Source organism: Rutilus rutilus (genome assembly GCF_951802725.1).
Source record: "Rutilus rutilus genome assembly, chromosome: 4".
NCBI lineage: Eukaryota > Metazoa > Chordata > Actinopteri > Cypriniformes > Leuciscidae > Rutilus > Rutilus rutilus.
The window spans coordinates 11,759,189-11,828,641 of NC_140212.1; the positions used below are offsets into that span (position 1 = coordinate 11,759,189).

Genomic DNA, 69,453 nt, shown 5'->3' on the forward strand with positions numbered 1-69,453 from the left:
ATAAATGAATACTCAACAATATTACACAGTTACATCATGATCATTTCCCATCCTCTCACATCGACTATTGCCCTTTTTTGCTGCTGTGCCTTTAATACTGATATGTATATGTCCTCTGAAACCTCTAGTTTTGATGGTTCTTTCAGTTTTTTATGGTCCTGTATGTTTTTATAGTTCAGCAAATTCTGTTATCTCAAAGGAAAATTTGATTCATCATGGTAAGACCCCTTTACATTTCTTTCACACGCCAGCCAGTCAAAGAAAAGTGAGACTTAGCACTCTCCAAAGTTTTCCATCTCACCTTAGAACAGAGGAGCTGTTGATGACTTCTCCAGAGGAACGACAGTAGCAGCACCTCTGCCTTCACACCAAAGCCGCATCTGGTGGACTGGTGGAGAGACTCCTCCTGCTCTAATTGGTTCCAGGGCTGGAAGTTTGTCTCTGAGGGGATAACACAGCTCAAATGAGTTTGTGTGACCGGCTATTTCTGAATTTCCTGTCTAAACATGGAACCCTAGGCCACAAAAGTGGCACCCAGCCGCCGACTGACACACTTGGCACACCGGCCCTGTCTGAGTGTTCGGAAGAGAGAGTCACATCATTAAAGCCAGAGAGATGACAAGAAAAGTTCAGAGAAATGTGTGGCACAGGGGTGAAACTCAAAAAAAAGAAGAAAAAGTCAAGCTACAGATCATAAAAATCGATAAACAAAAAGACATAAGAGATAAGAGAAATAGAGGAAGGAAATGAGACAACGGGAAATAATCTGAAAATCGCCTTCATTTGTCACTAGTTCCGAAAGCTTTGGATCCGACCTCAACAACAAATCACAGAAACTGCATTAATCTATTAAAGGTCTATTTATAGTCTTGCCGCCGTCTCGTGTCTGAGGGGAGACTGGAAGCGATTCTTTGGTGGGTGTGAAGTTAGCATTAAACGGATTAGCTCATTAGGCAGAGGCATGGCTCTTTACGTATGCATTAAATCTTCATCATGCATGGTCTCGGAAGAGCTATTAAATATCACAAAGCCCACTAGACACACCAAAGTTACATTCACCTCATATAGGCAATGACCCTCACGGGACCGTGTTTGATGGTATGTGAATCCATTCAGAACTAATGACTTCGTAAAACCAAGATACACTGTCTGCCCCAGTTTGAGTGTCTTTCAGTGGTGCCCCTTCCCAGCACGTCTCTTTATCTTTTCTGATATTGCCACAAATGGAATATTCTCTGTTGCTTTCCACACCTGTTCAAATGTAGATGCTCTCCAGACAAAAACGCATCTAGGGCAACAATATATGTCAAAGCCTCCTGATTTGGCCTGTAAAAATGCATTGATCTAATGATAAAAAATTCAATGCACCTTGCACTTTCAGAGTTAATAATTGATAATAAGAAAGTTAACACTGCCTTGATTTGCTGCATTTAAAAAAAAAAAAAAAAAAAAAAAACTTGTTGTTTTCTTTCCAAATTGAAAATGCATATTCTGGCAGGGTTATCGGTTAACTAAAACTTCAACTAAAATTAAAATTAAAATGGAAAATAGCAATAACAATTTATTTGAAATTTGCTTTAACAAGCCTCGATTTGTTAATTAATTGTTATATGCGATAGATACAGTATGTAGGTGTTAATTCTAACCCTGTTTGATTTAAAGATAATCTATATTCCCCTATAAACAACAGGCTTCATTTATGTTTTAATTATTGGTTCAATAATTTTCCATCACATAATAAATCAATTATACATATTTAACTGTCTACTTAAAGTCTTTTTGTGTTAGTTATCCTTTTTTTATTGGATTAAAAAGATAAATGTATATTAATGTTTTATCCAAAACTTGAGGCTGTGAATGTAAAGCCTGCCTTATTTTGACAATACTTGTATATATAGTCCAAACTGTTTTGCCATTAGCATATTTTTCAAAATAATTCTGAAATAATTAAATTGGATTTCAGACTTCAAGAACTGTAATTGAAAACAATAATGCCAGAAATATTTACACCTTTAGACCTGATGTTTCCTGCAGTAAAGTGACTGATTGTGACCCCAAGCCACATTACAGAGTTTCTGTGTCAAGGTGTGTTTGTGCCTTTCATTCAACCGATGTCTTGAGGGCCACTTGAACATGCAGAATAGATTGACACATGACTGCAACGGTCAGACGATTTCTTTTTTTCTAGGTGAGCGTTGCATGTCATCTCCAATTAAAATCCTTGTTATCTGACAGCAGGTGTTGCGGTGTTCACGAGCAATCGACACTTTAAAGTATATGCTTTGAATCAAAAATAAGGTCTGATATAAAAACTTTTTTAATGTAACTCAACTCTATCTTAATTCAAGATATATACACTCACCTAAAGGATTATTAGGAACACCATACTAATACTGTGTTTGACCCCCTTTCGCCTTCAGAACTGCCTTAATTCTACGTGGCATTGATTCAACAAGGTGCTGAAAGCATTCTTTAGAAATGTTGGCCCATATTGATAGGATAGCATCTTGCAGTTGATGGAGATTTGTGGGATGCACATCCAGGGCACGAAGCTCCCGTTCCACCACATCCCAAAGATGCTCTATTGGGTTGAGATCTGGTGACTGTGGGGGCCATTTTAGTACAGTGAACTCATTGTCATGTTCAAGAAACCAATTTGAAATGATTCGAGCTTTGTGACATGGTGCATTATCCTGCTGGAAGTAGCCATCAGAGGATGGGTACATGGTGGTCATAAAGGGATGGACATGGTCAGAAACAATGCTCAGGTAGGCCGTGGCATTTAAACGATGCCCAATTGGCACTAAGGGGCCTAAAGTGTGCCAAGAAAACATCCCCCACACCATTACACCACAAACCACCAGCCTGCACAGTGGTAACAAGGCATGATGGATCCATGTTCTCATTCTGTTTACGCCAAATTCTGACTCTACCATCTGAATGTCTCAACAGAAATCGAGACTCATCAGACCAGGCAACATTTTTCCAGTCTTCAGCTGTCCAGTTTTGGTGAGCTCGTGCAAATTGTAGCCTCTTTTTCCTATTTGTAGTGGAGATGAGTGGTACCCGGTGGGGTCTTCTGCTGTTGTAGCCCATCCGCCTCAAGGTTGTGCGTGTTGTGGCTTCACAAATGCTTTGCTGCATACCTCGGTTGTAACGAGTGGTTATTTCAGTCAAAGTTGCTCTTCTATCAGCTTGAATCAGTCGGCCCATTCTCCTCTGACCTCTAGCATCAACAAGGCATTTTCGCCCACAGGACTGCCGCATACTGGATGTTTTTCCCTTTTCACACCATTCTTTGTAAACCCTAGAAATGGTTGTGCGTGAAAATCCCAGTAACTGAGCAGATTGTGAAATACTCAGACCGGCCCGTCTGGCACCAACAACCATGCCACGCTCAAAATTGCTTAAATCACCTTTCTTTCCCATTCTGACATTCAGTTTGGAGTTCAGGAGATTGTCTTGACCAGGACCACACCCCTAAATGCATTGAAGCAACTGCCATGTGATTGGTTGATTAGATAATTGCATTAATGAGAAATTGAACAGGTGTTCCTAATAATCCTTTAGGTGAGTGTATATCATTTATTATATACACACACACACCTTCACTTCTGTCGTCACACATCTGTCCTAAATTCTTCACTAACAAATCCCTGGAATACCAGATAGGGTCGGGAATCCGCTCTAAAAACAAAGTAAAAACACCAACAGGGACACGGTTTGTGAGCTTTTCACCCAGACTTATCAGCTGAACGCTGCAGGAGTTTGGCAGATGAGGGAATTTGTCCTCGTCAGGGTCTCGCCCTACGGAATTCAATCACCACTGGCTAATCTGGTTTATTTGGCTTGCATGGGCGCAAAGGCAATTTCCAGCTAAAGGCATTAAGGGCTCACTTCAGCCAGGTAATTGATTGTTTGAGATGAGGAGGGAAATTAGATAACACAAATGGAGGGAGAAAGAACGGTGCCCGTGTTTGCCACAGTTTTGTAAAGCTAATGAAGAGAAGACAGAAAACCCAAGATACGGACGAGTTCAAATTAAATTGGACAAACGTTTAAATAGCCTTTTTGTCCCTTAAAACTGAGGTGCCCCTTTTCATTCACCTGTGTTTTACGAAACTCATTATGGTGTTACAGAGAACTGCAGGCCTTCAGAATTAATCGAAACTCTTCTGCGCTGCGATTAGTCATACCATAGAAGGGATCCTAAAGCTCAACTTGAAATGAAGCGCATGTATTGTGTGGTTAATATCCAGCTGGATCATATACAGAAATTACATTTAGATTATTGATTAGGCCTACTATGATTTTAGAGGAAGTCAACGGTGGAAGGCCAAATGATTGAGTTTTCATAAAATTATGAAATTAATATGCAAACGTATCGTTTTGTTTGAGATTTTTTTTAAAGCCCCAATAGCTTGCAAATGCAGAGTTCATGTAAAATTTCCTCTTGCAGAATGACTCCTGCTGTAAGTGTAAGGTCAGTGCTCAGCAGCTGGGCAGGCGCCGGTCTTTCCCATCCCAGCTGGAAACACTTACAAAGTGAATGGACCATAGGACTCCAAACAACCACCCACAAGTGTCTGCCCTTTGCTGCTTTGTGTTCTAATATAGCTATATTGATTTAATGTTTCTCTGTGAAGGAAAAAAAAAGGAAGAAAAGCAGGAATCCGTGATTAATGACAGCTGTTTTCTTGCTGTAGACACTAAAAGGAAAAAAATTTAAACTGGAGGGGTACACTTTTAAACATTAAAAAGGATGCAAAAGCACCATTTAAGTGTCACAAAAGCAACCCATGCATTATAAAGCTTCAATACATGTCATGTATTTTCTCATGCTGGGATTTTCTGAATCACAGCAGCTTACACAGGGCATTGAAATGCTTTTAAGACCCGGAAGGAACCATCTTTTATGAACATGAACAGCAGGAAATAAAAACAATGCTAAATACATCTAACCTAACTGTAAGGTTGTCTATTTTTATATGTTTTAATGGAGTTTTCAGCATTGCTTCTTTGTTGGGGTCAGAGTGACCCCAAACAGAAATATTTGAGGATTAAAGATTAGATTTGCGTAGCCTATGATTTTGAGTTTCAAAATCATCTGCTGGTAATATTAATTAATAACTATGTCCAGAGCCAGAAAGATTGTAGTAAAAATAATAATGGTTTCATACCAGTTCCCTTCTGCTTGTTTTTGTTATTGAGACTGAGAGTAGCTTGCACTGCTGACAAATACTGTGGAGCAACAGTGAGCACGTGTGGAACACATTTAATTGCAATGTGTTGCTGCCGTCTGGCGGATGGTACAGGTAGTGCAGAGAATATACGTATATAAACCAAAAAAGCTGACAGACTTACTTTCGAGGGACAGTCTGTCGAGGTCCGTCAACAATTATCCAAACTTTTCAAAAAGAAAGTTTGTGGTAAACTTGTATCTACAATAAAAGTGATAATTGACTAATATACACGACAGTAACCGCGCCAGTAAATGGTCGGCAACCGCTCCTGTTGCTATGGTTACCTCAAGTAACTTAACGAGACTTTTTCTATACTACTTCGGTAGCGTCTACTTGGCGTTAGACCTAAACACGCATAATGACTAACTTGTAATTGAACCTTTAATGTAGAAAGAAAGGTTATAATAAACATTACTGTAATATGCTGAATTGAACCTTTTAGCTAAGACAGCATCTGCCCCACACACTGTAGGCCTACACAGGCTGTACATGTCCCAAAACCCCTAATGTTAACTTACTAAATATTAAATAAGGCGTCTGTTGTGAGTGACTAAGTTCTATAAGCACTTTAACCACTGATATAAAACATAACATGAACCACATTATTACAAATTCCTGTTTGTATGAGAATATAGGCTTATATGAAAAAAGTGTGTAACATTATAGTCACATAGCCTACCTTGGTAATATTTTATATGCCCTCCCGTCCCTCTCTTTTCTAGTCTGGAAGTGCACTTTCAGATGATATGACTATTGATTTTTTTTTTTTTTTTTTGCAGTCCAAGCACCGAAATGTTTTTTCTTCAGTGTGCATCCAAAAGTGCCTTGAGGTGGTAAGAACTAAAGAAAGTTTTTTTAAACCGAGAACACAAATAGGGCCATATGCCTGTGTGATGCCTCATGTGGACCTGCAGGTCGCTGGACTGCATGAAACTCTTTTCACAGTCTGGGCACTGGAAAGGTTTGTGTTCAGTGTGGTAGTGCCGAAGGATAAAAAAGCCTTTCCGCAGCAAAGGAATGGTCTTTTCTTTCTCCTGTGTGTGAGAGTTTATGGAGGGTCAGGCTGGCCTTCAACGTGTACGACTTGTCACACTTGTGTGTCGTGGCTGGCCAAATGTGAACAAAGAGAGTTCTCCATATAGTTTTTCCCACAGTGTGCACAAAGGCATGGTTTCTCTTTGAAATGTCTCCTCTGGTGTTGCGTCAAAGCCCCAGGGTACAGAAACACCTTCCCACAGTCCACGCAATGGTAGGCTACGGCCTCTCCTCAGAGTGGATGCGCATCATGCGCTGATAAGCCAAAAGAACGCATCGGTACGTGAAACCCCTCTCAGGTACAGAGGAATGGTCTCTCAGGCTGATGCGTCAGCATGTGTCGCTTGTAGGAGTTTGAGCAGATGAAGGTGGACTGACATTTGATACACTTATAGGGGCGTTCCTCTGCGTGGATCCGCTTGTGTCTGATAAGAGCGGCCTGGCAGCTGAGCTGCTTCCCGCAGGCGTTGCAGCGATGCACTGACTCTCCAGGGTGGGTCTTGTGATGGTCTCTCCTGGCGCTGAGCGAGCTGAAGGTCTCTCCGCAGTACAGTTGTAGGTCTGATATTTCGGCTTTTGTAGCTTGTTTTCCTCGAGAACATCTTTCAGTGACATTAGGATGTTTGGGCACATAAACGAGTTGATGGCAACGGAGGGCCTGAGAATGGGAGAAACTGCAGCCACATTCAGGTACCAGGCAGAGAAAAGGATGCTCATTGGTGTGGGTGAGCTGGTGGGTTTTCAATAAGCATGAGAAACGGTACCTTTTACCACAATTGTGGCAGCTGTTGGGCAAAAAAGGGATCAACTACAGTATCACTTCCTATAACCTCAGTTGAGTGGACTTTCTTTCCTGAGGTTTTCCTCCTGAGAGTGTCTCAATGGGCACTGCAAACAATAGAAGGTGTGAGAGGATCCATCTGCAACAGGAAAACGTCATCACTTTAATTATTCACAGAAAGTGCTTTATACATATGTAACCAGTCCTACACAACCCGCTCCGAGCAGGATTCGAGCTGGGGACTCCGACGTGGGAGGTGGGCACGCTAACAAGGACGCTAAAGACCGCAGCCTCTAGCATCACTCTTGAGATTTTTCAGTACCATCTGTTGATATGGTCTTCTGGAAGTGTTAGCCCAGAATCATCCAAACCAGAGCCTCTTGCAGGCCTTCCATCTTCACCTTGTCCTACCTGAGTCTTTTTAGATTCAGATGTTCCTACTACTGACTCCAGGGTCTTTCAGTCAAACCTCTGAACGTGACTTAACTGATGGAAGTCACCTGCTTTAGAGAGTTGGACAGGATGCAATTTCCAGCACTCATGGGCTGTCTGGAAAAAATTGCAATGGAGGTTATCACAATATGAAAGACAACTGTTATAAACGGTAGCTAATGTAACAGACTTGATCAAATTCTTGGTATCTAGATGTCCAAGGTTCTTGTGGTGCTCAAGAAGCGACTTTAGGTGATCTGACTGACTAATGATGACCTCCTTACAGTCTTTAGAAACAGGCACCAGTCCAAGAATTAGCTGGACTTTATGTCTATAACTAATCAATTCTGGGACTGCTTCTGACACTAATGAAACAAAATGTAATTTTAAGACAGTCAAAATAAAATTATAACACAAAATCAGTGGGTTTGGTTGATCTTTCAGTCTAAATATTACAACAATCAATTGTTCGTTAGGCATCTAAAGATTTCATTCAAACATCTGTAGAGAAAAAGAAAACTAGATTACAAACACTTGCAGAATATCTGTTATGAACTCTCACCCAAGTGCTCTTCTTGTTTGGGGAATCCATTATCCATGATGTAGTAATTTAACTGTCATTGAAGTAAAGAAGTGCACATGTCATGAGTTGCATGTTAAATCGCTCATTTTTGTTGTACAGGATTGGTTGATTTACCACGCATCATTATATGACTAGTCACTTATTTTTGGATTTCAGGGTTGACAGTTATGTGAAAACAGCTCTGGTAACAACCAGGAATACAGTTTCAAAGTTAAAGCTTAGGTCTAAATTTCTTTCTTTTTTTCATAAAATAAATAAATAAAGTATTATACTATAACTATACAAAATAATTACAGTTATATTTCGTCATTCCCGTTTTAAAAATCATAAACAATTTCAAAACTGTCTAAATAAATAAATGTGTTATATTGTACAAAATAACAATCAAAGATGCATTTGTTAAATTGTTATTAAATGATATATCATGCCATTCACATGTTTTAAAAATCAAACACAATCTCAAATCTGTTTGGATTTTTTTCTTTAAATCAATTACTTTTTGTTTTTTTTTTCAAATTTTAATTACTTTTCTTTAAAAATCTCTGAACTACAAGCAAGTCTGCTTTATGTTGGAATCAGAGAATGTCTAATAAGGCTGGAATGATGGTAGGATTGAGAAACTGCATCACCCTCTTAAAGGGGCGTTTCCAGACCTGACCAATCAAATTCACATACAAACCTGTATCATAAAAAAGCTTCTAAAGAACAGGCTTCTGCAGAGTGAGAAAGCTGCGACAGTGTGCAGACTAACAAGTGCTTTATTTTATATCTGATAAGGGCTCTATACTAAAAGTCACCATGACATTTGTAACTCTCAATAATGGAGCTAAAATGCCCATTGTTGGACTGGGAACATGGAGGGTGAGTATTTACGTTTTTCTTTTTTCTGTACAGTACAATTTGATTCTATATGATATTAATTATGGTAGCCTAAATATTTGTTTTTCTGCTGTTGCTTTTATTGTTGTTTGCCAATTAAACACTAGAGGTTTATTCTTTTATTTTAAACCATTCTTTTATGAATAATAATGCTTTTCTTTTTACTTGATTTTTTTCTCTCTCCAATTTGAGAGATTTGATAATAATTGCAAAGTCTACTAAGATAAGATTTAATATAAAAATTCTGAAACCTGCTCCAGTCTGCTCCAGGTGAGGTAACAGAGGCTGTGAAGGCAGCCATTCTGGCCGGCTACCATCACATTGATGGGGCCCTTGTCTATGAAAATGAGAATGAAGTTGGAGACGGTGTACATGCCATGATTAACCAAGGAGTGGTAAAGAGAGAGGACCTTTTCATTGTTAGCAAGGTAGTAGCACATTTTAATTTTAAGATTTGTCTCAGAGGCACATGACAGGAAACATGGTCTTATATGGCCAGTCATGTGCCTTGTAATTTCACACAGCATGAATCATGTCAAAGATCATACACAGTTGTGCATTTATATGACATGTATTGTTGTGTGTGTTGTAATGCACTGTTATGCTACGCCCTAATTAATAATTACTGAAATGCAAGTCATGGTTAGAACTTTTTTTTGAACAATAAATCTTGTAGAAAAAAGCTTAACAAATACATCATATGAAAGGGACTTTGGCCATAAACAAATGCAAAACTAAATCCTGTATCTTTTGAAGCTGTGGTGCACTTACCATGAGAAACACTTGGTAAGAGGAGCTTGTGAAAAGACCCTAAGTGACCTCAAACTGGACTACGTTGATCTCTACCTAATGCACTTTCCCATGGGCACTAAGGTAGTACTAAACAAGAATGTACTGTTTATATGATGCTATATTTATTATTATTTATGCTGATCTGTGTATTCAAATTGGCAGCCTGGAAAGGAGCTTTTCCCATGCGATAAGGATGGCCATGTAATTCCAGACAACAGCAACTTTCTGGAAACATGGGAGGTAATAAGTAGTAGAATAAAAACAAAATGAATGTGAGATTCCTGTAACTCAGGCTCACATTTGATAGTTGATCAAAGAAAAGTTTCTGGTTACTTTAGTGTCAAATTGTTCTCACAAAGGCAATGGAGGAGTTAGTGGATGCTGGGTTGGTCAAGGCCATCGGTGTCTCCAACTTCAACCGGGATCAGATTGAAAAAATCCTGAATAAACCAGGACTCAAGTACAAACCTGCCAACAACCAGGTATTGTGTTGGTTGCAACCAATACATCTGAAGAATTTGAAACTGATCAAGACTTGTTGTTCAAGTTTAAGTGCCAAAATCTTTTCAAAAATTGCTTTTCATCTCCAGATCGAGTGCCATCCATATCTGACTCAGGAGAAGCTGATTAACTACTGTCAGTCCAAAGGAATCACAGTCACCGCTTACAGTCCTCTGGGGTCTCCAACCAGACCATGGTAAGTTGGGGGTATCATTACAAGTAAATTGGATTACGTAATCAAATTACTTTTTGATTTGACAAGTAATGCATTACTAGTATTTCAGTTACTAGTAATGCATGTTACTTTTCAATGTAAATAATTTGCTTAAACATTTTTTAAACTACTGAATGAACTGTGTGCACAGGAACAGACAAAAAAAAGCACAAAAGTAACAAAAAAACATTCAAATCAAAGAGTTGTACGTAACATAACCCGTAATGTTAAGAGATTTTTTGTACGGCTTTCCATAACTTTCCATAAAAAGTTAGTTTCTTTTTAGAGTAATGCAATATTATAACACATTACTTTTAAAAGTAACTTTTACTAACACTATATATTTATCTATCTATATAAAATATGGTATTGGCCTATACATTACAACAGATTTGACTTTCTTTAGGGCAAAGGCAGATGAACCATCACTGCTGGAGGACCCAAAGATCAAGGCCATTGCAGATAAGCATGGTAAAACCACAGCACAGGTAGGTGTAAACTTGCACGTTTGTTTTATTCATGTTAGTTCATGTTATGTATATATAAACCTAGAATTCAACTTGTCAGCTGAATGTAAGACGACCCTTAAAACATTTGCATTACACACTTTTAATGCATTCCTCCATCATAAGACTAAACAGGGAACTTTTTTTCTAGGTCCTAATCCGGTTCCACATGCAGAGGAATGTTGTGGTCATTCCCAAATCTGTAAACCCCCACAGAATCAAAGAGAATTTCAAGGTAGTCTTCATTTTAATTAAACCATGTACTTTGCATGCGTCCTACATGTTGCACCAGTACTAATATACAAGAATATAACCTGATCAGTTATGATGGTTGAAGTGTATGATGGTTAACATACACAGTATAATCAAGATTTAGTTATTTTATTCCCGCAGGTCTTTGATTTTGAGCTGAGTAAAGAGGAGATGAACACTATCCTGAGTTTTAACAGAAACTGGAGGGCTTTTATGCTGGAATGGTGAGTCATCATTATGAACATTTTCAGTGGACTTTGTATCCGTTGGTGTAGTATTAAATCAATTAAAATCCTCCTTTACCGTTTTATTGCAGGGCTTCCAAGCATAAGGATTATCCACTGAATGCAGAATTCTGAAGCTTTAGTAAATGCTGTTTGCTGTCTGCATATTAACTGATTTTAAATATGACTCCTGCATTTCCCATTGGGGATAAATGAAGTATGTGAATGAAGTATGTTATGAGCAAACCCACATTATCAGCATTTATTCAAGTGTAATACAGGCATTTAAAGGACTAATGTGGTTAAAAGTAAAGGTCAAGCGAGTTGTTAAAGACATTTTCTTCACATTTTAAAAACATAAGCCAGAGAGCTGTTTGACGCAGAGCTTTATTTGGGCTTTCAAAGCATACATTAATATATTGTAAACAGAGCTGCTCTTACAAACTGGAAGTGCTTTTTTGTCATTTTGAAAACAAGGAGTGTGCATATAAAAAAAATATTTTCAGGACCAATACTTTCTCTTGTCATCTGCCCAATTGTGCAAAATGTGTGACATTGTTCAAATAAAAAAAGTTACTAGTGCATATGTTTATAATGATTCATTTGGGTTGTTTTGTCATGAGCCTTTTTAACATTTCCATGTGTACACTAAAGTAGTAATAGCTTAAAATTGTCAATGCATTAACAAATTTAACCTCCATGTCTATGGTTTAAAAAAACTAAACAAAAAAACACATTCATTAGAAGCAAACCTGTAAATCACATATCAAGGATGAACTGTAAGGAAATTTCTCAGTGACAAGTTTCGTAATGCAAAATGAAGAGCATTTTCACACTGATCAATGACAACAGCATTCTCTGGAAGAGAGGAACTTATTTTCATCAAACAGCATATTTTGAGTTGTCTTCTTTTAATACTCAGCGTTAAACGGGTAGTCTTTGTGCTTCACACCCCTGCGAGAGAATCACATTAAGTTTAATGATAAATAAATTATCATTATTGATTATAATATAATATTATCTTTCCTTTTCATATAGAGTAAAACCAGGGTTCCCATCCCTTTTACTGGATACTGATTTTTGAGATTGAACTCCCTAACAGCAATTTCTAGTTTATTACACATTTCAGAACCGACCATAAACATAATCATTTATATTAAATTCCTAATATTTCCCAGTTGAGCATGACCTTGGGAACCCTGTGAAACATACTCACCAATGCATTGGACAAGCCCTGAAGTTCTTGTTGAAGCCCTTAATGGTCTTCATATCATCCTCACTCAGTTCAAAATCAAAAACCTGTGAATATAGACAAAAAAAATGAAAATACAAGGAGCGTTGTGATTCCATGACCTTAATGACCTCTGATGATGAACTTACTTGAAAGTTCTCTTGAATACGCTGAGGTGTGATAGACTTGGGGATGGCGATGACATTCCTCTGAATATGGAAGCGGATGAGGACCTGTACATTGATGTCAAATTGACATTGTTACATGAATCAATAACAAGCTATGACATAACTAAGATGAAAGTCTCCTTACCTGGGCGGTTGTCTTTTTGTGCTTCTCTGCAATGGCCTTAATGTTTGGGTCATCAAGCAGAGAGGGATCTTCAGGTTTAGCCCTAAGTTTGAGACAAAGTCCGGTGTTATTCATTTTAACAAATTATAAAGTCACCAACTGCAACTTAAACCTTCCCAGCAAATAAATGTCACATGCAACAAAGCATCAACATGTGGGAACGGCTGCCTACCAAGGTCTGTCTGGAGAACCTAGAGGACTGTAAGCAGTGACTGTGATGCCTTTGGACTGACAGAAGCTAATCAGCTTCTCCTGAGTCAGATATGGATGGCACTCAACCTGAAGAGGGAAAAATATATACATAAAATTCTATAAAGATTCATAAAAAAATAATACACACACACACACACACACACACACACATTACCATTCAAAACTTTGGGATCAGTATGATTTTTGGTCCCACAAGATTAGGTGTCTTTAACTATGTGCTAACATTTAAATGAATAAAATACATATCAAAAGTTCAATATCATATTATTGATACAAAAAGTTATTCTTGTCTTCCCTGTAATAAAAGCCTAACCCAAAATAATCATTATGCCTGCCAACCACAAAGCAAGCAGTGTCCTAATGATATTTTAAGACTATATCCAGACAAATAACTGTGCCTGTTCTGGACAAGTAGCAGGAAATTAAAGGAGTAATTGCATTACAAAGCTGCTGGAGGCGAAATGCTGATCTCTGATAAATGCTGGCCTTTCTTGTTCCATCTATAATTGTCGAATTAAACCACACTGACTCCCTTTAAAGAGTACCGGTACCAACCTGATTGTTGGCAGGCTTGTACTTGAGTCCTGGTTTATTCAGGATGGCTTCGATCTGTTCTCGATTAAAGTTGGAGATGCCAATTGCCTTGACCAACCCAGCATCCACTAACTCCTCCATGGCCTACAGCACAATTATCATGCCATAACTATAATTAATTAAATAGAGCTAAAAAGATTAGCCAATATACACTGGCATTACAATGTAAAGCAGTTCTTATAATGATGCAGTATATGTAAAACAGATTAATTCGTACAAATAAATGTGAAAGGTAACTTTAAAATCTTTTTTAAAGATTTAAGATCTAAAAAAAGTCTTCTTACCTCCCAGGTGTCCAAGAAATTGGTGTCATCGCCGATGGTTAACCCTTCAATGTCCAATGGAAACTGATCTGGCCCAGACTGAAAAGCAATGATGACAATGCATTTCTGAATGGTGTTATGGTGAGATCTTAGCTTTCATTATGGAGATCAACACTGAATGCTAGACATGAATGAGTGACGGACAGGACTTTAGAGAAGGAGAATCACCTTAAAGCCCATTGGCCAGTGAACCAGGTAAAGATCCAGGTAGTCCAGGTTTAAGTCACTTAAAGTCTTCTGACAAGCTCCCTTTACTAAGGCCTTCTCGTGAAAGGTGCACCAAAGCTGTGAATCAAAATTACATGCAGTGTATTCACTTCATCATAAAGCTACTAAATAAGCAGTAACCTTCCATTTGTCAATCAAATTCTTGAGGTAAATGGTGCAGATTGACATACCTTGCTGACCACAAACAGTTCTTCTCTTTTTACCACACCATCTTTTATCATGGCCTGAATTCCCTCTCCGACCTCCGTTTCATTATTGTACACTGCGGCTCCATCAATGTGTCTGTAACCCGCAGCGATGGCTGCCTTCACAGCCTCTGCAACTTTACCTGGAGGAGACTGGAGGGAATACAACAGAATTTAGGCACCAAAAAATAGGAAAGGAAAGGAAAGGAAAGGAAAGGAAAGGAAATGAAAGGAAAGGAAAAGAAAGGAAAGGAAAGGGGGAAATGGAATGGATGGGTGAAAGGAAAGGAAAGGAAAAATGGTAATAATAGGGAAAATGGGAAAGAAAATGAATGGAAAATAAGGGAAAGTAAAGGGCAGAAAAACGTACAGAAAATCATAGGAAGAGAAGCAAAACGGAAATTACAAGAAAGAGGAAGAAAATTAAAAACAAAAGAAAAAGCAGTGCACTAAGACTAAAACTGCTGATTGTGTATTATAGTGTTTTCCAACATGATTCTGCCTATGAAGAACAAAGGTCTTTGTTCTTTAGACACTTTAATATAAATTCTCCTCACAAAATCTCATCTTATCTACAAAACAAAGACTTACTGAATGTTATCAGTTAAAGATACGCACATGACTGATATCGGTGAACTTGCTTAGTCACTATGACCAAACTACTTTCTCTAGACACAAACATTCATATTTCGAACTTGCGCAATGTAGCTTATTGGCCATCATTTCAAATCGTAAAACAACTAAACTTTTCATAACCGCCGAGGCAACTTCATTCCTCTGAATTACACAACATTAGACGATTCATTTCGTACTTTTGCAGCCTCGTGTAAATCCTAATAATTCGTCTTTTTAATTTCACTTTTGCATGCATTTTAAAAACTTTTTGGGGATGAATTCCCCATGCAACGTGCCAGCTAAGTGAATGCACTTATGTAATGTAACACGATCGTTCATAAAATGAACCACACCGTACCTTCCACGTGCCCAGCCCGACGATGGGCATATCTACCCCGGTATTCAGTTTAACAGACGTTGCCATGGTGAAAGATAGATTAACCACGAGCTGTTTCAACAGAACAATTCCAAGCCTGTGCAGAAAATGGGATGAAGGGGTTCACACGGGTGCAGCTCTGGATCGATTGCTCCGGTCTTAACGTGATACTGTGTCAAAGGGAGCGACGTAGGCTTACGTCACTGAACATTTACCAATAAAACTGTCGGTACACGATCCGTTCCACCTGCACGATCCGTTCTACGCATGCGCAGGTGTCGGTACACGATCCGTTCCACCTGCACGATCCGTTCTACGCATGCGTATAATGGGATTTTAGCAATATTGCGATTATGCTTTACTTCATGTAAACACAATACTTAATAATGTGATAAGCTCATAATCGCATAAACTATAATCGTATTAAAACAGGTGGCGTACGCCGTTTTTAACCATGTAAACACTTGAATCGCACTAACTGAAGTGCGCGTGTGTTTGTCACGCACCTTAAGCACGTATTCATTTTAAACTTGACATTAGGAAGTTTTCCCTGAACTCTGTCAACACGACTCACTGTCAGCAGTCTGCCTTCATCCAGAAACAGCTCAAATAACGTGACAGCAGTGTATAAAACTGTTACAGGCACCGACATAATATTTCTGTCTTCATCACGGCACAGAATAACAAAATACGTCCATAAGACCCCGTTTGTTATTTAACGTACGTAATTACGCGCATGCGTGAAACGGATCGTGCAGGTGGAACGGATCGTGTACCGACAAAAACCCTGTCGTGAGCAACATCTGCTTTTTATGGAAGCTTGTTTCCGCCACAAAATAAAACATTTTAAAAGATAATTGCGACTTTATTTCCCAGAATTGCGACTTTATAACACGCAATTCTGACTTTATATCTCGCAATTGCGACTTTATTTCTCACAATTCTGACTTCATACAGAGAATGTCTAATATGCTTCATATCTCGCAATTGTGAGAAAAAAAGTCACAATTCTGACTTGATATATCGCAATTGTGAGAAAAAAAGTCAGAATTGTGAGATAAAAAGTCGCAATTATTATTATTTATTTATTATTCATTGGCGGAAACAAGCTTCCATAGCTTTTCATTTGCATTATAGACTAGAATATTATAATTTTTCATTTAGAAACAATCATTTATAATGCATATTATTTTCATTATGAACGACAATGTTTGCATGCAAAATTTAATATTCGTTTATTTACAATATAAATACAGAATATAGAAAAGGCATGGCTGCTGTGAACAAGTTAACTGAACAAACACGTTGAACAAAAACAAATGTGCACTGTAAACCAATATTTTATGCAATAACAAAAAAATGTATTACAAAAAGGCAATGTCTTTTGTTCATTTTTAGACAAGTAATTTATCAATTTAACTGTGACAGCTGACTTGAAAACAAGTAACATTATTTTTCTCATTTAAATCTAATTTCATTTCTATTGGCCAGGTGACATAGGGATAAATTTTGGCAACAGGAATACCAGGCTGCTGGCAGAACAAGAATACACGAAAAAGGACAAACAGGCTATACAAGGCTTGGTTTGTTAAGAGTAAAGTTACATTGTTTTTTCAGAAGTATATCCTCCCATGCCTATTCCACACTCCTCCTCATTGGCTGGATTGATCTGTCCTTCAACTTCCCTATCTTCCTCCTCCTCATCTTCCTCATCATCTTCCTCCTCCTCCCCATCCTCACCCTGCGCTGCGCCTCGACCGATCTTTGGACCCTTGCAGATTTTGAGGTGGCGTGTGAGGTGGTATTTAGTGAGAAAGCCCTTGTTGCACTTTTCACAGATGAAGTCCCGTTTCCCGTCGTGAGAGTTTAAGTGTTTTTTGAGATGGTCGGTCTTCAAGAACTGTTTGTCGCACTTTGGACAGGTTATCTGGCGGTCTCTGAAATAGAGAAAAGATAAGCAAAGAAAAAAAGCAAGGTTGCTATTAGAATAATGGAGATTATTAAAGTCAACATGAAACAGCATTCTCAACCTATTTCACATCCGTACTGTCACATATGAAAGTTCAGAATGAAACATTATTCAACAAGAAAAATAATGTAGGGCAGGACTAGTTTATTCATCAGGATTTGATTGGATCATGAAATGTACTAATAGTTACCGTAATATTTATATTAATTATATTTTCTATTAATATATGTTATTTATATAATATAATAATTATTTCGAATTAGATTTTTAATATATATTTAAAATAAAATATGAAATACAGCCTTACAGTGAATGTGAGTACATGTGCTGTTTGAGATCTTGTTTCCGCACAAACATCTTGTCACAATGGTCACATTTAATGTTCTTGGCACCAGTGTGTATAACCATATGAGATTCCACATGCGCTTTCTGAGTGAAAGACTTCCCACATACTGTACACCTGAAGTTCTTCTGACCTGCAGCAAAAAAAAAAATATATATATATATATATATTTTATGAGCACAACAGTAATGATGACAGAGTATTTCTTTGGCTAATTAAAAACAAGCTAACAGTGGTTCTCAACTTGATGTTCATTTCAAAAGTTAATTTAAAAACATCATGAACTGGCATTCAAAAATTATTATTACCTAGTTATTATATTGATATAGCTTGTTATTACAATTTGATGAAGACCTTTTTCCCACTTTGGACTGAATAAAAAATAGGAACTTAAAAAGGTAAGATCCATTTTTATTTTATATTGAATTAAAAACAGATTATAACCATTTCAAATGCAATTTTCATACGTAAACATCTAGACATGCACATGTACCTGTGTGGATTCTCAGGTGTTTTCTGAGATTGCTGGGATCACTGAAGGCTTTGCTGCAGTAGCTGCACTTGTGTGGTCTCATGCCCATGTGGCCCATGAAATGCACGTTTAGCTTAGTGGACGTAGTGAACGCTCGTGTGCACATGCTACATTTAAACTTCCTCTCGCGACCGTGCCCGTTGCTGCTGGAATGTTCATTCACGTCTGAGTGGCACTGCCATTGTGGGGAGGAAGCGGACCGGGACGGCTCATTGATCACCTTCTCCTGCGACTGGGATTGGCTGTGTGTAGTGTGAGCGGAATGGTCCTGGGTGGGGCTATGGCTCTGGGCATGGCTGCTGAGGTGAGATTTAAACTCTGTGAAAGAGGCACACTCTTTTCCACAATGACATATCTGGCCCTCTGGCACTCTGGGTACACCTGAAAAGATACAGACATAGCAGCATTGAATCGATCTTATATGGATATTCGGTACAGTTATCTTCCTGTTTAGGACATGCTGGAGGAAGTCCCACCTAGTTGTCTGCTATAGTCCCTGCTAAAATAAAACAGTAGCTCCTGATCTGGCAGAATCTCTCTGGATGTGCAGAAATAAAGTTTCCCGTTGTCAATATATGCCACGAGATTCTGTTCCTCTGTAGTCCTGCAAATAGAATCGATTTTAGTTTGCAACTACCTGATTGTTTTCATACCATGCATGATTTTCAATATAGAGCTTCCTGATTTAAGTGATATGGGGAAAGGTTTTTTAAGGATAAAATTAGGCGGTTACCTTGCTTTCCGTACAAACATCATCCAGTTGCATTCATGCTCATCTGTCGTCACAATACAGAACTCTTGGATATCGTTATGGAACATCTACATTAGATTAAAGACACTGTTAAAGCCATTCTTGGGATTACAACATGATATGTCAGTGTAATAGTGAATAAAACATGTAGATGAGGCTATTTAGCTACCATGCAAAAGTCTCTTATGCTCACCGAAGCTGCAATTTTTTAACCAAAATACCGTAAAAACATTATATTTTCAATACATATTTTCATATTTTGAAAATGATACAACAATTTCCATTTCCATTAATCATTCTAATATGCTGATTTGGTGTTCAAGAAACATTTCTATACTATTATCAATGTTGAAAACAGTTGTGCTGCTTAGTATTTTTGTGGAACATTAAGGATTCTTTGATGAATAATAAGTTTTGAAATAGAATATAAATGTCTTTACACTTTAGTGTCACTTTTGATCAATTTAAAGCATCCTTGCTAAATAAAAGTATTAAGTTCTTTATAAAAAAAAATAAAAAAACACATACTAACCCCAAACTTGTATAAGTAAAGATTAAAGAAGTAAAAATGTTTAGCCAATTTAATTCACATATATTTAGAAATATGGCAAGGACCTTCCATATTTGAGGGGTGTCCTTGTCAGACCAGTCTGTAAGTTCTACACTGCTACAGTGCTGTCCAACCATCGGCCCAAAGCAGGTCCTGGAGGGTATAGTCTCTCTAGCAAACACCCCTGCAGAAAACAAAAAACACCTTTAGCAATGCAAACTAAATCTTCAGTTTTCAAAAGCAACCGGACTTCACTTCCCATTAACTACATCTAACAAGCTAACTGATAATGTCACTCACCCAAACATCTTCAAAAAATGGAAAGTAGTAAGCTGTTTTTGATTAAGTTTTACCAGCAATAAGATGCTATACAACTAGGTGCATAATTTATTGGTACCATGTAGATTATTGGCTGATGTTAGTGATTATTTATAATTGTATTTTGATAATTGTACACAAAGCATCAGTTTCTGTCGGATAGTTCAGAAGTCTTAATATATGCTGACTCAGCCAGATTGACAGTTTCAGTGTTTAAGGACTGAACTTAAAGCAAAAAAGCAAAACTGCACTTACCAATAGGCTCATCAGCAACAGAAATGCGGAGGCACAGGGGGCGGGGAAGAGAGAGGCGAGCTCTGCTCTGAATTGGTGTGTCTGGGATGAATGTGACTGGTCCGTGCTCAGGGCAGTCCGAAGGATATGACTGCTCACATAAAGTGCACCCTAAATGAAAACAAAACGCATGAAATTGGAACGAAACATTGCATAATTCAAAATCACCAAGTAAAACTTACATATGTTGAATGCAGTGGCCATGTTTTCCTTATTAGATGTTGAGTCTTCTAGTTGTAATGTAGAGTTCACCAGCACCAGGCTGTTGTCCGGCCCAAGAGACACTTCTGCAGTGATGGGTGACACGTTGACAGGCTCGAGTCCCATACCTGAAGGTCCGTGTAGAGATACCGTTTCTAGTTCTCCAGTGGAGTGCAAGGCTTCACCCAGCGTCCCTGGTCCGCCTGCCCCTGCAGTTCTGGTTCCTACTCGGCCACCCATGTGCTCCTGTTCCATCAGCTCCAGCCCTGCTCCATGCAGGGGCATAACACCTCCTGAAGAATCCACACCTGTCAAACCCTCATGACGCTGAGGTCTGGAACCCAGCTGCTGCTGGGTCTCTGCCACCACAACACCTTCCATGGTGGCCAAGTCCTCTTCCATTCCATCAGGAGACATCGGACTACTGACACGTGACTCCATGGTTAGTCCAGTGGCATCCAGCTGCACTTCGTGAGAACCTCCCTGATGGAGATCAGCCTGGCCTCCCACCTGCCGTATGTCTAAGGTCACCAGGCCTTGTTCTAGAGGGCCACCAGGGCCGCTGTACGGGTCTAAGCCAGAGGGGTTGTTGTTGGATACGGAAAGAGTCCCATCCATGTTAAGGCTGCTGGGATGAATGTATTGGGGAGGGGGACGATCTGCCAAATATGACAGAATACCTAAAGAGATAAGAAAAGGCCAGATTTCATTCATTTGATTCATTGGTGTACTAACACAGATATTACATAGATTTAACGCCCCCTGGCGTTCCATGAAGGTACTGCACAGGGTCAGTGATCTGACAAACAAAAATTCTAAATGAATATTAAATGTGCTTGATTTGCTTTTTAAAATGTATTTTAGAAGAAATAAAATATTTTATAGGATATATTTTATATGCCAACAATACATTTTAAATAAAGCTTTAGAGCAAATTAAGCATATATAAAATGCATTTTAAAATATAGAATTTATAAAAACGTATTTCAAATTAGATTATCTAAAGCTTTACTTGAATATAACATTTTAAAAATATTAATTTTCTATATTTAAAAATGTATTTTAAATATGATTAATTTGCTCTATAGCTTTATATAAAATGTATCGTTGGCAGAAATATTATATCCAATAAAAATGTATTCCTGTCAACATAAATGATAAAAATTAATTTGCTCTCCACCTTATTTTAAAATGTATTTTCACAGAAGTCATATATGTTATATGAGATACACACACACACACACGTTAGATAAAGCTATAGAGCAAATTAAGCACATTTTAAAATGTATAGTCTAATACTGTTTTTTTTTTTCATCTTTGAGTGATTCAACAAACATAAATCTCTCTCTCTCTCTGTTTGACAATAAAGTGGCACAATGAATCCAGGATCCTTGCAAAGTTTGTAGAGATATGTTAGTTCATAAAAAAATCCCTAGGTCTGGAAAGATTGTCAGCCCTTGGTTTAAAGTGTATCTTAGTGTATCTTTACAGGTTTTATGTAACATTACCTGGAAGGATATGTCTGAAGTAGCTGCTCTCCAGGTGCGGGTATGGAGGAGGTGGTAATGTATAATTTCTCTCTGGAAGGCCACACATAACACTTCTGTCCCCTAAAGGACCCATGGGTAACATCAGGGACAGTGCAGAAGGAAGAGGCCCAAGTGATGGACCCAAGCTGGGTATTGCGACTGGCATGCCTGAAATAAAACCAGATAGTGTTACTTCTCCACACACCCGACTTCCCACACCGTACCAAACAAATGTCATGCCAATGTATACACATCTAAGAGGCATTTAAGTTCTGACCTTGAGCGGTGATGGGATTGTGGGTTGGGGATGTGGGGAGGCCGAGGTGACTTGCACTCACGGGCACACTGAGCTGGTCCATGCCCACTGGGCTGAGGTTCATGTCGTTCATACTGAAGAGAAGAAATGTAATTGCATTTCAAATACAATGACTATACCATAGGTTTATGTCATATGCTGAACAGAAGAAATGTTTTTGCATTTAAAATACAATATACCATTGTGCTTGAGCAGAAACAGACATGTTTGTTTACCTGACAGCACAGATCACTTAAGGCATTGGTGTGATGGATGCATTCTTGGATCTGGAAAATGGAAAGATTCATCATATTAGTAATTAAAACATTTAGCTGTGGATCACAACACTCTTATCACAAGCCCCATTGAAGGTTTTAAGAGGTCTTTCTGGCTATACATGTACTCAATACGCTAATAAATACAAAGACCATATCAAGAAGTATTTATTTAGACATCGACAAGGAAGAGCCAAAAATGCAGCCAGTGTTTGAAGCTAAGTTAGCCAGTTAACTAGCTTAAGATAAACGCAATAACAGAAGGCAAGGTGTTTACTGCGAGGTATATATCATTTTAAAGACAACCAAATAATTTACTTACTATAAAGAAGAAATATTAATCCCTCCGTGGAAGATTTGTGATATAAAAACAATAACATGGCTAAAGGCAAACAAGGCGGGGTTATGATTTAAAACAAGAGTCCCGCAATGTGTCCTGCCAGTGCAGTCAAGTCAAAGAAGCCGAATGCAAAATTAAGTACATAAGTACTTAAAAGCTATCTTACTGTCTGTACGACCATAACATTTTTGGTTCAATATAAAGAATATAGAGGGTGGGGGTCTGACTTTTATGTTGAAATGTAAACTCAGTTTCCTGTTCCTAATGCACCGGAACACAAAAGCGCCTGTGACTGTCGTCTGAAAACCTGCTGTGTAATCTCGCCTCTACAGTCATTAACCGAGTCTATTTCAAAGAAAGAAAGCAGTCATGCCTGATTATTTAGGAACCGAACAACGCAAAGTTAAAGAAGAGGAAAAAGAGGACAAACCAATTCGAGGTATCATTTGCGATGACTTTCGGTTGAAATTTAAATTAAACGAATTAGCAGACAAGTTAGCATTTGTTGACTAGCCGCACAACAGTTACAATTTGTCAACAAAATCCGAATCGTCTAAGCTAAATCTATTTTAATGTTATGTGATTGTTATTATTCCACCTATTTGCTCTGGCACGTTCATAATATGACTTGGCAAATGTCTAATTACTGTGTAAAGTCTGTGTTGACCTGAACAAACTTTTTACTGAATAATAAACGCCTTAATTGACTATCTTGACTGATTTGGGTGATTTAGTAATCTTTAATCATGTGGCATATGCATATCTCATTTATTGATCTTGATCTGTTTTATTTCTCAGCTTTGGATGAAGGAGATATTGCACTCCTGAAAACCTATGTAAGTATTCCTACTACAGAATAATGCCTGATTTGGCTTTCAGACTTCATTGATATTTATCTATATATAATTGTGTGTGTGTGTGAATAGGGCCAAAGCACATATTCCAGACAGATTAAACAAGTAGAAGATGATATTCAACAGCTTCTGAAGAAAATAAATGAGCTCACTGGTAGGTGCACTGTCATTGTGGTTTGGGGAACTGGTTTTGTGGATCAATACGTAGTAAAACAAATGCACTGATGCTGTGTTTTGTGTGTCTTAACAGGTATTAAAGAGTCTGATACAGGTCTGGCTCCTCCAGCACTATGGGATCTGGCTGCAGACAAACAGACTCTACAGAGTGAACAGCCTCTGCAAGTGGCCAGGTATGAGAGGACGACAAAAACATGTAGGGTTATTAAGGGTTGACCTCAGATTTATTGGAAAATGAATAGATTATGTGCTTTGAAATACATTAGCATTCTTTTTTTTTATAGCTAAGATGCATTAAATTGATCAAGAGTGACAGTAAAGACATTGTTACAAAAGATTTTCATTTCAAATAAATGCTGTTCTTCTGAACTTTCTATTTGTCAAAGAATCCTGAAACAAAAGTAGCACAACTGTTTTCAATATTAATAAGAAGAAATGTTTCTTGAGCAGAAAATCAGCATATTAGTAATTTCTTGAAGGATCATGTGACAGTGAAGACTGGAGTAATGATGCTGAAAATTAGAATGGGAGTGTGTAACAAAGTGGCTGAATGATATGATACTAATCTGCATATTTTTTTACTTGTTCATAGATGCACAAAGATAATCAATGCTGACTCGGAGGATCCAAAGTATATAATTAATGTGAAACAGTTTGCCAAGTTTGTGGTGGACCTGAGCGATCAGGTCGCACCAACTGACATTGAAGAAGGAATGAGGGTTGGGTAAGCAGGAAATGATGGATCATTCATTTATGTATGTTACAGAGTAGCATCTGATCTAAAGGGGTGTTGTGTATCTATTAACAGTGTTGACAGGAACAAGTATCAGATCCATATTCCACTGCCTCCAAAAATCGATCCTACTGTCACAATGATGCAGGTACGAAACTTTTCAGGTTGCTTAGTATCATGTACATCATCAAGGCAATACTGTAGGTATAATGATGTACTGTACATAAACAGGTGGAGGAGAAGCCTGATGTGACCTACAGTGATGTTGGGGGCTGCAAAGAGCAGATCGAGAAGCTCAGAGAAGTGGTCGAGACCCCTCTGCTCCATGTGAGTCATAAGTGCATCCAAATGTACTGTTAAAAATACACAAAGGTATTAAATGTCTGTAGATGTTTAAGATACTACATAGTTTCTATAATCAACCTCCATCTATTTAATTCCAGCCTGAGCGCTTTGTGAACCTGGGTATTGAGCCTCCAAAGGGTGTGTTGCTGTTCGGGCCCCCCGGTACGGGGAAAACCCTGTGTGCCCGAGCTGTGGCTAACCGCACTGATGCCTGCTTCATAAGAGTTATCGGATCCGAGCTTGTTCAGAAGTATGTTGGAGAGGTAAGTGCTTTTTCTATTCAGAAGAAGAAAAAAATGTGTAATTGTGTGCATGTAAGATCTATATAATACCATGCTTTTGTGTCTAACCCAGGGTGCCAGGATGGTTCGTGAACTGTTTGAGATGGCAAGGACTAAGAAAGCCTGTCTGATCTTCTTTGATGAAATTGACGCCATTGGAGGTAAAGAATACAGCCAGGATAGGATGATTTCAGCTTCCTCTGGGGATCTATAATCCAGATCCGACTATAATATTAGAAGTTTTATTATAAAGGTAGTTTTAAAAATGTAAATTCTGTCATCATTTACTCACCCGTTCCAGACCTGTACGCATTTCTTTCTACTGCTGAACACAAACAAAGAAATTTAGAAAAATCTTGGTAAACCAAACAATTTCAGTTCCCATTGACTTCCATTGTATTTTTTGTTCATAAAATGAATGTCAATGGGAATCGAAACCGTTTGGCTACCAACAATCTTCAAATTATCTTCTTACTTATCTTCGTATACATTACTATATACATATATCTATACACATTACTTATATTTGTCCATTCAATGGAACCAAACTTTCTACAAAATATCTTTTGCATTCAGCAGAAGAAAGAAATTCATATGGGTTTGGAACAACATGAGGGTGAATGCATGACAGAATCTTAAATGGACTATCCATTTAACATCTCAGTCACAACAGCTTTTTTTATGATCTCAGTGAAGTCTGACTTTGCTTACTCTGCCCTCTTACAGGTGCCCGTTTTGATGATGGAGCTGGAGGAGATAATGAAGTCCAGAGAACTATGCTGGAGCTGATTAACCAGCTGGACGGATTCGATCCCAGAGGAAACATTAAAGTCCTGATGGCCACCAACAGACCAGACACCCTGGATCCTGCTCTGATGAGACCTGGCCGTCTGGACAGAAAGATTGAGTTCAGCCTGCCTGACTTGGAAGTAAGTGTTCGCTACAATAGCGACAAAATAGCTACCATTTACACAAAAAAAATAAGACAGGTATCATATAACATCATTCTGAACTGATAGATATGTAAATGCATGTAATGCTCTGTTTCTAGGGACGTACTCACATCTTCAAGATTCATGCCCGTTCTATGAGTGTGGAAAGAGATATCCGCTTCGAGCTTCTTGCACGTCTCTGTCCTAACAGCACAGGTGAGTTCTTACTGACAAACATTGCAAATAGCACACAATTTAAATAGACTACATTTGCATAGGCTTAAACTGACGCATATGTGGAGGCTTTCAACAATGTTGTTGTTGCAAGCTATAGTTAACAGGACATTCTCCTCTCAGGTGCTGAGATTCGCAGTGTGTGTACAGAGGCGGGGATGTTCGCCATCAGAGCTCGTAGAAAAATTGCCACAGAGAAAGACTTTCTGGAGGCTGTGAACAAGGTCATCAAATCCTACGCCAAGTTCAGCGCCACCCCTCGCTACATGACTTATAACTAAAAGGGTTTTTCTTCTTATGTGCTTTATCCTCACTTAAATGTTTTCTGCCTGATAATTCAAGGGTTTTCATGTGTTTTGGCACCTTTCTGTGATTATCACAAAAAATAAATAAAAACATTATCCATACTACATGTCGTCTATTTCTATATATACAGTGCGTGCAGAATTATTAGGCACGTTGATTTTCTGATCATATTTTATTTCCAGGAACATTTTGCCAATTCCAAACCATATTAATCTTAATAACTACTATTGATTTTGTATTTAATCATTTATAAGTGATATATAATTGTTCATGAAGGCTGGAAATGAAAAATGTCTTATTTTCAGGTGTGCAGAATTATTAGGCAAGTTTTCTATTACAGATAAAATAAGCCAAAAAAGAGATTTAACAAAGACTGAAAAGTCAAAAATTATTAAATGCCCATGAGTAGGATACAATACTAATGCAATACTAGAGATTGCAGTTAAGGCATGACCATTGGACGGTGAAATGCTCATTGAGTCAGCAGGGTCAGACAAAAACAGGTGGAGAAGAAAAAACACGTTAACTGCAAAAGAATGAAGAATTAAGGTGAAGAATTAAGTGTGAAACCATCAGGAACCCTTTAGTCTCCAGCGCCACCATTTTCCAGAACTGCAACCAACCTGGAGTCTCCAGAAGTGCAAGCTGTCAGGGTCTCAGAGACTTAGGTTAGGATTCTAGAATACGTTTTGGGAGTTTATTTTTAGTCCATCTCCTAAAGTCCGTTTTGCAGAGATGGACTAAAAATGAACTCCCAAAACTTATTAAAACGTATTCTAGATGATGAATTCTTCAAATAGTGGTAGAAGAGGATGTGGTGCTGGTCCTTCAAGAGTCACTCTCAATCTGTCTGTCTATAAAGCCTATAAAAAAAGTCTTCATGTATTTCACAACACTTCAGCTTATGATTCTTATTAAGAGAGGGTCATTTTTTTAGGATTCTTTACCTAACCCAAGTCTCTGAGACCCTGACAGCTTGCTCTTCTGGAGACTCCAGGTTGGTTGCAGTTCTGGAAAATGGTGGCACTGAAGACTAAAGGGTTCCTGATGGTTTCACACTTAATTCTTCACCACAATTCTTCATTCTTTTGCAGTTAACATGTGTCTTTTCTTCTCCACCTGTTTTTGTCTGACCCAATGAGCATTTCACTGTCCAATGGTCATGCCTTAACTGCAATCTCTAATATTGCATTAGTATTGCATTGTTCTCATGGAGATTTAATAATTTTTGACTTTTCAGTCTTTGTTAAATCTCTTTTTTGGCTTATTTTATCTGTAAAAGAAAACTTGCCTAATAATTCTGCACACCTGAAAATAAGACATTTTTCATTTCCAGCCTTCATGAACAATTATATATCACTTATAAATGATTAAATACAAAATTATTAGTAGTTATTAAGATTAATATGGTTTGGAATTGGCAAAATAGTCCTGGGAATAAAATATGATCAGAAAATCAACATGCCTAATAATTCTGCACGCCCTATCTATATATATTTTAAATGTTTCATAATTTTTCTGCTGCATTGGGATAGTTATGCCTGTAATAAATTAGTAATTATACAAACTAGAGGGCATGTTTGAGGAAAAAAACATTTAATTTAGAGTCATGATTTGCATTTATTATACAAAAATACCTTAAATCCACAAAAGCATAAAAAGACAATGCACTACATTATATGCAGTTGCAACTGATTGTTGAACTTTTTGGTCTTCATTACTGTAATGAAACATCTAAATATTAGTAATATTAGAATATTATAAACTTGCTGAGAACCAAAAAGTGCTCGGAGTGAACATTTCATGGGCAATATCCGTGTCAAACATGTCAGACAGTCTCAGCCCTCTTGGGCTTTCCATGTAAATGTTCTAAAGACAAAAACACCTGAAATTAAGTTTCAAGACTTCATGGAATCAGCTGTTTCAATAATCATCAACTAAGACCCCTTTATATTAATAATGTCCTATGTAGCCACAAAAATAAATTGCAGTAGGCTCCAAGAAATCCTGGAGCGACCTGGATAAATCTTTAAACAAAAGTGTCTCGATTGAATGGAGATCAGGTTTTAAATAATATGTAACATTAAGCTTTTTTTTTTTCCTGAATATTACAGCCAGATGAGGAAAAGAAAGTAAATAAAAATGAAATGCTGTGAAAATAAAATAATTTGTAGTGACAAACCGCAAGCACAGGGCGTACAACTGTAAAACAATTTCTATCCTAAAAATAAGCTTACTGGAATGTCAAGAGGCGAGTGCCAAAAAATAAACACCGGTCAAGAATCCATCTACCCTAATTGCACTTAAAAGAACTGAAGGTACAGAGTGTTTTATCATAGTCATTCGTAACAAGTTGTGGTAGCGCTTAAGATCAAGGCTAGTGCAATAAAACAAGAGCACCAATGATATTAAGCCCAACATTTGCTGGTATGTTCACATTGAAAACATTTTGGCCAGTTCATTGCTAAAACGTTCCCAGCCTTTTGTTATCGTGTCATCCAACCTAAAGTGACCTCATTAAAGTAACAGTACTTGTGCTGGTTCCAACACAGAGTTGAAATGTCAGTTTGGTTTGTGTGTTCAATGGATGTCAGGACAGATGGGGAGGTCCTTCCTGTGTTTACAGTGCAAGACTGCGTCATGAATAGTAGGGAAAATGAGGTCAGAGGTCACAGGCTCACAGAAGAACTGTAGTGTCCTGAGATCAGAGAGAAGGATCCCTGCACAACACAAACATATAAAAGGTCTTGTAAGGATCTTAGGAAAGAATCATTCGTTACATTAATGTTAACCTACATTTCAGTTTGGCTTGGCCAGATGACCGTTTATTAGTGCCAACTCTAGGTGGAGATGTTTACCACATTCAACAAATATATCAGAATGAACTTTAACCTACATAAAGACATTTAATGTTCATCATAACTTTGTTGAACTTCAATTATATTATATAAATGTTTCTAAATGTAATTACTACATAGGGCAAGTATGCACTCTGATAGAGTTTTAAAAAACATTGTTATATTATAGAAATGTATATCCATTAAAAAAAAAAAAAAAAAAAACCAAATTAATTACTTACTGCTACATCCAGCAAGTACAACTTTCACGTCAACTGTTGCATACTCCTTGATCACCTGTAGAACAAAGAAGAACTATTGCAAAATGTATAACTACAAATGACTGAATATTTCTGTAGTAGATTTCTGCAGTGTTGTGGGTGGTTGCAGAGGTGTTGTGAAACAGCTGCTAAGGTGTTCAGTTTGTTTAGCGCATTAGATCTATGGTATTATCATCCCCGGGGTGAATATCATAAATTGGATCACCTGGGAAAGTAATAACACACCTTTTCTTAATAAGCCATGTCTAATCTGTACCACAAACAATGATGGAAAAGGATTAGGCCTCAGTTCAACTGGGATATTTAAGTAGCTTTTATAAACGTGCTTTAGAAAAAGAAAAAACAAACATTACTGGTGATGTGCATCTTGAGACAAAATATTGGCACTGACATATTTTAAGATATGTTAGTGCAAGTTGTTTTCAGTTGATTGAAATGATCAAGTGATGAAATAATAAATGGCAAGCTGGTCAGCATGTAACAGCACAGCATGTGGTCTAATGCATTAAGCCAGATCTCACTGTTCTGTCTTTACAGAGGTAAGTGTCGTCTTTGAGAATAAAAGCTATCAACTTACTGATTTAATGGTTTTGGCTCCTACAGAGTCAATAAAGTTAACAGGAGTAAAGTCCAGGATGATGGAGTGAATGGGGGTTAGACGCTGCAGAAAGAAGTCATCCTCAGATTCAGACTCAGTGTGGTTCTCAGTCGTCTGGCCATTGCTGTACACATGCATCTGTTTTTGCAGCCCATTCACCACCTCGTGAGTGACACCTAGCTCCACATCCTGTTGTGACACCACAGAACATTTCAGGTCAGAAATGTTGCATCACCAAACCACCACATTACAAGGAAGAAACATTAAGCTATAGTGCCGCATTTTAGAAACCGGGGTGAAGTTTCGAGATTGCATGCTTTAATTTGTCATTTGAAATGACGTTTGTCTTGCAAACATACATTTGTTTATGCATAAAAAAAAATCCTAACAATGGAAAAATTCAGAGGTGAGTAATCTGGAGCAACATGTAACCCACGCTGAGGTTCAAATATCTACGTAAAGCATAAGACTTTATTGACGTAAAAGTCACAGATGAAAGAAAAGAAAAGAAAACGTACCAATAAGACAACTGCATGTTTCTTCAGTGGAGAGCCGTGGTTTATGGCCTTACTCTCCCCGTTGTCTCTTTTCGCATATTTTAGCTGTGATTTCCTGGAAGTGAGTAGTTGTGCCGGGTCAATTCCGGTCTGTAGTCAAACAAAGCACAATGTACAGATTAACACAACTATAATATCTGCAAAATACACTGACCTTTGTGAGGCCAAACACTTGCTGTTCATGGGAGCTTTTCTCCACACAATAAGAATATACTCAAGGACAAAACAGTAAAACACGTGCACACACAAAAGAATTCGGTCTAAAACACTAGTTAATCATATAACATCAAGCATTTAGACTCACCTTCGCCTTGAGGGCGCTCACATACAGGTCACTGTTTGCAAAGTAGATGGAGGTATTGGACTGAAAAATCTTAATCCCTGAGCATTCCTCAGCCTTGATCAAGAGAACAAACAGCAGATAAGACGACAAAGATTGTGGGTGGAAAAAGGATGATGGATTAAATCAGGACTAATTGGGTGACTGTGACTAAGAAAAGCTGAGAACGACAGTTTTGAAGTGGAGCAAGCTAATGTTACTCATGAGATGGTTATAGGTTCAGTCTCATGTAAAGATGACCTAGAACTAGAAAGTTACGATGGTTTAATGTCTTTTAAAAGCAATATGTCTTACCTCTTCATACTCATCCACATCAAAGTACAATCCAGTATCTGGGATTTGTCCAAGAAGAGCATTCTTAGGGCTTAAAACAAAAGAAAAAAAAGATCTGAATTAGACATTGCAAATGACAAAGTAATAAGGTAAACAAAATTCTGAAAATAAATATGAATGAATTACAATATGTATCAATATTTTACAAATGATTTACTATAAATAAGTTTATAATAAATAAAAGCTCAGATCAACTTTGTACTCAGTATTACAGGATTAAATTTTTTAAAAACTGATTTGATTGATAAATTAAATACATTACATCTGAAACAATTAGTTTTTATGCTCAACTACTCGAAAAAACAAACTAGTGCATGAATTGCCATTAGAACATAATGAATTAATGCACTGAATAAATGATCCATGTGTAAACAAAAATATTTAATAACTATTTTAATAATTATTTTTATGAAATAAAATAATAAAACATGTTTTTTAAAAATAAAATACAAAAATATGGATGCATTATTTTTAGCCGTAAAGAACTTGAGCATGAAAACCCTGAGATTTGTTTATAAATCTTGATATTGAATTATTTTGCATCAGAGCAGTAAGACATTGTGTTTTACCACTGTGTTCTGTAAATAACTGTGAGTATGGCAAAGCCCATGGAAACCACCAGACCATAATCCAGACCAAGGAGAACCGATGCAAAAAAGGACACCAGCCAAATTGCCTGAAGAAAACATGTCAGACATTAACAACAAAACTAGATTTCACCAAGTCCCAAAAAAAAAAAAAACCCACACACACAAAGTATATTACGTGGAAAGAGCCATTCAAAGAAAAGGTTAGTTTTCATAGATGGAAATCAGTCGGAACATTATGATGAACAACCAAATGAGAAGTGCCTCTGAAGCTCACCAGTTCAATCTTGCTGGTTCTCCATAATACAGGAATGTCTTTCATTTGCTTAAACATCCCCAGAAGATTTACCATGATGATAGCAGCCAACACAGTCTAAAGAGAGTACAAAGAGGACAATAAATAAACACCATTTGATCTCTGACTTCTTTTGCACTAAGACAAACATTTTAGGGTGGTTTTCTTTTGATTGCACAAAATCAATGAGCTCCATGGCAAGCATATCAGAAAGCTCTTTACATACTGTAGGTAATGGCTGAAAGACAAATCCAATGGCCACCACCACCAGTAGCACGAGTAGGGACGCCAACAGTCCTGCAATCTGCAGACACACACACATTAACATAATTCAATTGAGTCTTTTATGAGGCACGACTGTCTTATCGGTCTTATCTATAGGTTTTACAGCAGTGATATAGCCACTGTGATGAGGTCATTATCAAAAGGACACTCCATTTCAGGAAATGTACTTTAGCAATAACCAATAAATACATACAATTATAAATATGACATCTTACACAAGAATGTCTTACTTACTTGAGTGTGTCCTCCTGTGCTCTCCTGTACCAGGCTGCGAGACATTGAGGCGGTAACGACAAACGTGTGGAAGAATGAACTCATAAAGTTACAAAGTCCCAGCGCCATGAGCTCCTAGTCACATTAAACACAAAATGACTGCATAAGACCATCTAGTTTTACTTCAGGATCATAAAAATATTAAAACTACTGTATAACTCATGTGACACTGAAGACTGGGGTAATGACTGCTGAAAATTCAGCTTTGCAATCACAGGAATATATTGCATTTTAAAATAGAAAACAGGTATTTTAAAATGTAATTATATTTCACAATCGTACTGTTTTGACGATCAAATAAATATGGTCTAAACAGCAATAAAAAACAAAATTTACTGACCAACTTTTGAACAGCAGCATACACAAATATACTGCAGATATAGTAATTTGTAGTATGTTAGCATGCTATTCCAAACATAGCCCTGATTTTCTATATAAAGGGAACTTCAGGAAGTTGAATTACGGTCTTCACTGAGTTGAGAATCTTGGCTCCTCACACAAAAGTTCAGTCCAAAACAGACGAACTGGTGAGTTACTGAGGTCACAATCCATCTTTATTACGGTTGTTCATCTTAAGCAAGCCTCTTTGCATTATGTTGCCCCATATGAACCTTCCTTGCAATTAGTGAACTATGAGTCATTTTGGACAAAAGGATCAGCTAAATGGAAAGTAACCAAGTAACCAAGTAACTGTGTGGTCTGGCTAATTCAGTTATTCGGCTGCAGTTTAAAGCCATAGAAACCAAAATAAAGAGCAGCTGAATAAAATCCATGTCCCTGCTTCTAGGAAACACTAAATCAAATTACTTGGACAATGAAGTATGGGAAAACTAGACATGAATTAGACATTGAATTAGAGATAGTGTAGCAGTATATCTATTGTTTTATCACTTCAAAACTAACAAAGATGCTTGAAAAGTATGCTCCTTTAAAGTAAATTCCACTTGGTTTGACATTATGTTATATAATGCAATTTAAATCACAAGTGTGGCATTGAACTTGAATGTTTTTAGGGCAAATGTACAAGGCAGAACTATGATATTTACAGACATTTCATTTTATTCTCTACCTGATTTCCATCCACACTGTAGCCATGCTTGAGAGCAAAGATTTTGGCTAGTGATATTGCAATCGAGAAGCCAACAACAGATATAGTAACGGCGTCTGCGAGGAGGTTAGGGAAGACTGAGAAGTCTGGAATCTTGGGTGGCAGCAACCTTTAAACAAAACATTAAGAAAGAAATATTAAAATGTAAACATTTGTAAAAATGTAAACAGTTTCAGTTCAGAAACTTTAAGTAAGGTTGCGTGATCTTACCCAGTGGGAATTTTACCCACAACATCTACGCCATAGTTTTCAGACATAAGCATCCCGTACGAGATTCCAGTGGACACGATTACCTTTAAAGAACAAGAACATCATGGATTTACACAAAGGGATTGTGAGTGCATGTGTGAGTACAGAGTTTCATGGAAAGGGCCTTTTAAGTTTTACCACTATGATTTCTCCAGGGATGGGGATGGGTAGCTTCTTCTTGAAGCGTTCATTGAGATCTTTGATGATATACAGGAACACAATGCACACCAGTCCAACAATGAGCGTGACAACATTAGTGCTTGCAATGTTCCTGAAGACAGCTTCAATGCTCTGGGGGAAAAACAAAATGAATGCCACAACTACAAAACAACAATCACAGATCAGTACACAGTCTTCAAAGTTCTAAGATCTATTATTTACATCTTATTTCAGCTTTGTTTCAGTTTTAGTTAACAACTATCTTTATTCATTCACGATTCACAAAATACCTAAGCGATGAGAATAAGTGTTTATGAAATAATGTGAAATGGTGCATCAGTGTCACATATCAAAAACAAACACCCTGTAGTTTCCACAGGCTGAAAGGTTACTCACATACACTACAGAGAGAGGCCCATTAAAGCGCGCAGTGTGCACTCCCAGCAGGTACTTGAGCTGCGACACGGAGACGTGCACAGCGGCAGCCGTAGTGAAACCTCGCACCAGCGGTTCAGTCAGGTAAATAGCCAGGAAGCCGAATCTCAGCAGACCCAGAACAAACTACAGATCATAAAAACACAATTACGTTCCCAAACATCGATCTGAAAGTACCACGGGTTACAGTAACTTGAGGAGAATCACCTGAAGTCATCAACTTGAGCAGGTTAACAGTATTCCATGAAAGGTGTCTATTATAAACACTGTGTAGGCCTGCAGATATGCCTGTGATGTATACCATAAACTTGGTTTAATAGGTTTATGGTAACATTGCACTTCTTTCTCTTACAAAGTATTTCCTTATAAAGCTGGCCATTTTTGCTGATAATGATGAGTGACTGAGAATTCCACTAGAATGTTTTTTAGATGGTTTATCTACAAAATACGGGGGTGATATCACAAACATGCTGTTATCATTCTGCTTTGTAATGACTGTGTTGCAGGAATTTACTTGCATTCCTAGCACAGATACTGAGAGTGCACTAGTTTTGATCTACTACAGGTCTAATGGGGCAATCAAATGACAAATAAAGATGAATTAAGCATTTCAAGACAGAAATAATTAAATAATTAATTCTTTGATATCAGAAATTACACACTTCACCCTTAATAAAAATAAGAAAAGAAGATGACTAGATTCTACACTCTTTGTGATGTTCAAAACTGTGGGTAAGCTCAGAAAGTGGCCTACCTGAATGATTCCTACTAGGGTTGTCAGAGCTACAACCACTTCCACTCTTCTGGCATCACGGGCGTCAAAATCCACAACCTGTGATGCGTTGGTCCCATTGACTGCAAACATGGAGTCCGGGACCTCCCTTACAGCCACCCCGCCAATCATAAGACTGATTACTGCAAACGTGCCTGAAGAAAAACACCAATAAAACTGTGGTTTAAAGAAAACTTATGTATGGATGACATATTTTTGCAATTATTTAGCAGACCACACACACACCACACACACCCCACACACACCACACACACCCCACACACACCACACACACACACACCACACACACCACACACACCACACACACACCACACACTATTTTTAACTATTGTTTGATTATTTCAAACTTCACAAACTTATTTTTATAAGCTTAAAAAAGTGTGATTGGACCAGATTTAATTATAATTATACTATTTTAAGTGTGTCTTAAACCTTACAGAGTCATTGTGTGAGAGAATAACAGGTGATGTAATTGCTCTACGGTACACAATGTAAGGTGGCTGAGTGTCGTCACGGAGCATGAGTCCCACTGTCATGTGAGTAAATATTTCTGAGTGCATTTACGTAAGTGAGCTATCATGCCATGGCTCTGCATCTAGATAAAGCCCTCTGCAACTTGGTCTGTTTTACACTGTAGAGGGACAGAGTGTGAGTGTTGTTTAAACAGGAGACAGCATGCCTCTGTGCAGCAGGACCTTTCCAAACATTTGGACTGTTGCCCATTCTCTCGCTCTAAATTCACGCCACGGGGCTGAGAAAGCAAGATAGTGAAGAAACAGCTCTGGTTTGGGTAACCTTTTGAACCTTTGATCTATCTTCTCAGTGGCGTTTCTAATATCCTACAGGGATTTCTGTGAGTTTGAAGATCCCCACATTAAACAGGACAAAAACAAAAACTGCAGGCCATCTACCCACCCATAAAACAGTGCAATGACGTCTGGACCACCACAAATAAGGCTCTTAGAAATAACACTTTCTTTTCCTTCTTATGAAAGTCGGGACACTGAAATCAGAGTCTGTTTATCCCAATGCTGGCATAAACAGACTAAGGATTTTAAATCTTATCCAACTGAACTACACTCGTTTAGTCTGACAGCAATGCTTTGCTTAATCACACTGACTTAGCAAAACTGTACAGAGGAATGTTACTTTTCAAGTAGCAGCAGTAGTCCTCTGTCTTTTGGAAGAAAAAAAACACACACAAAAAAAAACAGGCCCACATTGCAGCTTGTTCTAAGACTACCTGCAGTTTGTATTGATTTTATGTGCTGCATGGGGTAGGTTTATCTAAAATAAATTACACTACAATAATAGACAGGTGTGATAAAACATTGCACAACAATCTCTATGAAGTCATGTTGCGTAAATTCACCACGTAAAGTTAACTAATCAGAACACAACTTTCCAGACCAAGGAAACACTTTCAATTTGACGGTCAATGAATCGACTGTGGGTGGTCCAACTGAGTCTGAGACTATTTTTAAAGTCACAAGCATGTTATTAAAACCTTGGGATGCATGCCTTAAGAGTCTCACCTATTGATATATGTCTGGAGGTACCAAAGAATGTGTATAACAGGACGGGATAAAATGACGAATATAACCCAAACACTGGAGGAACAGCTGCCAACATCGCATAAGCAAGACCTGTTGAATGTGAGAAAGAGAAGCAAATGATCAAATGAACTTGCCCAGTGATCAAGAACTCAATGGCATAAGAGTAAGCAAGATAAATTAATAACATAACTAACATGCTATATAAACCTACTTATATAATTATTCATATTTAAAATAGAACAGTTTTCAATAACATCTGACCTTGAGGTAGCTGCATTACACCTGTGCTGATGCCAGAAACGATGTCCCCAAACAGGTATTCCTTTAGTGGATATGATGGCAGCCATGTTAAAATGGGAAAAAAACTAAGTGCAACCGATTTGGCTTTCTCAGACGAGCAGCTGAGAAATAAGGGAGAGATGGCTGTTAGTACAAATATATCATCTTCATAGTTTCAAATTTTAATTTGTGTGATTTGAATATGTGCATATTCAAACACTGCAAAAAGTTAAAATACATTTTGTATCCTTGATATCAAATCAGATGTGACACGTTTTGATGCAATGTATTTGATTATACGTGAACAAGATTATCAGTGAATGACAACTTAAATTATAGTCTGTCCTTGTCCATTGAAACGGAGTCATCAATTCATCCAACTCAGACTGGGACGGGCAGGTTTAACAAATGTAATGTGTCACTATTGTTGTGTAATACCAGTAGTACTGCAATCTTATATGGAGGATATGATCAACTAATGAATATATTATGACTGTTGTTTTATCAGTCCAAGCTGATTTTAAAAGTTGAGATAAGACGTGAACCTGATACCATTACTATTACTATTACCGTACTATTACTATTATTATTATATTATAAAATACAGTGGAGAAAAATCACAATAAGATGATGATTGGAAACAGAGTTTATATATACAGTTGAGTCCAAAAGTCTGATACCACTAGTGCTTTTATTTACCTTTTTATAATTTAATACACTTTTCATTATTAATTATTTAATAAAAAATTTGAGTGAAATATTGAATGTCAGAATGTCTTAGTATTTGGTTTGGTCTCTCTTTTGTGCATGAACTCCACAAGTTAGTGTAAAACCTAATGATCATGTCCCCTGGCATGATTTGAGAATGATCATCTTGTGCTTCAGTGGATGAACATCTGATAATGTGTACAAAGAGTCACATGATCAATATCACAAATTTGCTTATATGATTAGTGACCTAAAAATACTGCAGAAAATTTCTCAATACGGTCTCAGACTTTTGGACTCCACTGTATCTTACAAAACACCGACTTTTCATCAGTAACCATGAAAGCAGAATCTGTTAAAATAGCCATACCGGAGATGCTCAGATATTCTCAGTCTACAGGACTTTGGTGTCCTCTTCTTCCTGTGCAGAAGCTCTGAGTCAACATAGCCTTCATTGAACACGGGTCGTTCCACTCGGTACATCAATGTACCGGATGGTCCCTCGCTAGCAGTTACGTTCTCCATAGCAGCCGTGGAAACACAAGCATGTCAGGCAATGACGACCTTGAAAAAGAACGTGCTCTTGCTTTACTTCCTCTTCCTGTTTTCAATGAATAGTGGAAAGATGGCACTCTGTGAAGAAAGAAAAGTTTCAAGAATTAGCTTTAAACTATCACACACAATGCTGGTTTTATTCAAGCATGTTCTGTTGATCAGCTATTAGGTAACAAACAAATTATATGTCACACTGGCAACCCACCTGGTTTTATTTGGAGACTTGCAGGGGTCAAACAGTGCTGGGTGTATAATTACAAGCCCTCAAAATAATCTTGAATGAAAGCCAGTTTTAATCTGCACAGCCTGTTAGAGATGTCAGTGATGATCTACCATGCAACCTACAGGAAAAAAATTAAACTCTGAAAATTTGTTTCGCATATTAAACTATCAGGGGTGTGACGGGACACTTATCTCACGAGACGAGACACGAGATTAGGTTCACGAGAACGAGCATTTTGCACAATATTTTATAGAAATCTATCAGAAAGTCTGCAGGTGGTTTTTGAAATGTTTTAACTATTAATAATAATCAAATCTGAAAGGATTTTCCCCCCCTTTTTTTATCCATTCACAGAATCAGAATGGATAAAACACACAACCTGCCCTGAGGACACGGTGTACAGCTTAAGCAATAACAACCCTTCCATGGATCCAGTCCATTTTTAGTATAGTCCACTGCAAATCACAAGGCCATAGTAAAACGCACTGGATTTGACTGATGTTGCTGGTGTAGTAGGCCAAAGGTGGCAAAGCAGTGGTATAAACATTACAAACCCTGCACACTACACAAGATGAACTCATGACATTCAAGGGTCATTCCATGAAAACTGTTGCCTTATCAATTTTGAAAAGGCAATTTTTTAAGATTTGAAAACATACGTTCTATTGCAAAGAATGGGTTTGAGTGCTAATACATTACATTGCGTCATCTCAACTTAATGTAAACATTATAAATACTGAGCTATAGCTATGCTTTTTTTAAATATAAATGAAAAACAGTAACGGGGTGACAGTAAAAGTGTTGACAGTTTTACAGTTCATTTAGCCATAGACTCTACAGCCACTCTACAGTGTGTTTATTGGAAAGCAAATTCTGATATCTATATCTATATAATGCTTTCAAATAATCAGTAGCTTAATGTACAAAATCATGGTGACAGGACATTTTAACATGGTTTCCAATTGATGAAACGATAAAGGGCTTTTTATCAAATTAACTTGTATTTTGTTTGGTTTGTCAGTAGACATTAATTTGTCCATTAAATGTTCACTTCCTGAATGGATAATAATGTCACTATTCCATTTTTTTTTATAGAATTTACACCATTTTAAAATCATGTTCATAGGGTTGATCACTGGGGGGTCGGGGACACAACTTTGAATGCGTTTAGTAAAATATCATGAGCTAAAATAATAATTAATACTAGGCTACTACAATAATTGAATAATAACGTAACATATGTTTAACTCTTTTTGTCTTTCAAATATAGCAAATGTGCATATTTTCTTGCACACCCAGGATAAGTAGGATTTACAAGTCTAGAGACAGATTAAAAGACGAATAAGCATAAAAATAGTTCGTTATTTGTACACACAGTAAATGCTGCTTTCAGCCATCCATCGTTGAAAGTCATTGTTTACATATGGACATGAAGTCATGATGTAATAACATACAGTACTAAGTTTCAACAGTAACGTTACGTGTGATTCCGCCATACTCTGAGCTCTCACACTTTTAAAATCAAAAGGCACCCAAAAATATACATTTTCGAAGAACGTCCTTCTGTCCGACCATACGACTCCACAAACCTGTTAAGCAGGTAAGTTAACGTTACGGTACGGTATAACTTAGTGTAACCAAAGAGCTTTGCTAAATTATTGTAGTTTTAAGGATGAGAAAAAAATTTAAGCATCTTACCTATCTCCGTCCTGAAAATGACCCAAGGTCGGAGAACTGGGCTGAGAAGAGAGCGAGCATCGACAGTCCTGTTACTGTATAACATGTGAAAGCCTTTTAACTACCGACGACAGCTGCGTCATCTGCTGCACTGATAAGAGAAGTGCTACGTCACCTGATGCGTGACTACGCACCCGGAAACGCCACATGGGACATGTAGTTCTCCTCACTATAACGCAACCGTATCAGATAAAGGAGATACATTCTGTACACCTGATATCCGGCAGATTATAGAGAGATTGTTTAAAAAAAAGAGTAATTCATGTTTTTATAAGTAATTATGATTAGAAAAAAACAGCGTATTTTATAATAAATATAAATAATAAAAACATATTTTCCCTATGGACGCAACTGCAATGTAAGCGCGCCCTCTTGTGTAACAACTATGCAACAACAAGTTAATGCCGTCTTCCTAAAATAATTGCTTAAGTCATTTTTTGACAAAAATGATTTTTTTGCATAAGTCATCTCCTCATGATGCTGGCCACCTCGCCCACATCCTCAGTTGAACAGATCATGCAATTCTACCCCTGTTGTATTGTATAATGGCCTATGTCAAGAGTGTGACTTAGGCAGTTTTATTTTGCCTAAGTCAAAAGACAATGAGACAATTTCACAAGTTTTTCAAGATGGCAGCTGCATCAACAAGAACGAAAATCTACTCAACCTCTGAAGTTAGTTCAGTTTTTTGTGTTTTCTGAGAAACCTGAAAAAATGACTTGGACAATTATTAAGCTATAATATATATTGGATTTTTCTCATTGGTGAACTCTTAAAATGTCCATTACTTGCCCCTCACACTATACCATTATACATGGCTATTAAATAGACTGTAGGAAAATTAATACAGAGTTTAGGGAGAATCTGATCTCTAAAAATACACCAAAAACATAAAGTACCCATCACACATCACAGTTTTATAAATTATCATAGTATTTCCCATTACTGCTGTCAGCGATGTCCTACTTAAACTGTAGGTTATTCACCCTAATTACCTTCAGCTTAGAGCTTCATACATTCAATCTAATGTTACACTTTTAAAAGCAGGGGTAGCCTATTAAAAGCATATAACATGGCTGTCTCTTACCTGTAGAGAAAATGTCAAGGTTTAAAAGCCCAATATCAGCATGCTATAGACATTAGTCTAGTACATTAAAACAAGAAAACACACATAAAACAATGATGCACTGAAGCTCTTCAGTGTCAAATGACAGTACACTCCCAGAGTTGGACTTTTGAAATACTTTTTAATTGTTAGCTGTACAAGCCTTTATTGCACATAAATATGGCATTGCAAAACTGATTACAATGTATTGTGTAATCGTTGTGCAGGGACAAGACAATGCCATGAAAATTAACTCTGTTCTGTCTCGTTTCAACTACTAAAATGCATTATATGTGCATGCATTTACATTTGCAGAAGTGTGAGATGTCACTCTTTAAAATAAAGGTTCCAAAAAGGGGTTTTCACCAGGTGGGTTGAACCTGTGAGGGCCTTGGTGTTTCCAGGAGGGTTCATCATCTCCATCTAAATCCAACAGGAGAATAAAAGGGACATTCTACCAGAAACGTACATTATCTGTCCTTGAATTGTTACAGTGAATAAAAAAGTATTTCATCCAAAACATTCGAAACCTGGCTCATAGTTGATTTCTGTGAGTTGTTCTGTAAAGGAATATGTCATTCATTAGGTTCTCAAATATTTTTTTCTTTATTAAAAACACTTTTGAAAATTACAAATCTTGTCCATGTCCTCAGCCAAATTGGAGCTACAGCTTTCATAGTTGTGTTATGCTAAAAACTGTTATTTAGAAGAAAAAAACTCCATCAATAACATCAATATACCATCAATAACAAGTTTAAGCTGTTATCATTCACATCGACTGATAAAAAACATGAAATTATATATAAATTCTACAAATACATTCTATTTTACAACTGTCCCCATGTTTTTGGTCAGTCCTGTCACGTTTACATAAAACTCTACATAAAATGTGTGAAATACGGCTTTATCACTCAGAGGAAGTGACATCATTTGACCCAGGTGAAGCTGACATTGATCAAGGCTGAATTCTGTCATTGAATTGTATGATTTTAAGCTTGTTTTTGGATGGGGTTTTTTAGGAAGATGAGCTGTAGGGTCAGGCCCTGTCACGGTAAAACATTCCAGAAAATAATGAAAATGTTTTAAATCCAAAACATGTCTAAAAAGGTTACTGAAATTCCTTGCTTGCATGTTAACAGTTTTTATGCTAGCATGCTAGCAGGCTGAGTAATGGCAGTTTAAAATGGCCAACCGTCAGGCCCTGTCACATTCCTGAGTGACACGGCCTTACAAATTAATGTTATTGTTCTTTTTTATTACATTTATTGCATATATTATGTATTTAACGCATGCAATAGTAAAATGAAGGCCCAGGTGCTTGATTTTTATACAACTGTGGCCATGGAAGTGATTGGAACACTGAATTCAATTATTTGGAGGGCTGTCCCAATACTTTTGGCAGTATGTCCTTGGCTGAATTTTACCATAGTCTAATATTTCATTAACATTAAAATTATAATAATAATTAAAAAAAGAAATGCCAATCAAAACCTAAATAAAGAACACAAAACATAACTTTTTCTGCATCATCAAAATCCATAAAGTCAGTCCTGTCACGCCACGGTCAGTCCTGTCACACAGGAAATGATGACAAAAGTGTACTATTTGAGGAAATATTCATTAATTAATCTCTTTAACTGTGTAGATGAAGGTGAGGGTATATATCCACTACTATGTTTTTGTAAAAATCTCCTATGTAAAGGTAGTTATTTTACAACTTTATGAGCGCCTGCCGGGTATTCTGTGATTTTGTGTACTGCAGTTGACCGAAAAGTTACTTATATTTCTTAAAGGAATTATACAACCATGTTAGATACAGTCAGGGACATGTGATCAATAAGAAAATGCTATTTGTATCAAAGAAATTCATTAGGATTCTAACATATACAAATTTGTCTGTGACAGGGCCTGACATTTTAGGGGTGAAATGCGTATAAAAATGTATTTTATTCAATCATAAAAACATGCTGAGATGGCATGATATGTGTTTCGCATAGTTTAACATGTCCTCCATATGACTCAACGTTCAGATTTAAGAAATATATTTATTATTTTTTTCAAGATTTTTTATAAGTGGAAATGTACGTTTCTGGTAGAATGACCCAAAAAGTGCCTTATGCTTATAGAGTGGGCATATAATGCTGCTAATAGAATATAGTATTGGTCTCAACTTGCAAAAAGATTCAAACGCACTCACACATCATGATTCTTTGGAAAAGTAAATAGGAAACGCCCACTGGTGCTTCTATACCGCACATACGACAGCGGCTTTATCAAAGCGAAATCAGGAAATACCTTTTGAGACAACAAGCCCGGATTCAATGCGATGCGTTGTTGTGATTTTAGTCGTAAAAAACATCGAGAGACTTGACGAGTCGTTTTAGAAAAAGTCGAGTGGATGATTTGATTCAGCAGGATGAAAATCTAGATAGATAAAGTTACATGAACGCTGAAGGTTTGTAGGTGAGAGACATCACAAACCTTCAATCATGCCAAAAGCCAAAAGAGACGAGGAGTTCACTTTCGTCAGTCCAGTGGTGAAATATTTGCTTTTCTTCTTTAACATGCTATTTTGGGTAAGTGCTGCTCACTTTTACATACACTATATTATATTATATTGTTGTGATTTCTATGATATATTTTATATTATTTAATTTAATTTAATTATATATGATTTATATTATATTATATTTTATCACATACAAAATATATTTAAAAAAATAGCCTGCCTTTTTTTACACTCTGGGTTTTTTATTAGATAAGAACAGAGACTAAATACTGCATAATAGAGCTGCTTTTTTTAACTTCTCACATGATGAGGTTTAATGATTAATGCTTTACCAAATGACTTTTGAAACTTCCCCTTTTACATGCTAAAACACCAAGTAAGCTTTTCATATACAAACAGATGTACTTAGTTCACTTGCAGACTGAATGATGATCAAGTCAGTGTTTTAAAAGCAACTTGACTTATGTATATTAATAAAGACAGACCTGCATTCATGGTATTTAGGTATGAACAAACCCTGAAAACATCACCCATGGACATGTCTCAACACCAATGTGTATTACAGCACCGCAGGCTATCTCTGAATACTTCGAAAAATACTGAACAGTTCATGACGCATTGTACAACAGCCTGTTTGATCTTGACTTGATGTACTGAGTTACACTCAGAGAACTGTCTGCATTTTGCCCCTGCTGCGTGATAAGATCTTGCTAGAATAATAATGAGTTCATATTAGACCTCATCAACAAAACCCTCTTTTGTGACGTTCTTGATACTGCCAGTTTACTTTCCCAAACTTTTCTGAACTTGAGGCTGTTGCTAAGCAGCGGGTCTCATTGATTCATATGCTGATAGAGCCATGCAGGGTGTTTGGACGAGTGGGGGCCCCATGCTTCTTTTATTTGTTGCCCTGTAGCATTTAGTTAATAATAGACCTAAATGAATATCGCCTCTTCAGAGGGAGAATCAGACACCCAAAATATTTAAAACAGTCTTGGATAATTACTTAAGTTGTTTGCAGAAGGGCATCAAAAACATTCTAGCAATGTAAGTGGACGCAATCGGTAGATTTAAGTAGAAGTGCAAATATGCACATGGAAATACCTAAGGAGATTTCATGCTGAAAGCCTCAAGAACAACTCACTTTTTTACATAATGCAGTATAATACTACTGAGCAGTTTCTACGGAGTCTCGATGCATTGTAGAAAAGCACCAAACCCAAATCTGCACTGATTCAAAGCTAAAGCTTTCACCTTTGTGAAACCTTTATGAGAAGCCTATTACAGTTTGTGGGTGTTACAGGAAATTTGCAAATGTTCAAGCTAGCATCTTAGATCATCTCTCCATGTCCCGGAGAGCTTGTTTCCTTCCGTTTAGGGGGCGTATAACCAAAAAGTGGATTCTTGGAATGACTAAAACAAAAATGAAAATGCAAATGCATTTTAATTGTTCATTTTCAATAAAAATTGTATAATACAGTATGAGCTTCAATAAAATTATTATTATTATTATTATTATTTCATAAATTCAATTATTATTTAACCTTTATTTGTATAATGAATAAACCTAAATAATTTGAGTTAGACCAATTGAAGTACTTTTCAAATGCATTAAAAAGCTCCTTCATGCAAGTGATCTCAGTCTACACAGCTTTCTCAGAGAAAAACTATGTGGAGTTTCGTAGTAACCGGATAGCTGTGTCAGAGAAAGGGGGCTACATTGTGTCAGACTAAGTTGTGTGAGAAACAAAGAGTGAATGAACCTTGAAAGTGACTTCACTTCTTAATATAGAATGTCCTCTGCTCTTTTCTTCTCATGAACTTTCACACATGCTGATGCTGTGTATAATTAAAGAATGTGAAAACCGCTAACATTTTCCCCTCTGAATTTTTTTCTTTACTTTACTTAGTCAAGCATTTTACACATTTAAATATCCTTTTATACTTAGGAAAACCGATGAATAATGATGTTATCCTGCCACACCCTGGAGAGGAATGCCATTCTGTTTCTGTACAGCATCTGTTTTAACATACAGACTCACTCCTTATCTTTCTGTTATAGATAACTGCACTGGTCCTGATATCTATCGGAGTTTATTCCAGGATAGTTAAACACGGTAAGTGTGTTTACTTGTTTTACCGTGTTTACGTCCTCAGATATCTATTTACGTAGGTTTCTTCCTAGGCATTTCAGCTATTTTATATGGTGATGCTGCTAACATATGCAGTTTTTGGTGTAGAAGCCTCATTTTAGTGCCCTTCATAGCCATATCATCATACACATTCACTTGACATTAAAGGTTCAGGCAGTCTGATATTGCAAAAGCAATAGTTTTAAGTAACCAGTGCCATTGTAGAAAGTCAGCCATTAATAATTGATTCCATGATTGAAAGTGTCCAGTAATATATGAGTTACCGAGATAAAGTGAAACTTTTATAAATAAAATTAGATACACTACCAGTCCAAGTTTGGAATAATTGAAAGAAAAGTCTCTCATGCTCACCAAGGCTGCATTTATTTGATGGAAAATAAAGTAAAAACCATATTGTGAAATATTATTACAATTTTAAATAACTGTAAAATGTTACTTATTCCTGTCAAGACAAAGCTGAATTTTCAGTCTTCAGTGTCAAATGATCCTTCAGAAATCGTTCTAATTTGCTGATTTTCTGCTGAAGAAACATTATTATTATCAATGAACTGAACAGTTGTTATCAATTGTTCATTATTATTATCAATTGAACAGTTGTGCTGCTTAATATTTGTGTGGGTGATACACTACCATTCAAAAGAATTAAAACTTTTCAGCAAGGACACATTAAATTATTCAAAAATGACAGTAAAGACTTTTTCAAAAGATTTATTTCAAATAAAATAACTTTTTTGAACTTTCAGTTCATCAAAGAATTCTGAAACAAATAATAATCTTGGTTTCCACACACATATTAATGTTTTCAACATTAATAATGAGACCCATTATAAAACATTGAGCACTAAAATAATTTATAATAACTGAGCACCAAATCTGCATATTAGAATGATTTTTGAATGATCATATAACATTAAAAACGTAATGGCACTTACATGTTAAACAGTAAACAGCTTTTTTTTAATTATTATTATAATAATATTTCACAATAACACTGCTTTAGCTGTACTTCTGTCAAATAAATGCAGCCTTAGTGAGCATAATAAACTTCAAATTACTTAAAATTTTTGACCGGTAGTAGAATACATACAATATAATAGAGAACATTTATCTCTCCTTAGTGTGCCACAAAAACTGTTTCTATATATCTATCTGGTCTGCTCTGTTTTGCTCAGCAGAGACAGTGCTGGCCTGTCTGACAGTGGATCCTGCTCTGTTACTGATGATAGTGGGCGTTCTCATGTTCTTCATCACGTTCTGTGGCTGTGTGGGTTCTCTGAGGGAGAACATATGCTTACTGCAGACGGTCAGTAATAACGCCAGCTGCCTGATCAAAAGTGACAGGACAGTTTCTTTGGCATTTTAGATGATTTTGAGAATGGTACATCAGAATTTGGCTACATATGTGTAATTTGAATCAGTGTCTTCATAACAGTCTTGGTACATTTTTAATCAGGACAAAGTTGCTCATTAGTGGAGATAAAACTACATACAGCATCAAACAACATACATTTTACATAGAAAATGTCAAATACAAAGCAAACCCTAATAGCAAACTCTGATTCCCCTGCAGTTCTGCATCATCTTGACTATCATCTTTCTGCTGCAGCTAGTGGCTGGTGTTCTGGGTTTTGTCTTCTCAGACAAGGTAAAAAAGCATCATGAATCAGATTAGTAGGCTAATGCCAATGCTACAGCAAAGCAAGCTTGAGTAAATCCATTTTTTAGAGCTAAAGTGAACTTGGGTTTTTAGTTGACACGATGCGCCCTCTAGTGTCTGCCACCTACCAGTGTAATTAAAGGGATACTCCACTTTTTTCGGAAATATGCTCATTTTACATCTCCCCCAGAGTTAAACAGTTGAGTTTTACCGTTTTAGAATCCATTCAGCCGAACTCCGGGTCTGACGGTACCACTTTTAGCATAGCTTAGCACAGATCATTGATTCTGATGAGTCCAGTAGCATTTCTTTCAAAATGACCAAAGAGTTTCAATATTTTTCCTATTTAAAACTTGACTCTTCTGTAGTTAAACCGTGTACTAAGATCGACGGAAAATGAAAAGTTGCGATTTTCTAAGCCTATATGACAAGGAACTACTCTCATTCCGGCGTAATAATCAAGGAACTGTGCGGCTGTACCATGAGTGCAGCAGGCGTAATGATATGACGCAGCGCCTGAAAATAGGTCTAATAGGTTAGACAAACTTAGTCCCGGTCACGTTGGAAGAAGTTACCGAGCTGGGGACTATTTTCAGGCGCTGCGTCATATCATTACGCCTGCTGCACCCATGGTACAGCCGCACAGTTCCTTGATTATTACGCCGGAATGAGAGTAGTTCCTAGCCATATAGGCTTAGAAAATCGCAACTTTTCATTTTCCGTCGATCTTAGTACACGGTTTAACTACAGAAGAGTCAAGTTTTAAATAGGAAAAATATTGAAACTCTTTGGTCATTTTGAAAGAAATGCTACTGGACTCATCAGAATCAATGATCTGTGCTAAGCTATGCTAAAAGTGGTACCGTCAGACCCGGAGTTCGGCTGAATGGATTCTAAAACGGTAAAACTCAACTGTTTAACTCTGGGGGAGATGTAAAATGAGCTTATTTCCGAAAAAAGTGGAGTATCCCTTTAAGGGATAGTTCACCCAAAAAGGATTTACTCACCCTCAACACAAAATAACTTATTTTGAAGAATGTTGGTAACCAGAAAGTTGATGACACCCATTGACTTCCATAGTAGGAAATACTATGGATGTCAATGGGTGCCGTCAACTGTTTGATTACCAACATTCTTACAAATATCTTCTTTCGTGTTCATCAGATTCATACAGGGACAACATGAGGGTGAGTAAATGATGACAAAATGTTCATTTCTGGGTGAACTATACCTTTCGCTAACAACAAGAATTAGCTCTTTAAATGACCATTTTAATAAATCTGACAAAAAAAAACAATGTTTTCAATTAAAGTTCTCCATTACAGGCACGGGGCAAAGTTACAGAGATGGTTGACAATGCCATCAAGCATTACAGGGATGATATAGACCTACAGAACCTCATCGACTATGGACAAAAACAGGTCAGGGTAATGTATATATGTATATAATGCATAATAATAGTTTGTAATGGCTGGTAATGATGTTTCTGTTTTGTGTTATGATCAGTTTAACTGCTGCGGGGGGATCTCTTACATGGATTGGTCTCAGAACATGTACTTCAATTGTTCAGAAGAGAACCCGAGCAGAGAGCGCTGTTCTGTACCCTTCTCCTGCTGCCTGCTCTCCAAAGAGGAGGTGAGAAAGGACCTCCAAAAAAAGATATTTGGAATATACTTTAAAATATTCAATATTATATATTTAAATGTTGAATATATTAAAATATAATTATATACATATATTAAATAGTATAATACTATATATTCTGTGGTGGTTTTCTCTAAATGTAACTATAAATATAAATATTAAAAAAAAAGATTATTCATAATATTAATAATACATATGTATATTTTATTTGTAAAAGTATGTTGTTATTATTGTAGTTATTATAATTTATTGATATATATAATTGATTGATATATATATATATATTAATAATAATAATAATAATAATAATTAATCTGTTAAATTAATATATATATATATATATATATATATATATATATATATATATATATATATGTATATATATATAATTAATTTAACAGATTAATTATTATTATTATTACACAGTTGTAGGGATATAAATACACATGTAAACACAATAAATTGTTTCTGTAATTGGGCTCCAAAAAGTATGTTTGTACTTTTAAATATTATATATGTAATATACTTTAATATATTCAATAATATATAATTACATTTTGAATATATTAAAATATAATTAAATATAAAATATTTAAAATGTATTAATTATAAATATATTATAAATAATTAATGTATTCAATTGTTGTATTATAATATTATAAATATATTAATAATATATTAAATGTCCCTCCTCCTAATACCACCTTGCCTTTTGTCTGTTTTATCAGAGTGTTATAAATACCATGTGTGGTCATGGGATGCAGGAGCTGAAATATGTTGATGCTGGTGCCTTCATCAATACCAATGGCTGCATTGATAATGTGGTGAACTGGATCCACAGTAACCTGTTTCTGTTGGGAGGCATCGCACTGAGCCTGGCCGTCCCACAGGTAACCCCTGATATGGGATTAGAGGGCAATCTGCTTAAAGTTGGCATGAAAGGGAAGTTGCTATAGTCTTTTCTTCCCTATTGTGATAAAATGGCCTCTTGAAAAAGAAAAAAATGTAGGGTGGGACATGATTTTTTCTATCAGGAATTGATTGGATGGTTTTGGTTTGCTATTGCTGTGATGTCATGTGAGTGACAGGTTACTGTCCTGCCCTCACGACAGAAACACATCATCAGAGAAGAGAAAAGATGTCGCTGCGAGAGGGAGGGGAAGTTATTTCGCTTAAAGATAACAAGGGCACATGAATTTTAAAAAAATGATGTGAACAGCTAATTCAATATAAATACTCCAATATTCCCAAAAAAAAATAAGAATTGTTTATTGATTTAATCGCAACTTTAAAATAAAAAAAAAGTTGAAAAATTAAATAATGTCAAAGGTGGGTGAGCAGATTTAGGCCGATTTCAAACAGGCTACATTATGCATTTATATTTAAGCATCTATAAATCTATATTCAAGCATCTTTAAGCATCTAGATTTCGTTTGAACTGACAGCCTGTTCTCTTCTCTTTTTCAGCTGGTTGGGATCCTCCTCTCTCAGATCCTCATTAATCAAATTCAGGATCAAATTAAACTACAGAATTACAACCAACAACATCGCTCAGACCCCTGGAGATGAAACTGGAGAAACTGGTTTCTGTAGAAAACTCATTGCTGCCTGAAGTGACTGACATGGACTGGCTTTTGTATAAGAAAAAACTAGGCTTAAGAACAGGCAGTCATGTTTTCAGATATAAGGTCATTTGTATGATAAATTAAGAATCAGAATGTTTCTATAAATATTGTGTAAGCGCACTGAAGATCAATAGGTCAATAAAACTATATTGGGATATTTTATGAGTGTCACATAAAATTTCCAGTATAGACATTTTTAAAAACAACCTTGTTTTGGCAGATATCATGAACATCTGAGGTCGAATATACAGAATATATATGCATATACATATATACCAACAACATCACTCATTTATACATATATACCAACAACATCACTCATATATATATATGTATATATATACATATATACCAACAACATCACTCATATATATATATAATATATTTTTTTATTTTTTATTTTTTTACTAAATGAAACTTTAATTTTCTATTTTGTATTAATATTGTTATTTCTGGTATTATAATTATTATAATTAATAAATTATTTATATTTTATTTGAACAAAATGATATATTATTATTATTATTTACAGTTATAAGGATGCAAATATGCAAAAGCACGTAATTGATTCCCCCGTTTCATTAGCTGGGGTTGCACATGGATGCTCAGGGATTTTATTGGTGGTCAGTTTTAGTCTAACACATGTTACAAAGACGCATTCATAGACATGGTAGGAAATGCATACCAGGTGCAGAGCACTCAGCAGAGAAACCAAGAGTGCAGCGTACTGAGAACAACCGAGAGCCGGTATTTCATGAGGCTTTTATCCAAAACTCATTTGGAAATCCAAACAGACAGTGAGGCAGACACCTTCAGTTTGTTAATGTTGTTTAAAGGCCAGAGTGGGGGAAAACATGAAATGTGAAAACACTGCAGAGGTATTTTATGTCAGTGTATAGGAGGAAAGCAATAAACTGTGTGTAGAGAAAGAGAGGGAGGACTTTTCGGGCCAGGCTCTCCCATTTGGAGCTTGAGCGTGTGTTTGTGTGTGGTCCCCGGTCTGTGCCTCTCTCTGGCTCATTCTACAGCAGCCATGTTAGACGGGCTTTTTAAGGAGGCCCTGCGCTGGGAACATGCAGCATAGCTTACCAACCACATCCACACCAACAAGTGCTGCTGTCTAAATCTGATACACCAAACTACACAAAGTTTATTCTCCTCCCTTGAGAATTCCGTTTAGTTTCCATCGCGACGGCTAAATTGGAACCATGGGAATAAGGTCGAATACGATTTGAAACGATTAAATGAGATGAACTCAGTCATAAATCACTGTAAACATGCTGCAAAGTGTCCTTAAGGTACATCACCAACATAAAAGTCCTGTTTTTTTTTTGTTTTGTTTTTTGTCTACAATGCAAGATTTCACTACTGACACTCCAAGTGAAAGTGTTTAAAGTACATTTTGCATGACTGTCTATGTCGTATATTGTGCATTAGTTTAAATTGTCTATCCTGTACATTGCGTTCTTCACTATAGTGTTGTGAATCACACACCCTAGATTTTTAACCATCATTACACTTGTGTATATATTGAATTGACAACATCCTGTTCCTCTCTCATCACTATGAAAGCCCCTTTCCACAACTTACCAAAAAGAATCATGCTTTGGAAAATCATAAGGTCAAAATTATGAGATGCAGTCATAAAAATGTGAAAAGATGAAAAGGTTTTAAAATACTAAAGTCGAAACTGAGATACTTAGTCATAATATTATAATTGTGATATAAAATGTAAATTTTTATGTCATAATTATGACATAATTATGATTTACCAAAGCATGTTTTTTTTCTTATGTGAATCTAAGAATAAAGGCAAAATAACCAAAAATATGAATTAAACAATTAGAGATATTTAGCAAAAAAACAAAACATATATAAATATAAACATACACTGTAAAAAAAAGAAAATCAATAAGTTATGACAACTTATGTTTTACATATGTAGCTCATCAAAATAAGTTAATTTTCAACTTGTTTTACAAGTTTAAGTCAGTTTAATGTAATTTGAGTTGAAATGGCTTTAAATATCCCAGTTGATTGTACTTAAAAATTTAAGGCAGCAACTTCTTTTTTTTTTACAGTGATTTATTTATGTTATATATTAAATAAACTTTTTTGATCATAGCCTACCACTTTCAGGGTACACTTAAAATTGTTCTCATTATTTATTTCTCATGTAGATAGAAGAAATAAAGACAAAAGGAAGATATGTAAAATTAGTAAAAATGATCATATCGGACATGAGGGAAGGTATGAGTGAATCATGTAAATATTCTGTAGGCTGGCATGGGTTACTTTTCCCCAGCATGAGGGGGATGGGAGGGGAGCAGAAGTTTTTGTTATTTGTGTGTGTGTGTGCACCCTCTCCGTGTGCATACCAGAGACAAGACAACAACAAAAAAGATTCTTGTGAAAGTGAAAGATATTTTAGTATCATTGGATCTCAGGTCTCCATCCGATGGGCAGATGAGTTTTGCTAACATTTCTCGCTCTCTGGTTTTGCTGTAAACTGGGGGCGCGGGGACGCGCTGAAGGGGGACGGAGCGCGCAGCCCCAGGATCAAGTTACAGTCCCAGTCCCAGACTTTTCAAGGCAACATTTTTTTTTCCTCCATCACAAAAGTGGGGGATGGTGAACGCTATTTGGTTTCTTCAACATTTTAGAGTAAGGAAAAACGGAGCTGAGCTAAACTTTGCGCTGAAGCTTAAAAAGATTATTTTGTTTAGTACTTTTACGCACCGCATTTGTATGATGACGAGATTTTCAGTAGTATGTGAGCGAGAAAAGAGGCATAAAAAACTTTGGAATCGGACGAAAAGACATTTCTTTTAACTGGGAGAAATGTCGAATCGGGAATCTGCCAAATATTCACACTGTGGCTTTGTTTGAAAACTTCAAGCGCATTGCGCGCGAGTGGAGAACGAGAGTTTAATTGGAAACATTTGATGAAACATCGATACATTGTTGCGTCTCCCAAGATGTCCTCCAGGCGCCTCTGCTCCATTGTTGGAAGCTTTTGGATGCTTTGGATCTGGGCAGCCACCTCTATGGTCGCTCGGGCGGTCATCTTGCACCCAAATGAAACGGTATCCAACGACTTTTGTAAGAAATCGACAACTTGCGAAGTGCTAAAGTACAATACATGCCTAGGTTCACCTTTGCCGTACACACACACTTCTCTAATTCTGGCTGAAGACTCAGAAACTCAGGAGGAAGCCTTTGAGAAACTGGCCATGTGGTCTGGTAAGTTACTGTTTTATTATATAATGCATAAATGCAGTGAAATAACCTTTTCCCCCCTTTAAAGCTAATTAAGTTCTTTTAGTTATCGTACACTTGAATAAAATTGCCATGATTAAAGTTTTTCGATTGTATGTCAGTTTTGAAACCTATTCCATAAGAAAGCCTAATATTGCTGAACAAAATGTATCCTAAGCAAATTGGTTGCAGAACATAAATAATATTAACTTTGCCATAAAGATTTTGGCATAGGCCTACACACTGTAAAAAAAGTTGCTGCCTTAAATTTTTAAGTACAATCAACTTTGATGTTTAAGTCTTTTTAACTTAAATGACACTAAACTGACTTTAAAAAATGAGTTGAATCTTGTATAACTTATAAAAAATGGAAAATTGCTTAACTTATTTTGATCAGTCAAAGCATGTACAAGCATTGTCATAACTTATTGATCATATCATTTTTTACAGTGTATTAAACAAAATTAATTGTAAATGATTAAAATACATTATTAGATGACTTTTGCATCAGTTATTAATGCCACCCTGTTCTTAATTTTCCTCAAGTACCCCATAATGACCAATCCACACCTTTCCTGTCACATTCACACCTTAATCCCAAAGTTCTCAGTATTGTTCCTGAAAGTCCATTGCCACTTGACATACAAAAAAGAAAACTACCAGATATTTAAATATCCCCTCGATGCTGTTGAACTTAACTAAATATCCTGATTTATTTCTATAAATATTACTTTGAATCTTAATCTTAAGGATCTTAACCAGACAGATAATGAGAATTAGACACTATTTTCTCAGACAATTAATGTCTAATCTCTCAATCTTGTGCCCAGGGTTGAGAAATGCTCCTCGCTGTTGGGCCGTCATTCAGCCGTTGCTGTGTGCCGTTTACATGCCAAAGTGTGAGAATGGAAAGGTCGAACTGCCCAGCCAACACCTGTGCCAAGCTACACGCAAACCTTGCAGTATAGTGGAGCGGGAGAGGGGCTGGCCCAACTTCCTCAAGTGTGAAAACAAGGAGCAGTTCCCTAAGGGTTGCCAGGTAAGTCATCCATTTTTGCGTACGCCCAAAATGGTCTGAATTGCCTGTGATGTGACCAAATTGACTTTTGGCTTTCAGAATGAGGTCCAGAAGATCAAATTCAACACATCAGGACAGTGTGAGGCTCCCCTTGTCAAAACTGACATCCAGGCAAGTTGGTACAAGGACGTGGAAGGCTGTGGGATCCAGTGCAACAATCCTCTCTTCACGGAAAACGAGCACTCGGACATGCATAGCTACATCGCCATCTTCGGCTCACTCACTCTCCTATGTACCTTCTTCACACTGGTAGGTGAACCGGCGAAGAAGGGTCTCCGTAATCTCAGGCTGGCTGACTTCCTGGTGTGCAGTATTTTGACAGAACTCAGCTCACGTTTGGGCTACAGTCTTTAATTTTGAATGTTATTCCTGCTTACAATTTCCCACAGGCTACATTTCTCGCTGACTGGAAGAATTCCAACCGTTACCCCGCTGTGATCCTCTTCTATGTCAACGCGTGTTTCTTTATCGGAAGTATTGGATGGCTCGCTCAGTTCATGGATGGAGCCCGCAAGGAGATTGTGTGCAAAAGCGACGACACTATGCGGCTTGGAGAGCCAACGTAAGTATGAAGTCAACGGAAAATCCACCTTCCAAAAGATTGGATTGCAGGAAATTAGAGTTACGCTGCATATTACAAACATTGACTGTCAGGAACATATGATAGCCAAGAAAAGTAATTGAACCGAACAATAATAGCAATATAATTATCACTTACCATATATTTCTGTATGAATAATACCCATTTTCCATGGCTTATTTTTCTCTAGGTCCACCGAGACGCTGTCATGTGTGATTATCTTTGTCATTGTGTATTACTCTCTTATGTCTGGTGTCATTTGGTTCGTTATGCTGACTTATGCCTGGCACACATCATTCAAAGCCCTGGGCACCACCCATCAGCCTCTTTATGGGAAAACGTCCTATTTCCACCTGGTCACATGGTCTATTCCTTTCATACTGACAGTTGCTATTCTGGCCATTGCAGAGGTGAGGCTACTCTTGTCTGATTTTTTTGCACGGTTAATATCAGCATATTCACAGTGATTATTTTGAATATATGAAACTTTGAAATAATCCACAGGTGGATGGAGATTCAGTTAGCGGCATTTGCTTTGTCGGCTATAAGAACTATAAATACCGGGCAGGGTTTGTTCTGGCTCCTATCGGTGTGGTCCTTGTCGTTGGCGGCTATTTCCTGATACGAGGTGTGAGAAATATATTTTCATTCTGTTTGACGTGCCATAAAGAGATTTACCTAGATGTATTCATCTATGTGGATTGATACCATAATCTCATTTTCCAGGGGTTATGACATTGTTTTCCATTAAGAGTAACCACCCGGGGCTACTCAGTGAAAAAGCTGCTAGTAAAATCAATGAAACCATGCTGAGGCTTGGTAAGTTTGGGTTTCCCCTTGAAATTCTTTGCACATCACACAGCATGTAATGCTTTCATCAAAAACAAAATGAAAAGCACACCAAATTATGACAATACAAATGTCAGTAATAGAGGTAAGTAATTATACTGCGGCTATCGTAATAAAATATATATGACAAATTGCAATGTTTTTCATTTCTCAGGTATATTTGGATTCTTGGCCTTTGGTTTTGTTTTAATCACTTTTGGCTGCCATTTCTATGACTTTTTCAACCAAGCGGAGTGGGAAAAAAGCTTCAGAGAATATGTACTGTGAGTCCTATAATACACCTATAGGAACAATCCGTGTGTTACCTTATCTACCATACAGTGTTCTGTGGTTGTGATACTGTAGAGAGCTACTAGTGCTGTCATATAACAAATGTGGTTTTTAATACAGATGTGAGGCTAATGTCACCATAGCTCACCAAACAAACAAGCCAATCCCAGAGTGTGCCATCAAGAACAGGCCAAGTCTTATGGTAGAGAAGATCAACCTCTTCTCAATGTTCGGCACAGGCATTGCAATGAGCACATGGGTTTGGACGAAGGCCACAATCCTTATCTGGAAACGTACCTGGTTCAGGTATGTAGCAAACATACAAATAATTATTTATATCATATTTTGTATGTTATAATACATTTTAAAAAAATAATTATAATATCAACTGTTTTCTCTCAATTCCAAGAATCATTGGACGAAGTGATGATGAGCCGAAACGCATTAAGAAGAGTAAAATGATTGCCAAGGCATTCTCAAAGCGAAAAGAACTGCAGAAGGATCCGGAGAAAGAGCTGTCCTTCAGCATGCACACCGTTTCTCATGAGGGACCTGTGGGTAAGCACCTCCTCCTACATGCTAAAGATCATTTTGTCAACTTTTAGGAGTACGCTAGAATATTGAAAGCTGAAAGATACTCCACAAACTGTCAACCAGTCACATCACACCCATATAAGACACAAATAAATAACATCCGATTTTTTTTAAACCCTTGCAGCGGGTATCAACTTTGACCTGAATGAACCATCAATAGAAATGTCGTCTGCATGGGCCCAACATGTGACCAAGATGGTGGCTAGAAGAGGGGCAATTTTACCGCAGGATATCTCAGTGACACCCACCGGAACGCCTGGTTAGTGCTCTAGTTCTTAAATAATAATTGATTAATGTATAAGCAATAGTTAAAGGGATATTTCAACCAAATATGAAAATTCTGTCATCAATTACTCACCCTCAAGTTGTTCCAAATCCGTATGAATTTCTTTCTTCTGCAAAACACAGAACATATTTTGAAGAATGTGGGTAACCGAACAGTTGAAAGTAACCATTGACTTACATAGTATGAAAAAAGAATACTATGGAATTCAGTGCCTGCCATGAACTGTTTGGTTACCCACATTCTTCAAAATATGTTCTTTTGTGTTCAGCAGAAGAAAGAAATTCATACAGGTTTGGATCAACATGGGTGAGTAAATTATTACAGAATTTGAATTTTTGGGTGAACTATCCCTTTAACTGTAACTGAAGGCAAATAGCAGAATTTTTGTATAATTGAACAAAAACAACAACAAAACAGAATTTTACTACACCGTATACTGTGTAATATTTATTATATTTACTACAAAAATTAATAGCATTTTCCCCTGCAGTTCCACCTCCAGAAGGAAGGAACAAACTTTGGATGGTTGAAGCAGAAATTTCTCCTGAAATGATGAAAAGAAAGAAGAAGAAGAAAAAAGAAAGAAGAAGAAAGGAAATACGGCCAGTGGGACATGCAGCGGACGAAGGGAATTCTGCCTACCACCGGAGAGAGTTTGGCTCCAGTGCAGTGCCGCGCCTTCCAAAACTTCCCAATCATCGGAGTCTGGTGGCAAACCTGTGGGAGCAGCAGCGACAGCAGCAGGAGGAACAGGATATGCTACCTGGAGCCTTCCCAGAATTCAGGCCTTCATGTCCTCTTCCTTACCAGGAGAGGTATGGTGGGTTGGGATACTCACACAATAAACCCTCCTGTCTCCCCCTTGCCAATCCCCTGACTTTAAGAGATAGTGTGCAAGATTGCTTCCAGCAATCATCATGGCGACCTAATGGAGTTTTCCGGCACCTTGGACAGGAGGCTTCTATGATGGATGCTGGGAGGACTGCCGTTGTGCCACGGGCAGATTGCAGGAGGGGTGTGCCAATACACTCCAGAACCAATTTAATGGAGGCTGAGCTATTGGATGCTGACTCGGATTTTTAAGTCTTGGAGTTGTTGGAGCTCATATTGTGGATAAAAGCGAAAGGTGCTGGATACTCAAGCCAAACAATGAACCTGGAGCAGGAGTGAACTGCTGTGTCAGCTCCGCTTTTCTAAAGGATAATGCATTTTTACGCAGCCCTCATGATATTATGAATTTGAACTGGATTTATGAAACATTATTAAAAAGATATTTGTGTCTTCAGCGTGGATTTCATAACACCCTGCTTGTGATTCTGCACTTTTATGGTTGCAATTCATATTGTTTAGTTGGCCAAGTGGGGTAATATGTTTGGAAACAGGTTAGTGTGCCATGGGGCTTTATTCAAAAATGCAGCATAATTCAGATCTTGGCTTCAAGGGGAAGTGTGTAATTTCTGCAGCACTGGAGTCACCAGGCGGAATCGCACAAAAAAAGAAGACGACTATTTTCAAATAGGTTTCCCTGTCTCTCATTGGTCACTTTAAACACATATCCCACCTAGAACACACGCCATTGGTTAAGCCCGTGTTGCTGTGTCGGCATGTTCAAAAATAGACAATTTTCAGATCACTTGACCTGTTGGTGACGCTGTAACCAGCCCTCAGATCATTGTGCCGATGAAGTGTACCAAGTGTAAATTTTCGATAGATCGAAGTATTGCCAAGATACAGCCTCTCATCTAATTTTGGGTCGAAATTGTTGAATTTGCTTCAGCGTAACTTTCGAGCGGTCCAGCGATCATCTGATCCAATTTTGGTAAAAATGATCAAACCGTTTTCCTCGTCAGCCATTAGTCAGTCAAAATACTCCATTGGTTGAGCCAATGTTGCTGTGTCGGCATGTTCAAACAAACATACAGTGTTTACACTTTTTGGGGGAATCGGTGTACAAATGGCTTATTTAAAAATTGTCCCCAAATATTACACTGAGATGGGGAAAAGTATTTTTTTAAAACCAACCAACACATTGTTATGAGAAAAAAAAAAAGTGTATTGTATCTGTTTGAAAATCTCACAATTGCATAATTGGCTACGCTAAGACATAAAGAAAAGTAACTGACAAAAGTGCTATTTCTTCAGAAAAAGAGAATCTATTCACAGATATTATTACTTTTTGTTTTGAAAAATAAATAAAAATTGCCTGGTGCAATTACAAACAAGTCCACCTCTCACTCAAAGAGTAAGAGAAAAAAATAAAGGGCATTGTTTTTGTTCATTTAAAAATGTTTTAAAATTGTAGCTCAAAATGGTTTGTAAGATTCTGTTTCCATTGACAAATACTTCTGTACAGTGCTATTACAAAACATATTTTTGTATTTTCGATTGTTTTTTTCTTCCAGTTTTATAATATTATTTCAAACTGTACATACTTTAGATCACATTTTTGTTTCCTACATCCGTTAGAGTAATTTCGCTTCATACACATACAGAATTTTGTTGGAGTTGTTAAGCTTATTGATGCTTTTTATATTTTATCTTGTTTTGCCTAGATCGTTATCAGTGGAAATATTAACAAAAAAAGCAGCTGTGCAGCATTTTTCTGACAATTTGAAGCTGTCCTTCAAGAATGTATGTTAAGAGAAAGTGTTTAATGAAGATGCTTGTGCTCTGTGACTGCGATGATATATTTTTCCCCATCACTGTTGCTGTTATTCCCTCATAAGAGCCAGTCTGTCCTCATCAATACTCTTTTATGTCAGTATTTTCATGTGTTTGTGTGTATCTTTGTTTTTTTTTTCTGCCAAAGTTTCATTCTATTGTATATATTTTAATATTGACACACCATTAATAAATAAAATGTACTGAAGCTGAGTAAAACAAAAGGATTCAGATTATAAAATTGTGAATGCTTTCAGGTTATTTTCATTATACACCTGAAAAAGGAAATTATGTTTAGTGATTAAATACATTTCATGTCACTGAGAGTATATTTTTTTATTTTGCAGATAAATGGTGCATCTCTACTACATAAGACTATTTAGTAGTGCATAAAGAAAGAAAGATATATCTTTCCTTCATTGTTATTCCTGTACTCACAGATATGAAAAAGAGTATAAAGCTGAATCATAATAACCTTTAAGCAGCTGGTGAGATGGCAGTGTTTTGAAAGAGTGGTCATATTTGTACATACAAATAAACACACAAAAAATATTGAATTGTGTCTGTGTTACTGTTCATTCTCAAGCCAGTGAAATCAAAACAAACTCTTATGAGCTAATATTTTGATTTTATTCACTCCATAAAAAAGATTGAACAGGAGCGTTCTGCTTGTAAGTGTGTTAGGCTATTTTCTTATACCATATATTTCAATAAGAAAAAAGCTAATACTGAGTAGATAACTTACATTTTAGACACAATTTTGGCAGTCAGTTTGTTTTGCTCCACCAACGGTCTCCTCCTAGAAACACATCAGTGGTGTTTCGTTCCTGAATGAATCTGTGTTGTTGAAATAAAAATAGGCTAAGTAAAGGATTCAATGACACTATCATAAGAACAATAATAGCCTACATTGCCACATTCTCGAGTGATGATTTCACCTTCAGAAAAAAAGAAACTGTCTTATGACAAAAATAAAAGTAGGCTACTAATTATTATTTTAGTTGTTTTTATTATTATTATTATTAGTAGAAGTTGTTGTAGTCGCAGTATACTGTAGGTTATTTTTGGAATCACAATTAATTCCAAATGTTTAGACAGGGAAAGAAGGGCAGTGCTGAGAAGCGCGCTCCCAGCAGGCGTCGGTGGCGCGCACAGGCAGTGGCTACAGATGAGCTGATCTGATGGTGGAGGCGCGACACTGAACACTGAAGCAGGATGGCTTACAACACCAAACACACGATGTCCGCTGATGTGGAGAGTCGGAGGCGACGGTCCACCGAGAGTTCAGGCGAGTACAGTCATTTTATGATCATTAAGAAGCTCAGAGACTTTTTTTCTCTCATTATGCATTCATTCGGACCGTTTTTAAGCTAGTTTTCTCTGTTTGTCTACTTTGTTTGTTTGTTTGTTTGGGTACCAGTGGTTTTCCTAAACTTTTGAAACTCATTCGATTTATTTTGGAGATTTTAAGTCATATCAGTTAGTAATTGTAGATATTTTGACAAATTCGATTTGTAGGGGAATTTTGGGAATGTGTCACACCTGTAAGGAGAGACTAATGTCACCTGTTTCTACCTACCTTGATTCTATCTAACATTACTCACTGTAGATGCGAAGTTAAATCTGCACGTAAAAACATCAGTGATATGCAGATGGCTTGTCAAAAAAGTGTTTTTAGGCAAATTTAAAGGCAATTTCCATAGTTATATCATCACTGCATTGCTCACATCTGAAAATAAAGATTGTAAGCAGTTTTTTTTCTATCTATGTCTTTGAAATTATTTGTGAGAATTCTTAAATGCTGAAGTAATGTGACTTTTGAACTTCTAAACATATATTTCAGTTTTTAATATGAAATCAATTAAAGCTATAATAGGCCCATAAGTAATATTTGACTTCTTGTGTTGAAATATGGTAGTAAATGTAAAACTTTTTTTTTCTGCTTTGATTTTTATTTTATTTTTAACTTATGCCATGATATCAATTAGCAATGCCATCAGACACAGTCGCTTTACTAATGTTATGTTAGAAACTCTTGTTCATGTGACCATCAGGAGTCTTTTGTTAGTTCCACACTGACTGGTTGGGGACTCGACCAAGTCATCAGATGACCATGAGAAACCTCTAAATCCACTGAGACATTGATTTCTTTCTCTTTTTGACCTTTAGAGCCCCTCTGGGACCACGAACCCAAAGGTCGCCGCTGTAGCTCCCAGTGTGACAGACTGTGTGTAGCCGGAGCATATCTTGAGATCCCAGATACTCCTTCCCCCTGCACCTCCCAGTATTTAGCACACTACACCCCGAAATGCCTCTCTACCCACAGTGAGTGTATTCACATAGTCAGACTCAAAGTCTCAAAAATAGTATTTGATCACTTTTTTGCTCTTGTTTGTAGGAAAGTGTCATTAAACAGAGAATGAAATAAGCTTAGAACAATTTCAATATTTATTGGGTAGAAATTATTTTTTAAATTATATTTGTTTTATTTGCATATTTACAATTTAGTTTTATGTTATAAGGTTATGCAAAATGTGTGCAAATATAGTTTGTCTGTTTTTAGCATGCATAAAATATTAGCAATGAAAAAGCAATCAGCCATTTTATTCCAAAGGATTGTTGCAGATCTTTCTCCAAAAATGATCACTTTTCAGGGCATTCCCTGCATTCACGATGCACGGATGACGTTTGGCAGGAAACGAGCGTCAGAACCACCATCCGAGCAGAAAACGAGGTGGAGGCGCAAAAACTTGCCAACAACTACAAGGTGTGTAAATATGAGGGCTCATGAAATATTCTTGTTTTAACAGTCAGGGAGGTTTCAAGAGTGGAAAAAAAATAATACAGAATAAGGGTGCAAATCCATGCAATAACTGGAGGAAATGATTTGTTTATGTTTTTATGCCAGTTTGGTTTCAGGAAATGGAAGAGTCATGTAACCGAGCGGCCCATTGAGGACAGATCTGATGTAGTTAAGGAGCTTTATTCTGAGCTCAACTATATCAAACATCATTCAGGTTAGACAAAAATCAATGAGAAAAAAAGATAAACCCCAAAAATTATTGGACATGCAAGCCACCCTTGAAAATATGTGTCATTGCAAAAGATATTAAACTATAACTTTTTTTTTTAAAGAAAAAAAAAACTTTCCTCAAAAATACGTTTTTGTGACCATTTGGTTAATAGTAATTTAAACAGAGATGACTGAGAAAGAACTTTACAGATGCCTCATGGTTGAATGTTTTATCATTTATCCTATGGCATCCCAAGTGTGGTTTGAATGTATAAAATACTGTAGTCTGTTGATTAACTAATGTTTTTGATCCCTTTTGCTTCTAGGATCACTGGTTACTGTTGGAAATATAGTATATGTATTGCTCTTTGGCTGGTGGATCTCTTTGTTTTACTTCTTGGTTAGTCTGCTGATGTTTTGTACCATTGCTGGGATCCCATATGGTATGTCAGGGTTCATTTGTCATTTATTTTTGTTAATAGTCCATTTCAGTTGCATTTTGACACTTTATTCTCACTTGAATCTGTTTTCTCATATTTTGTGATAGGAAAACTCTGTTTGGAGCTGTCAGGTTATTTCTTATGGCCATTTGGAAAGGCATTGCAGAAAGTAAGAGCGAAATGTATCAGCGGAAGGTTCCTCAAAAGCATATATGTAGCCTGTTCATGTTTTTTTTTTTTATTCTGTCACACCGTTAAATCATTTAGCAAAGGCCAGTTAAATAAACAAATCTTATGTCTGTAGCATGGCACATGACATTCATTCCAGACTCTGCAGTCTTCATGTTTTCCGTGTTATAATTGATTTAGAATGCCAATAATCCATTTTCACTGATATATTTGCAGCTGCACTCCTTTCAAATCTAAATGTGAAGTCTATTTAAATTTTTCTTTCAGAGCAGCAGCCTTCTTAGGAAATGTTGTATGAAATTCCCACACTGTGAGGCCATTCCAGAGGAAGTGGATGAAGTAAAGGAGTCTTTGGAGGTGAAAGAATCTACACCTTTGCTTCGCTCCGCTCCTGTCTTTATCTCAGAAATCCCTGCGCCTACACTGCCCCCCAAGAAGACACGTTACTGGGTGAGACTGTCAGTTTTGAAACATTTATTTAGGGCCCAGTTTACTTGAGGCTGCTTTAGGTGGATAACTAAGTATGTTTCAGTTTAGTTTGTGCCAACCCTGGGTTTTAGGCACCATGAAAGTGGCTTGGCCTTAAGCAGTGTTCATTGCCATTATAACTTGATCTCCACGGCTAACCTGCTCCGGGGCAGGTTATGTTCTGGGTAAGAGATCTCAAACTGAAAATGGACCAATCAGCTGTGAGCAAAGTAGTCACTTCCCCAGTTTCTCTTGCTCCAAATTAAAGGTCACTACATATTAAGAGATTTTTAAATACAAAATCGTCTGGATTTATGTACATTGCGTGAACTTATGTTGTCCACTAGATTGAGAGATCTGAAAAGGCCTATAAATTTACTCTCCCCTCGAAGAAATCAGGATAGAAGTGGTTGAAGGTGGACAAAACGACCAAAACGCATCTTAAAAGCAGGTGTAATCGGGGCCTAGCTGATAGGCCATTGTTATACTGTAAATCATACTTGGGGTTTAGTGCATCGTTGGTAAAGTTTAGGATTGTTAACCAGACGGTTGCTAGTTTGAAGCCCATGAGGACTACTATAAACTAAAAGTACAACAAAAAGAGAAGAATTCAATAAATGGTTACCTCAATGTTTTCTTCCTAGTGTCGGTTGAGTACGTATGTTTGGCTGATGCTGGGATATCCCCTGTTGGTTGTGGTTCATACCCTGGCCGTCTTCCTGTCCTGGATGATGGTGTTCACCATTCCTGTGTCGAAGATGAACGCCAGGACCTTGAGCATCATCCTGCTCATGCCACCGGAAGAGGTCAAAGTTCGGACTGTGAAAAAGGTGAGTACTATTCTTCTGTTTACATGATGATTTTACTAACTGTTTTACTAATAGTTGTATCTACTATTCTTTAGCCACAAGGTTGCGAGACCAGAGTTCTGCTTTGCTGTTACCGTGCCTTCAACTGGTACTACTACAAATACACTGTGGATGGGATCAATGTGTTTGCTGTCAGTATCCTTCATGTCTATGCGTGGTTTTAAACCACTCTCACCATACCTTTTTTCAATGTATGATTTAGTCATAATTGTTTTGAGACATACAGGGCGGGGAAAGAAAAATAACATCTGAGACAAAAGGGAGGTAATGATGAAAATAATGAAATATGAAAATATAATAAAGTATATAAATATACTCAATACATGTTATAAATATTGAACTAAACTACTTTTGTTGACAAATCCCTTTAGCAAGCTTTATTGCAAATATCTTTATGATATGCAGTATTTATGGACATGTTAAAATCTTTAAAACCGATATTCAGACCTGTTGCCGCTGGTTATCATCACTCTGGTGATCGGATATGTGGACAGAGATCATTATTTTGTGAGCTCAGAGGTGAAGTTTGCCACAGCAGTGAGCTCCATTATCCCATTGTCTTATTACATTGGAATGGGGATAGCAAGGTAACATTTAAATCTGTTTATATGTACCTATTCAAGTTTATATGTTTTATTATATTGTTTATTTTTCATATAAAATCTGTGTGAAATCTTGTTTTCTCTGTAGTATTTCCGCACAGAGTAACTTTGCAGTGGGAGCGGTAGTAAACGCCACGTTCGGCTCGATTACGGAGATGGCCTTCTACATCACAGCTTTGCTGCAGGGTCACCGCGCAGGAAACAAGTGCTATGCGGAGATCGTCAAATCTGCTCTCACCGGCACCCTGCTGGGCTGCATCCTCTTCATACCTGTGAGAGCGAGTGTGCTTTTTTTTTTATGTGTGTTTCTGTGATGCTGCTTTCTCACACTAGCCCTTCTGCTCTGATACCAGCCACACATACATGTCGTACATTATAAAATTCCCCTAACAGCTACATTCTGTGTGAGTGCCTTTTAGGGGATCTGTATGATCATCGGGGGCTGCAAGCACAGAGAGCAGCGGTTCAACAGCAGGTCGGCAGGGGTCAGCTCAGCCCTGCTCTTCATATCAATAGGAGGTGAAAGAACCACCAAATATTCACTGGTTTTAGGTAGAATGAATTCTTTTTGACCTTTTACCTCTGACCACAGGTGTTTTCGCCCCCACGTTGTTTTCAAAAGCTTATGGAAACTTTATATGTGAGGGCTGTAACAACTCACCTGGTAACACCACAAACCCCTTCATATGTAACAACTGCCACTATGACCTGGTATGTTGTTTACTTAATATAATTCAGGCCGTTTAGACGCATTTTGTGGATGTATATGATGCAAAGCACAGTATTTAAATATATGACCATGATATTTTCCTACAGAGCGAAAACAACCGGCCACTTTTTTTGAGTCATATCGAGTGAGTATCCAATCGCACTTGTTTTTACAGTCGTCGTCATCTTTATTTATATATCGCTTTATACAATACAGATTGTTTCAGAGCAGCTTTATAGTGATAAACCACAAAATAATAATTCAGTGATGCAAGCAGAATTCAATTATGGTGTAAAGCAGCTCTAAAAAGACAATAGTAAACAGTCATTATTCAAAATTATTTATTGATGCATAAAGACATTAAAATATTTCCATCTTTGCTTTCAGGCCTTTAGTGTACACTATCTCTGTCCTGTTACCTGCTGCGTATCTCATTGGTCTGATCTTCACCCTTAAGACTCATTCGCATATTTATGATATCCACGTCAGTGACGGACACTGTCATGGTGTGTATTTGTGATTTTGCATTTGAGTTATGCAGTTGTAGGTGTGTGTGCCTTTATTATTTATTGTCCTAATCTCTCTGTGTGTGTGTGTGTGTGTGTTAGTTATTAGTGACCATAGTGCAGTGGTTCATTGGTCTAGAACGAGAGCTCTTGTGGTGCTCATTTTGGCTACGGTAATGATGGCAGCTTGTGCTGATCTCAGCACTGAAAACATCAAACCGATCCTCTCCAACTCCAGTGTCTCACAGGTACAAATATGTATATACTTCTTTTTTTTTTTTTTTATCCAATTTTTTTTTTTCATTAAAAAAAATTATTTAACATTCAACTTTCTTTTGTAATGTTGCTGTTTGAGCATGAAAAAGCTCTTCAAAGTTACATAGCACAGAGTCAACTCCAAAGGGAGTTTATCTCTATATCAGTAAGCGCTGTTTCTGAACTCCCTAAATAACTCGATTGTAGTCTTGAGTTTTCTTCCAGGAAGGTTCACGTCACAATATTCTTCGTTTAAATAATTCTCACCAAACGAATCGAGTCCTAGGCTGGTCGAGTTGCTTTAGTAGTGTGATGAACAATCACAACTCACTAGTCCACCTGACCAATCAGAGCACATTGCGCTTTTTGGAAGGAGGGGCTTCATAGAGACCGGAACTAAAACAGCATTACAGACATACTGGGAAGAGAGGTGCTGCAACTATTTAAAATAAGTGATAAATAATGAGTTTTTTGAACATTCAAACCAAACGTTTTAGTAGACACCAAAAACAAGGTGTCAAATAGGTCTTTTTCATAAATAGCAGGCCTTGTTCTTACTCTGTATCCAAGCTTAAATGTTCATTTATATCACAAATATATTGTGTTACAGTATTTTATAGGAGTTACTGTATTGGCCATGGTTCCAGAGCTTCCTGAGATAGTCAATGGGATCCAGTTTGCTCTTCAAAACAACATCAGTCTCAGGTTACAGCTCTTACAAAAATGTGTACTTGACTGTTTTCAATATATGATCTGGATCTGCCTCTAACATGGTTATGTTTATCATCTAGCCTGGAAGTGGGGAGCTGCATTGCAGTTCAGGTGTGCATGCTGCAGATACCGCTACTGATCTTGTTCAATGCTTTTTACGTAAGTCACACTCAATAACTTAAGTTGGTTTCTTTTACTCAGTTCTGCGGTATGACACAAGTTATTTCTGTTTCTCCGAAGGATGTTGGATTCGTTCTCATATTCAGTGATTTACACCTCTGGGCAAGCATCTTTAGCGTTATCCTGGTCAACTACATATTTATGGATGGAAAGTCGGACTACTTTCAGGGTAAGCAATATTAGTATTAGTGATTTAAAGGAATAGTTTGTCCAAAATAAAAATCATATCCCGTAAGG

At 37.1% G+C, this 69,453-nt stretch overlaps 8 protein-coding genes across 10 annotated transcripts in view; 5 read left to right on the top strand and 3 right to left on the bottom strand.

Moving 5' to 3' along the window:
- Positions 1-8,729: 8,729 nt before the first annotated feature.
- akr1b1.1 (aldo-keto reductase family 1, member B1 (aldose reductase), tandem duplicate 1) lies at positions 8,730-12,024 on the top strand. 2 transcript variants are annotated; one of them, XM_084407390.1, is made up of 10 exons: positions 8,730-8,935; positions 9,214-9,381; positions 9,710-9,826; positions 9,908-9,985; positions 10,105-10,227; positions 10,336-10,442; positions 10,867-10,948; positions 11,118-11,201; positions 11,360-11,442; positions 11,535-12,024. In XM_084407390.1, the coding sequence occupies exons 1-10, from the start codon at positions 8,873-8,875 to the stop codon at positions 11,575-11,577; spliced, it is 948 nt and encodes a 315-aa protein (XP_084263516.1). In that variant the 5' UTR covers positions 8,730-8,872; the 3' UTR covers positions 11,578-12,024. The 2 variants fall into 2 exon arrangements, with proteins under 2 accessions (XP_084263516.1, XP_084263515.1); XM_084407389.1 differs by having other exon boundaries at positions 8,758-8,935; positions 10,105-10,442.
- akr1b1.2 (aldo-keto reductase family 1, member B1 (aldose reductase), tandem duplicate 2) lies at positions 11,812-15,888 on the bottom strand. Its single transcript, XM_084407392.1, has 10 exons — positions 15,541-15,888; positions 14,553-14,720; positions 14,323-14,439; positions 14,116-14,193; positions 13,793-13,915; positions 13,197-13,303; positions 12,986-13,067; positions 12,823-12,906; positions 12,659-12,741; positions 11,812-12,396 (listed from the first exon to the last, which is right to left on the bottom strand). Exons 1-10 carry the CDS (start codon positions 15,604-15,606, stop codon positions 12,354-12,356), a joined length of 951 nt encoding a protein of 316 aa, XP_084263518.1. The 5' UTR covers positions 15,607-15,888; the 3' UTR covers positions 11,812-12,353.
- An 889-nt stretch (positions 15,889-16,777) lies between these two features.
- On the bottom strand, positions 16,778-23,159 carry prdm4 (PR domain containing 4). The gene is made up of 12 exons (XM_084408440.1): positions 22,938-23,159; positions 22,577-22,627; positions 22,323-22,435; positions 22,025-22,213; positions 20,498-21,196; positions 20,277-20,426; positions 19,769-19,887; positions 19,136-19,221; positions 18,879-19,006; positions 18,364-18,783; positions 17,835-18,003; positions 16,778-17,495 (listed from the first exon to the last, which is right to left on the bottom strand). Exons 3-12 carry the CDS (start codon positions 22,432-22,434, stop codon positions 17,159-17,161), a joined length of 2,409 nt encoding a protein of 802 aa, XP_084264566.1. The 5' UTR covers position 22,435; positions 22,577-22,627; positions 22,938-23,159; the 3' UTR covers positions 16,778-17,158.
- Positions 23,035-26,921, top strand: psmc2 (proteasome 26S subunit, ATPase 2). The gene is made up of 12 exons (XM_084408441.1): positions 23,035-23,394; positions 23,754-23,791; positions 23,882-23,963; positions 24,060-24,159; positions 24,579-24,710; positions 24,795-24,867; positions 24,951-25,046; positions 25,163-25,327; positions 25,419-25,506; positions 26,072-26,274; positions 26,397-26,493; positions 26,635-26,921. Exons 1-12 carry the CDS (start codon positions 23,325-23,327, stop codon positions 26,790-26,792), a joined length of 1,302 nt encoding a protein of 433 aa, XP_084264567.1. The 5' UTR covers positions 23,035-23,324; the 3' UTR covers positions 26,793-26,921.
- Positions 26,922-28,391: 1,470 nt separating this feature from the next.
- On the bottom strand, positions 28,392-41,098 carry slc26a5 (solute carrier family 26 member 5). Its single transcript, XM_084406219.1, has 20 exons — positions 40,967-41,098; positions 39,251-39,386; positions 38,861-39,123; positions 37,765-37,904; positions 37,483-37,593; positions 35,909-36,081; positions 35,116-35,280; positions 34,699-34,851; positions 34,522-34,604; positions 34,273-34,420; positions 33,165-33,278; positions 32,872-32,949; positions 32,628-32,723; positions 32,333-32,439; positions 31,725-31,794; positions 31,395-31,487; positions 31,052-31,180; positions 30,513-30,722; positions 29,897-29,951; positions 28,392-29,537 (listed from the first exon to the last, which is right to left on the bottom strand). The coding sequence occupies exons 3-20, from the start codon at positions 39,013-39,015 to the stop codon at positions 29,398-29,400; spliced, it is 2,220 nt and encodes a 739-aa protein (XP_084262345.1). The 5' UTR covers positions 39,016-39,123; positions 39,251-39,386; positions 40,967-41,098; the 3' UTR covers positions 28,392-29,397.
- A 3,287-nt stretch (positions 41,099-44,385) lies between these two features.
- tspan33a (tetraspanin 33a) lies at positions 44,386-51,896 on the top strand. 2 transcript variants are annotated; one of them, XM_084406474.1, is made up of 8 exons: positions 44,386-44,686; positions 46,682-46,736; positions 47,945-48,075; positions 48,343-48,417; positions 49,755-49,850; positions 49,936-50,064; positions 50,802-50,963; positions 51,541-51,896. In XM_084406474.1, the coding sequence occupies exons 1-8, from the start codon at positions 44,600-44,602 to the stop codon at positions 51,640-51,642; spliced, it is 837 nt and encodes a 278-aa protein (XP_084262600.1). In that variant the 5' UTR covers positions 44,386-44,599; the 3' UTR covers positions 51,643-51,896. The 2 variants fall into 2 exon arrangements, with proteins under 2 accessions (XP_084262600.1, XP_084262601.1); XM_084406475.1 differs by having other exon boundaries at positions 47,948-48,075.
- A 2,166-nt stretch (positions 51,897-54,062) lies between these two features.
- smo (smoothened, frizzled class receptor) lies at positions 54,063-61,806 on the top strand. Its single transcript, XM_084406725.1, has 12 exons — positions 54,063-54,941; positions 55,787-55,995; positions 56,074-56,283; positions 56,424-56,596; positions 56,805-57,024; positions 57,119-57,242; positions 57,341-57,433; positions 57,618-57,726; positions 57,854-58,039; positions 58,143-58,291; positions 58,452-58,586; positions 59,104-61,806. Exons 1-12 carry the CDS (start codon positions 54,644-54,646, stop codon positions 59,694-59,696), a joined length of 2,499 nt encoding a protein of 832 aa, XP_084262851.1. The 5' UTR covers positions 54,063-54,643; the 3' UTR covers positions 59,697-61,806.
- A 573-nt stretch (positions 61,807-62,379) lies between these two features.
- Positions 62,380-69,453, top strand: part of cax1 (cation/H+ exchanger protein 1) — an 8,463-nt gene continuing 1,389 nt past the window's right edge. Inside the window, exons 1-19 of the mRNA XM_084407459.1 lie at positions 62,380-62,562; positions 63,444-63,599; positions 63,929-64,041; positions 64,183-64,291; positions 64,614-64,730; positions 64,835-64,896; positions 65,184-65,366; positions 66,029-66,214; positions 66,289-66,388; positions 66,699-66,840; positions 66,944-67,127; positions 67,275-67,374; positions 67,448-67,566; positions 67,672-67,709; positions 67,952-68,070; positions 68,173-68,318; positions 68,936-69,030; positions 69,117-69,195; positions 69,277-69,385. Coding sequence (XP_084263585.1) covers positions 62,490-62,562; positions 63,444-63,599; positions 63,929-64,041; positions 64,183-64,291; positions 64,614-64,730; positions 64,835-64,896; positions 65,184-65,366; positions 66,029-66,214; positions 66,289-66,388; positions 66,699-66,840; positions 66,944-67,127; positions 67,275-67,374; positions 67,448-67,566; positions 67,672-67,709; positions 67,952-68,070; positions 68,173-68,318; positions 68,936-69,030; positions 69,117-69,195; positions 69,277-69,385 — 2,230 coding nt within the window. The 5' untranslated portion in view covers positions 62,380-62,489. The remainder of the gene's footprint in view (positions 62,563-63,443; positions 63,600-63,928; positions 64,042-64,182; positions 64,292-64,613; positions 64,731-64,834; positions 64,897-65,183; positions 65,367-66,028; positions 66,215-66,288; positions 66,389-66,698; positions 66,841-66,943; positions 67,128-67,274; positions 67,375-67,447; positions 67,567-67,671; positions 67,710-67,951; positions 68,071-68,172; positions 68,319-68,935; positions 69,031-69,116; positions 69,196-69,276; positions 69,386-69,453) is intronic.

Bases quoted from the DNA above. Each gene is read 5' to 3' on its own strand.
- tspan33a (XM_084406474.1), top strand. From the start codon at position 44,600: ATGCCAAAAGCCAAAAGAGACGAGGAGTTCACTTTCGTCAGTCCAGTG. The intron at 48,076-48,342 runs GTCAGTAATAAC...ATTCCCCTGCAG, and splicing joins ACATATGCTTACTGCAGACG to TTCTGCATCATCTTGACTAT. The intron at 49,851-49,935 runs GTCAGGGTAATG...TGTTATGATCAG, and splicing joins TCGACTATGGACAAAAACAG to TTTAACTGCTGCGGGGGGAT.
- psmc2 (XM_084408441.1), top strand. From the start codon at position 23,325: ATGCCTGATTATTTAGGAACCGAACAACGCAAAGTTAAAGAAGAGGAA. The intron at 24,711-24,794 runs GTAAGCAGGAAA...ATCTATTAACAG, and splicing joins GAAGAAGGAATGAGGGTTGG to TGTTGACAGGAACAAGTATC. The intron at 24,868-24,950 runs GTACGAAACTTT...GTACATAAACAG, and splicing joins CTACTGTCACAATGATGCAG to GTGGAGGAGAAGCCTGATGT.
- akr1b1.2 (XM_084407392.1), bottom strand. From the start codon at position 15,606: ATGGCAACGTCTGTTAAACTGAATACCGGGGTAGATATGCCCATCGTC. The intron at 13,068-13,196 runs GTAGGCAGCCGT...TCTCAAACTTAG, and splicing joins GGTTCTCCAGACAGACCTTG to GGCTAAACCTGAAGATCCCT. The intron at 12,907-12,985 runs GTAAGGAGACTT...ATCAATGTACAG, and splicing joins ACAAAAAGACAACCGCCCAG to GTCCTCATCCGCTTCCATAT.
- akr1b1.1 (XM_084407389.1), top strand. From the start codon at position 8,873: ATGACATTTGTAACTCTCAATAATGGAGCTAAAATGCCCATTGTTGGA. The intron at 10,949-11,117 runs GTAGGTGTAAAC...CTTTTTTTCTAG, and splicing joins ATGGTAAAACCACAGCACAG to GTCCTAATCCGGTTCCACAT. The intron at 11,202-11,359 runs GTAGTCTTCATT...TTATTCCCGCAG, and splicing joins GAATCAAAGAGAATTTCAAG to GTCTTTGATTTTGAGCTGAG.
- smo (XM_084406725.1), top strand. From the start codon at position 54,644: ATGAAACATCGATACATTGTTGCGTCTCCCAAGATGTCCTCCAGGCGC. The intron at 58,040-58,142 runs GTATGTAGCAAA...CTCAATTCCAAG, and splicing joins TGGAAACGTACCTGGTTCAG to AATCATTGGACGAAGTGATG. The intron at 58,292-58,451 runs GTAAGCACCTCC...AAACCCTTGCAG, and splicing joins TTCTCATGAGGGACCTGTGG to CGGGTATCAACTTTGACCTG.
- slc26a5 (XM_084406219.1), bottom strand. From the start codon at position 39,015: ATGGAGAACGTAACTGCTAGCGAGGGACCATCCGGTACATTGATGTAC. The intron at 37,905-38,860 runs GTATGGCTATTT...CTTATTTCTCAG, and splicing joins AGAATATCTGAGCATCTCCG to CTGCTCGTCTGAGAAAGCCA. The intron at 31,181-31,394 runs GTGAGTCTAAAT...GTTTGACTACAG, and splicing joins TGAGCGCCCTCAAGGCGAAG to ACCGGAATTGACCCGGCACA.
- prdm4 (XM_084408440.1), bottom strand. From the start codon at position 22,434: ATGAACGACATGAACCTCAGCCCAGTGGGCATGGACCAGCTCAGTGTG. The intron at 19,888-20,276 runs GTAAGTGCAGTT...TGTTTTCTGCAG, and splicing joins TGTTGCTGATGAGCCTATTG to GGGTGTTTGCTAGAGAGACT. The intron at 18,004-18,363 runs GTACATGTGCAT...TTTTTGCTGCAG, and splicing joins ACACCTGAGAATCCACACAG to GTCAGAAGAACTTCAGGTGT.